Raw genomic sequence first — 60,948 nt, forward strand, 5'->3', positions numbered from 1 at the left:
TCACTGGGAGTCAATACCTTATTTCTGTTTTTGGAGTCCAACAGGCAGACAAGGACATGCCCTCCGGTCCCCGTCCCCTTCAGAGCCCATAGCTCAGACTGGTTTCACGTCTGGTTTACGGGGCTCAAAAGCCTTTGACATTGCCCGGAGCATCTCCTCTCCAAAGGATGCTGCCCTTGGCCTTGGTGTGCATAGAGGAAGGAGGGGAGAGGTTGGAGGAGGCTGTTCTGCAAATGAGCTGGATTTAATGGCCACCCCCCCTACTCCCCCCCAGCCCCCAGGCTGTGCCGAGGGGTATCGATCGTTCCTGTTCGTGCTGATCTGCTGGGGAAGGTCACTCGGGCTGATGCAGCACAGGCAGCATCTGCAGCCAGGGCAGTGGGTACCCTGGCCATCGGTCTGCTGGTTTTAGGGCACAAGATGCCCACAGGCTGGGACAGGGATAAAGCTTTGTGCTGGGTGAGACGGGGACCCTGGAATGTCCGAGCAGCCAGGAGCAACACAGAGAGATGGACACTTTCCTCTGGGCTTTAACATCTCTAGGGAGGAAGATTCAAACAGCCGCTGCCTGCCCGCTGCAGCTCTGGGTGTGCTGCTTGTTTGTTTGATTAGAGAGATAAAGAAATAAAAGGAAGCGATACGAGCATCCCTCTTCACTCCCAGCTCCTGCGCGGTACTGGCTTGATTTTTCAAGAAGACTCAGTGTCCAGAGCTTCGGAGCTGTCTGCATGGTTTAGACAGGCGCATGGGAGATGAGCCCTTTGAAAACCTTGTCCCAAATGGTTAACACGGAGCTGTTCTTCCCCGCAGGCTGCCGGCGTTTCCTCCCACCCTAACAATCTGTAGGGTCTCCCCTTGTGTCTGCAGCATACGACAGAGGGAAATGGTATGTCACGGAAATATAGATCATCATTTCCTGGCGTGCACCTGTCTCTCCAGCACGCACAGTGCTGCAAGGCACAAACGCACACTTGTGTGGATTATGAGCTACTACTGCTGTCATGTTGTCGCAGCTCAACAGGCGTGTACAGCCACAGGAGTTATCACATCCCAGTGCCCGGCTGCTGTCAGCCCCTGGCAGCCACCGCGCTCCTCCTCGCTCCGTGCCGACAGCCTCCCCGCGGCTGCGGGGGCTGCAGGAGCCGTGTGTGTCTCAAAGCTGCGTGGGGGAAAAAGACCCCCCCACACGGCTCGGGGGGACCCAGAACGGAGCCTTTTTGCAGGGAGAGGAGCTGCAGTCGGTGGGACATGCTTTAGACTGGCCTTGCCAGTTGTGCTGGGGTGACAACGGGGCTCACAGAGATGCTCGCCCTGCCCACTGCACACCCTGCCCGCTGCCGAGAGCGCGGGCAGCAGCGGGGCTGTGGTGGTGGTAACACGGGAGGGACATCAGGCCGAGCTGTCCCCTGCCACCAGAGAGACAGGCATGAACCTCACAGCTAATGAGCAACCTGGGGAGACGGAGAGGGAAAGAGGGAAGAGGTCCCTCCACCCAGGCACTGATGGAGAGGGGATTGCGAAGGGCCCAGCTGCAAACTGCAATGGGGGGCTTCCCGTGCTCCAGCCTGGGACACGGGGCTGGTGTGAACCCAGGCTCTGCAGCCCCCGGCAGAGAGCTGGCTCCCACGCAGCAAGCGTTGTGGCCGGGGAGCCTGCCAGAAACCCCGGGGGTGGGAATGCCGGAGCGAAGGCAGGAGCTGGAGGTCTCCGTTTCCGCTGAAATCTGGCACCTTCCCCCTCTCTGGCAGCCCCATTAGAAGCTATAATTATACCCGAGTGTTCACAACACCCTTTCCCGAGTGCCCTGGGGAGAAAAATCAAGAAGGATGCTCTGAAGGGGTCGGCTTGATTGATGGGAGCTGGGCTTGACACGCCACGCTCCGCGCCGGATGGATGGTGGAGCAGCCACGGCTGCGGCGCTCTCAAGCCCCAACGGGAAGGGAGCTCTGGCCCTGGCTGGGAGGGCTGGCAGGGAGGTCTGCAGGCAAGCCCACTGTGCCACCGTGCAAGGCGAGGGCGGTGGGTGCTCCCATTGTGGAGGCAGCAGGTCCCAGCCCTGCCATCCCATACAGCCAGGCACCCAGGTCCTTAACACAGGGGTGGTCCTGCGGGTGCTCTGCACCACTCCAAGTGCTAAAGCTGGAGGTGATCCTGGCTGGGGACCCCCAGGATATGATCCCTGGGGCTGGCTGGCGAGCAGGCAGCATCATGGGCAGGAGCTCCGCTTCTCCTTTGGCAGGGTTCAAAGCCAACCCACCTGGGACCGCCAACAATTAATTTTCCCAATCTGCACAACGATCAGCTTCTGAGGAGAACAATTAGCCGGTCACAAATTGTAATTGTCATCTCACTTCTGATTTTAATTTGGCCTAATGAAGGCTAAGTGATTCCGTCTCGCTCCTCCTCCCGCGGCCCCCCTGGCCCTCTGGCATCCCCAGCTGCCGCGGGGCCACCCGAGCCGGCAGGGCCTGTCCCACAGCCACAGCTTTCCCCGGGATGGAGACCGCTGCGGGAGGTCGAGGAAAACCATTAGTCCCGATTGCAGACTGCTTGTTTTCAGATATCATGGCCAATAAAAGTTTTATTTAAGGGAATTGGCTGCCTGTGTCCGTGCGTTCTGGTTTGTCACAGCCTGTTAGCCTCTGGCGCTTGCCCTTTGAAGCAGGGGCTGTCATTTAATCTTCATCTAAAATATCACACTGATATTTTTCCCCTTTCGGATTGCAACTCGCTGCTGCTTGCACGTCTCTGCCCGCACCCTGCTCCCCCCGCCCCGTCCCCACCTCCCCGCTGCGTTATCATCTGCAGCACCTTTTGGATCTCGCCTCGTTTGCTAACGAATTCGTGGTCTCCCTGAGTTGCCTTTCACTTTAATACGTAATTTAGATTGAAGAAGGTGGTCGCTGGGTCTCAAATACCAAGTGAGCCTCTGGTGTAGCTTTGGCCGGAAGTCGCGCGATGCCCGCTGAGGTCGGGGTGGGCAAATCCATCCGAGTTTGGCAAACTCTGCGTAACCACCCCGCTACTTTCCGAGCCTCGCAGCCTCCCTTCTCCCCCGTCCCCAGCGCGGAGCAGACGTGCGAGTTGTCGCTGCGATACGGCAGCCCGAGGGCTGGAGCTGCTCCCACATCACATCATCCCTCGCCGCCGAGCCCGACCCCGGCCCCCTCCCGCCCTGCAGCTTCTGCGCATCGTTTAACGCGGGGCAAAGCCGCAGCAGAACGCTCCTGAGCTGCACGCCAGCTCTGCATGGCTTTCCCTCCTCCCCAGCCCCATGTGTCTTCTAATTTCAACACAAGCACTAAGGAGAGGGCTCCTCCATCCTGGTAGAGAGACCTAGTCTCTGCTAGGGTGAAGCATTGCAGCTTTTTAATAGCACCAATTAAAACCGCAGAGGGAACGAGGTGTTGGCAGGCAGTAATCACCCAGACTGGAATATGGCTTGAGCATGAGTTTTAATAGCTTCACTTTAAAGGGAAAACGTACTTTCTGTGACCCTTGGATGAACAGAAACCTGGTTTCAGAGCTTATCCAAAACTGGCGAGGCTGAGTACCAGCACAGTCTCGAGCCCCATGCTGGGACACGGCTGCTCTGTGGCATCTGCCGGCCCTGCTGCCGTGTCCTATTAAAAGCAGCAGGCGGCGGGTTGTGAGAAGGAGCAGGGTGAAGGGAGGAGGAGGAATAGGTACATGAGCAAGATGAAAATTAAATGACAGCTACATAGGCTGATCTCTCAGGGAAAAATGCCATCACTGGTTTGGGGCCAGGAGTGGGGTCACGACAAACTGGTGATGACCATGAAATGCATTTCAGGGCCAGTTAAAGTAAGCGAAAAAAGTGAGCTCTCACCTTCACCCCCTGCACAGCTCCGAGGAACCGCAGGAGCAGGATTGGGTCCATGGGCTGCCGGGCATGCAGAGCCATCGACTCCTGGCCACGATGGCCAGTGCAATATCGCTGCCTGCAGTTCCATGTGGCCTCAGGTTTTCAAGAGGGACTTCATATCCTTTGCAAATTTTCCTCTCCAGAAGAGCAATGATACACTGCGATATTATTTTATTTAAGTAATTCAAGCGTATGCACAGTGCCTCGGGGAAAAGGCAAGGAGACACAGCACCACGCTCCCCAAAGGTGATGCCACAGTCGGCTCTGCCTGGTCAGTGCCCCAGTGCTGGAGGCTCTGCCCTAGGAGATGCTCCAGCATGGCAGCGGTGGCACAAGCCTGGGCACAGACCACAGCACTGCAATGTCTGTGTGGAGATCCCCAGTGGACAATGTCGTGCCATCGGCACCAAAGCCACCACAGCCGGGTGTCCCACCAACGTGCGTTTGGATGCTGAGTGGCTCCAGCACCCACCAAAGGAGCTGGCTGCAGTCAGGCAGGGCTGCTCTGCCCAGTACCTCTGGTGCCCGCTGAGGTTAAACACCCGTCCAAGCCTTCCCCAGCTGCCTATTTTTGCAAAACGTGTTGCTGCCTCATTATCTTTGAAATCGGAGAGTTTAAAAGCCATTTGAGGGAAAGGACACGGGCACACGTGCCCCCGGGCGCCGGCTGCATGACCCCTTTCCATTAGCGAGGCGACTGGCAGCCGGGGCGGACGCATCCTGCCCTGCCACGTGGATGAGGGCACTGGGGCCATCTGTCCCTCCGCACCCTGGCTAGGGGTTGGGTCTGGAAGGGAAATCTGGGCTGTAGCTGTGCCTTCGCCAAGCGCCGCTTCTGGAGAGCAGACACAGCTGCTTTCCCTCCAACCATACGCACTGACCCATCTCCGTGTCCCTCCTGACCCACCGGTGCCATGCGCCAAATTGTCCTTCTGCCGAGCTGGGAACCCTGAAATAGATGGGACAGAGGCGGCAAATGTTTTCCATCTCTCTTCCTATTCCTATCCGGGGTATTTATTATTATTATTATTTTATTTTAGATCCTCTTTGAATGACGACTCTATCAAAACAGCTCATTTGGAAACGTCAGGTCCATTCTTGATAAGTCATCAGTCACCGTGATTGGTGCTGACAGACGCCCCGCAACAGCGCTGTGCTATCTCATACACCGCGCCGCCGCCTTTTGCAATATCACATTATTTTATTTATTCAGCATGGCATGAAAAGCCTCCTTTAGGAAGGGGAAGGGGGGGGGACGGGATGAACCCTTCTAGCAACACTTCCCTTTCTGCACAGTGCACAAGGGAAGTAGCAGAAATCGGGCTTTCACGTGGCATTCACCTGGTTTGAAGCTCCTTAATGTCACTGGAGTTGAAGCAACTGCCGGATCCTGAATCGTAGGGTACTTCTGGTAGTACAGCACCCTTCTCCCACCGTCACCCACGGGAAGGGCTGGGACACACGGGTCCGACTGTGGCCGTTTGCACCATCGGGGCGATGACGGGAGCTGCTGCATCCCACCTGGCTGGTGGTCGTACCCACTGCCCGCGAACGGGACAGCCACGTGCTTTATCCCCTCGGCCGGCAGTGAGCATCCCGGGCAGCCCCGCTGCCCGACGGCCCTTCCTCCGTGCTTGAAACACATGGCAGGAGCAGGGGCGGTGATTTAGGGTCCCCCTTCACCCCTTTGCCTTCCCTTGTATTTATGCCATGCTCGGCTGCACGAAAAGCACAGCTCGTGGTGTCCTGCCTGCTCTCGCTCTCGGGGGAGCGGCTGCAGCTCTGCACCGATCCCCTCCCCAGCCCCTGGGATGATGTGGGGAGCTCCAGTCTGTGCAACCCCCTCCCCAGCACCCAGCCAGAGCTGCAGGGTGAGGAGAATTGGGGGGGACTGAGCCTTGTGGAGCTGCTGGAGGTCCGGCTGTGGTCCCCGGGGTGCTGCCGGGGTGGACCCGGGGTGCTGCCGGGGTGTCCCCCAGCAGCAGGATGGCAGAGCCCAGGGGCTGGGCTGGCTGCGACCAGTGGTTCGCATCCTGGGAGCTGCTTCCCTGCATCCCCTAATCTGCATCGCAGAGCCTTTGTTTGCTCTCATTAACGGGTCTGCGAAGTGCCTGATGTGAGAAATATCCTTTTTATTAGCTGGAATTGGCGGGGCCTCCTGGGACTCACGTCTGCTCTGCTTGCAAGGCCGGGACTCTCCAGAGAAGCCCATGTTGGTCTTGCTCAGTTTCTGGTTTGCGGTGGGCAAAGGGCTCGGGCTGAGCTCGCAGGCGTGCTCCTCCACCCGTGGGTGCACCCACCCCCGAGGTCCTGCTGGAAACGGGGCAAGAGCAAAGCAGGTGGAAAGGTCTGCTAGAGCAAGGCTGGTGCCTCCAGAGCTGGGGATCCCCTGGATTTTCCTGCTTTCAGGGATTAATCTGGTTTTCCTAGAGCCCCTTTGAACTATTGGGACTTTCCCGAGCTCAGGGAAACTCAGCAGCTGTGGAAATTCCCTCTAAGATGAAAGCTGCGTGGGAATTTGGGCAGTGATAGCAGCCCAGCACAGTGCCATAGCCCATGGGGGATGTCTCCATCTCCCTCTTTTTCCCACCTGCGTTTTCACCCTCTGTCCCTCCCATAGCCCCAAACCAGCAGCATAAAAAGCCATAGATGGGCAGCAGGCTGCAGCCTCAATGAGGCTGGATTTGTAGCCAGTGAGACAGAATCCTCCCTCCTGGACACGCTCCCTCCCAGGAGGATGCATGCGTTGGCTCATGCCCCCACCACCCACCCTGCTCCCCCTTCTCCCTCCTCTTCCTCCTGGCCCCACTGCCCCACTCCTGCCCCCCTACCAGGCTGGGGGACACGGCTGGACCTTGCCCAGGGCACTGCAGGGCTGGGCACAGGGGAAGGGGATGCTGAAGGGGAAAAACAAGGGGACAGAGGGAAATGCCAGCAGTGCCAGGTGTGATCCCAAGGCTTTCTGGCATGGCCCTGGAGCAGCTCTTTGGAGCTGTCGCTGCTTGTGGGGTCCGGTGTGGTTCCCCCCAATGACCTGTCCTATGGAACGAGGCTTTCGTGGCAGAGGGGATGCTGGAGGGTGGCTGTGCCCTGTGCCACCCGCGGGCTCTGTGCGATGCCCCAGCACCCAGCGCAGTCCCCAGGCTCGGGCCACGCTGATAGGATTTGGCTTTGAAAGCGCCAGCAAGCAGAGTCCATCTCCCCGTGGGGGACTTTGCACCAGGTTTTGTTCTCCGTTGCACTGACGATTTCTGTCTCGTTTGAATCTGCCTGGCTTTGGCACCGCCACTTGTGCTTCGTGGCTCTGCTGCGTGCACCGATGCAGCTCCTGGCCTGCTTTGCACCAGCTTTTGCACCTCCCTGCTGCTGCGAGATGCTCGTGGTGCTGCGTGCGTGGCCCAGGAGCCTGGGGACCCACGAGCCAGCCACGCCGCAGGGGCACAGGGGTGGCCCACGCTTGCTTGGTGTCCGCATGTTGGTGCAGGGACTGGCCCTCCCTGCTCGCCAGCCTTGGACGGCGGGTCCGTAGTGAGCTCATTAGGAAAGACCTGGAGGTGTTTTCCAGGCAGTTCAGGAGCTCGCCTGAATTATTTAACACGCTGCTGCACAGCACGGCGGGGAGGAGGAACTGGGGGAGCTCATTACCGGGCCGGGCTGTTTGTCTCTCGACCGCGGCACGGTGGTGCCAGGGACGGGCTGTGCCTGCGGCACGGCTCCCTGCTGCCGGGCAGGCTGGAGCCTCACCTTGCCAGGAAGGTCCTGGAGCAAGGATGTGGTGCCTGCGAGCTGGGGGGTCACTGCACAGCAGAAGGGAAGGGTGGGGGTTTCGAAGGGGCTCGGGATGCTCCGAGCATCCTGGCATGCTGGGACGTCTCTGCAGGTGCTGGGGTTGGGACACACAGCTCCACATACCAGGGACTGGGAGCTTTATGGCTCACAGGTAGCATTTCCTAAAGCCCCTGGGTGATTAAGGACGCAGAGGCCGTTTGAAACCCTGCATGAGGCTCTTGGAGACTCAGCGATGGCTTTTACAGGCTGAAGGGCTCTAAATTAGCCGTTGCCACTCAGGACGAAGATCCTGGAGATAGCTCTGGAAACAGTGACACAGTGCAAGGACAGTCGGAAGGGGCAAATGGCAGGTGGGGGATTATTAGGGAATCGATAAAGCAGCAGACCAAAGGCAGGAGCAGCGCTGGCAGGATCTCCTGCCTGGACGGGAAGGGTCTGGGCCAGGGACTGGTGATGGCCAGAGCTGTGAAACAGGTCCTGAATGAAGAGCAAAAACGGGCCAGGGCTCTTCAGAGGGTAAAAGAGATGGTCTCAGGGAAAGGAGGCAGGTGCCTACAAAACGGAGCGTGGCAGCCCTCCTGCGTGCACCGAGCCCACCAGCACCGGCCCTGCCTGACCCCCCTCCCTTCCTTCTCTTTCCCTGTTCTGCCCTGGGTTTTCTTGACTTTGACATTTAAAAGGGGACCGAGGGGTGCCGGGGAGGGACATCTGCAGAGTCCAGCCGTGCAGACCAGGGCTCAGCTCCTGCTGCAGCCCGGGGACGGTGCCAGTCGTTAGAGACGCTTCCAAAAGTGCAGCGAGCTGCAGTGCAATGCAGCACGGGCTGTGTTAAACGATGCAAACGTTACAGAGTGAAGGACAATTCAGCTACGAGCTGAGACCGAGACTCCATCTTCTCAGCCTCTGATTTCCTCAGGCAATCTGGAGCAGAGATCAGCCAGCTTCTCCAGTTGGCTTTTGCAAGACATTTCCAAATGCACCAGTTAACCCCACGGCCTGGAGATCAGCCCTGTGATTCTTGGGGATAAAAGGAGGTGGCCCCAAGGCTGCCCAGCCGCACAGTGATGGATTTGAGGCTTCCCATAGACGCGAGCACGCTGCATGCAGGGCGTGGGAGAAAACCTGCTGCCTTCAGAGCTCGTGCCACCAGCTCAGCACCTCCAAAACCGCCTTCCAAACCCAGCAGGGCATCACAGATGGATTTAACTCCTGGCCCCGGTGCTCATGCGCCCAGCCATGGTTCTGGGCGTCGCAGGGAGAAATGGGTGCCATCCCAGCATCTGTCTCCACTGCCGTGTGCAGCCACCCGGCCCCGGCACTACTCCACATCAAGGTCTCACGGTCTCAACTTCTGCAATCAAAGAGGAGGAGGGAGAGGAGGGGCAAGGAAGGGCCCTGGTGATATTTCCAAGAGGAATAAACCTTCAGAAAGCCTGAACACCACTGAGCCATGGTGGTGCTCATGGATCCAGCCATGGATGCTCCCCGGGCATCTCCCTGGCCGCCGAGGCACCCAGTCTCTCCGTGTCCAGGCAGGATGAGACTGTGCTTATCTCCAGGCGATCAGTGTGGGACCAAAAGCAGCTCTGGGATGTGCTCAGCACTGCGTGGGCAGTTTGTGGCTGAGCAGGGCCAAATGCTGCACGCTCCAGACTGCAGGCTATGCCTGAAGCTGGCAGCAGCAGCTCCGGGAAGCCACAGGGACCTGTGGGAACGTTTTGGAGGCAGGCAGAGCCACCACAACCCTTCCAGAGCCTGAAAGCAACAGAAGAAGAACAACAGGCTGATTTCCCAGCCCTCCTCATTAAAAAACATCCAAAGTGGAGAGACAGAAGCAGCCAGATAAGAAGCGGGCACGGCTCCTGCCCACCAGCTCCTGGCAGATCGGCACGATAGCGAGGTGCCGGCAGCCGAGCGTTTTGCTTCGTGTGCTCCCGGCAGCTTTTTATCTCCTGGCTTCCTCCTAGACAAGCAGAAATAATGCTATCGCCCTCCCTGCCAGGAGAGATGCAGGAGAAAGCCCACAAACAACATCCCTGCATCTTGCTGCACAAAACAAGGCTTCACCGAGGAAAGAAGCAACCAGAAAAGCCAGCAGAGCAGCAGCCCAGTGCTGCTGGTTCCAGAGGGGTCTTTTCCCAGTCTCATGTAAACGTTTTTCAGGGGATAAGGACCCAAAATTGCAGCTCAGGTCTGCAGTGTGGCTTTGCTGGCACTGCCCTGTGCGCGGGTGCAGAGAGCACCCACGGTGGGATGCAGGGACCCATACGGGGGTTCCCCGTGCCCCACGCTGCCCCAGTTTGGTTGTTTGCTTTTGCTGGGGGTGAAGCTGCAGAAAGGCTGGGGCGGGACCATCCTCCCATCCCTGGAACCAGACAGTGAAGATGCAGAGCTGCATAATACTCCGGAATTTAATAAAACGCCTCAAACAGACAAAGTTTTTCCTTTTGCCAGCTGCTTAATTAAATTGCCTAATGCTGTTTGCGATCGCAGCATAAACTCCTGTGTTTAAAGACCACGACGTTGCCATGGTGCTCACCCGGCGGATGGTGCGGGGCTGTGATGGAGCATACAGATGAGGGAGGCTGCCGTGGATGCGGGGGGAGCGGTTGCCACGTTACGGGGAGAGAGTCGGTCTCTTTTCTTTATTTATTTATTTGTTTGTTTTCTGACGCGGCGGTAAACTCCCTGCCAAGGTTTGTGTCGGGATCTTTGCTCTGAACAGCACAGCCGCTTCTCCACCCCAGGGCTTCGAAGATGCTCGCTCGGAGATACGAGCTCCCCGGCAGTGCTGCTGCAATGTCGCAGCCCCCTTTTACCAGCGGGAGGGAGGGGATGTGTTTGGCTTCCAAAGACACGGAGCACTTGCTTTGCCGTTGCCTTGCACGCCGGGCAAAGCCAGCCTCAACTGTTTTGCCGCGTTCCCATGGGTCTGAGATGGGGACTGAGCCCAGAAATCCTGCAGCACGGGGGAGTTACCCTGTTCGTGTCTTTGCATCAAGGAGTTTTCCATCAGCAACAGGACACGGGAGAGCCGAGCTCTGCCGAGGCTGTGCTGAGGTTTCCAGCTGCATCGAATCCCCTGGTGCTCCGTTCCCCGCGTGTGAAGTTTTTCCTTCTCATGTTGTGCATCTTGCCAGCGCCAGCTGGTGCAACTGCTGTGATGCTTTGGAGGTCCAGGGAGGAAAGTCAGACCTGGCCAGGGGCGTGGGGCTCGGGGCTCGGGGCTTGGGCTTGGGGCGTGGGTGAGGCGAGGAGACCTGCCAGCCAAGGACAGCTGCCTTGGAGAAGCTGTTGCTTCCCACAGCAAAGTGAAGTTTTGGGTGGATGTTGGGCCGAGGCGTTTGAACAGGTTTCCTCGCTCAAGCATCAGGTATCTCACACAGCAATTTCTGCCATTTTCTATCCCTGTTGGAGCTGCAGCTAACTCATGGTGCCTGCAGAGACATCCCTCCGCTGTCTGGCTAGTTCTCACCTGCTGGTTCCTTCCCTTCATGGTGCAAATGGAGAAAATCCCTAGAAACCCATGAGCAACGTGGGTGGAACTCTGTGGGGACAGGATTACCCCAAGGCACATGGGGATGCTCAGCCCAGGGCTCATCTCACATCCTGGAGCTGCCTCATCGATGCTCCATCCCACATGATGCCCAGGGGCACCAGCTGGTCCCTACACCTGAAAACCCTTTCGAGAGCCCGTGTACCACTTGAAGGATATATTTCCTTTTCCCAATATCCAGAGTTACGTCTCTGCGTCATCCCTGCCACCATTAGCCCCAGATAATTACTTGACCTCCGCAGCTTAACTGAGATTTAATACGTCAGTTATTGTATGTTAAACAGTGGATCATTAAAAACATTTATTCAAGATTAACAGCTATCTAATAGATACCATTAGTACCACAGTTGTATAAGTGTCTAATCCAGAATGCATGCGATTTAATGATCCCTTGGGATGTATTTGCCATACTGTAACTGTACTTTTAGATCGAGACTCAGGCTGGTTGGATCGTGCGCTCCGTGGTGGGGACAGGCAGTGATGGGGACCCAGGGCAGGGTACAAGGTCCATGGGCAGAGCTGCCCCGGTGTGAGCAGTCGGCCTGGGATGATGGATCCACAAAGCATCTGTACTGGCATCATTTGTGCTCACTTCCCAGAAAACATGAGTTACCCAGGGGGAGGAAAGGGCTTGTTTTGCATTTGCACTAAGGCTTTTATGGCTATAAAAATGTCATAGATAAGTCACGTTTCTAGCTGGCATCGTGATGGCAGCATGGGCAGGGCTGGTGTGTCGGGACCCCGGAGCCCACACAGTCCCTCTCCTCTCTCCCCCCAGCCTGGATTTCAATGCACGGACCGCACACAGCTGCCAGGCATGCTGTGGGTGCTCAGCACCACTGAAAATAGAAGGTTGCTGAAAATAGAAGGTCCCAAGGAGTTTTTATCCATCGGGGAGGGTGCTTTGGAGCAGACACGCCGGCTGCTCTGGGACACGGGATGGCAACAGCCCTGCAGACAGCAAGACCCCAGAGCCAACCTCATAAAACTGGCCCTTACAGCAAAGTCTGGCAGGATTTAATACAGCATCTCCGTCCTGATAAAAAAAGTGATAGAGGAGTGTTTCTGATAACGGCAGAGTACCCCATTTCTAAGTTTTACAAGTAATTGATGCAGAAGCCTATTTGATTCTCCTTGGTTTTATCACAGATAGGAGTGAAGCTTTTACACAAAGGTTTAACGGGGGAGATGTGACCTCAGCCCGAGCGGGCAAACTTTGCTGGGTGCCACTGCCGAAAGCCCTGAGCGCAGAGCAGCTGGGGCTGCCAGCGGGGCAAGGTGAGGGGCCAAAAAAATCCCTTTTCTGGGGGTGCAGTGGGGCTGTGCAGCTCTGTCTAGTGTTGACTCAATGGGCAGAGAGCCTGGACCAGGCTGGGCCAGCAGCACGTGCCTGTCTCCAGCTGCAAAACCAACAAAGCTGGAGGGTGCTGTGCCACGGCCATTCCCACCCTCCTGCCCTGAGCAGGATGAGGGCCAGATCCTGCACTCAGCCACACTGCTGGCTCCCCATCCCCACGCCTTCTCCCGAGGGCTGGCTGCAGGCTGGAATCACACCGTCGAAAAGAGCAAAAGGCAGCGGGGATGGGGACGGAGACGGAGCGGGGAGGATTTTCCCACGGCGTTCGGCTGCCACTTCTCATCTGGCTCCGCCGGGAGCTGGCGGGGCTGGTGACAGGGACGCGAAGGCTCAGCGGCAGCGCTGGAAAGCTTCGGGAGCGACGGCCGTGTCGCAGGCTGCCGCGTGCTCTGCTCGCTGCAAGCCGTCACCCAGAAAAGACAGGGGCTTGGCAGGAGCCCGCGGCCCCCCCGGGAGATGCGACACGGGCTGGGGGGGTCTGCCACCCCTTGGGGACGTCGCTGCCGGGGCGCTGCAGCCCGTGGCCCTGCTCCTGTTGCCCACCCAAAGGACCCTGGGGATGTCGGGGTCCCCTCCATCCCCCTCGGGGCGCAGCGGCCGCCCACCACCCCAGCCACGGCAGCTCCTGGGGGAGCGTTGGGCTCTTCTGGCTGCGAGGAGGGAGCGGGAAGGGCAGGGGAGCCCAGGGCTCAGCTGCAGCCATTTATCTCCCGAAGCGGAGCTATTAGACAGATGACAGAGGGAGAGAGGCAGCCGGTGCAAGCACTGAGACCAAGGCTCCTTCCACGGGGTGATTTATCTCCTGGCTTCATCCAGCAAACTTGCTGATGAAAAGACTCTTCCCTTCTCTGTGCCTCATCAATTCTCATTCTCATTGCTTTTTTTTTTATTTTTTTTTCCCCTTTCCCTGGGTTTCTGCCGCCTGCTCACGCAGCCGCGCTCCCCGGCGCTGCACACTCCGTCTCTGCTGCGCTCCCCACCCCATCTCCCTCTCCCAGCCCCATTCTCTGATGGTGTCTTGTCTCTTTCTTTCTCCTTTTCTCCTCTGGTCCTCCTTTATCTCTCTGTGTCGCTTTCATTCCCTCTTAGTCCTTCTCCTCTCATATTTCTCCGCTATATCCCCCTCACTGTCCCTGAGTGAGGGATGAAAACAAACTCCTTGTGCCCCCTGTCAGCAAGTGACACCACAGATGATGTCTGGGGCTTGTGGCAAATTCAGGCTGGTACCATTTGGGCAGTGCCCTGGGCTGGCCCTGGCACTTTGTGTCTCGTTTCCTCGCTTGCGGAGGAGCAGGAACACTTCCCAAGTGGGTGAGGGTATGCCGGCACCATCGTGAAGGTTGCTGGTGCTGCACGTGCCAGGTGGCCTGATCCTGCTCCGGGTGTGGATAATGCAGCTCAGCCTCGTGCCCGGGGGATGCTCAGGCAAAGCTTGCCCAGGTTTGCTGGCTCACTGCACGGACGGGCCCTTACCCACTGCAAAATTCCTGCTCTTCTGCGGACACAGAAGGAGCCGTTCGCAGTTTCCAGCAGTGCCACGTGTTGCCTTTCTGTCCCAGCCACCAGTAACTCAGTGGCTGCTTCAAGCCCCCACCTCGGAGCCTCCAGCCTCTAATCCTCCGGCCACTGGATGTTCTGTGATGGCTCATGGCAGAGGCGGGTGTGGGACGGCAGCCGGGGCTCCGAGCTGTCCCCCCCCGATGCTTCCATGCAGGAAGGAACCTTTGAAGGCAGAAGTCGCAGAAATGTCTTAGGGAGACCGAGGAATTGGGTAAATGCTGGGAAACTATGGAAGAGACAAGTGGCATTCCCGATGTAGGGACCAGGCTTGAGTCTTGCAGGGGGAAAAAAGGGAAACTGGGGGTATTTTCTGTTTCCTATGTGCCAGGGCACTGCAGCAAATGTTTCAGCCTCCTGGCCCTACGTTTTCAGAAAAAAATAAACTCGGAGCAGAAACGTCACCCGACTCCCTGCTGTCATTCTCGCCGCGCCGCAGCCCACGCCGAGGGAGAGCCCGAAATAGCAGCCGGGAGCTGCCGGCACTGGAGGGAAATGTGGGACCCGTGGCGTCGCCAGATCCCAGCCCGATCACAGAGAGGGTCCTGGCCCCCAGCACGTGCTCCAGCAACCCAGGTCCCCGCTCCTCCTTGCTGTCCCCTTTCCTCTTTCTGGTTTACCGAGGATCCCGTTATCTGGGGCAGCGTCTTCCCGTCACCTGCAAAAGCAGCAAATCAGTTTGTCTTGGAGAGGAGATGAAATCTGGGCTCCCTGGGAGACACCACTTAGCCTCCCAACCTCAGCCACCTCCCGAGCCTGGTCTCTCTATTTGTTAGCCTCAAATCCCAGGTTCCTCCACTTTTCTGCCTTGTTCTGAGTCTATTTGGGGGGAAAACAAGGGCTTTTGGGGCATGGTCGGTGCTTTGGTGCTGCTGGGGAGTTGTGGATGGGCGGGAGGGTGGCAGTGTGCACGTGAATCACTGCAAAGTCGCACACGGGGAATCAACCCCCCCATTTCCTGGATGAACCCCTCGAGGTCCAGGGCCCCCAACCCCTTCCCTCACGCTCACCAGCCCTGGGTCCCGCACTGACTCGCCAGGCCGGTGGGATGCAGCTCTGTGGGGAGACACTTTCCAACCCCAATGGACAACCAATAACGGTGACCCCGTGGCCATGGGAGTTGCCAGATCCATCTCTGGATCAGAGCAATAAAAGGCTGAATAAATTTGCCTGTAACCTGCAGGCTCCTTCAGTGCCTAATTGAGAAATAATGAGCTCAACTTCACTGGGTAATGGACAAAAGACAACCAGTGGGCTCCTGCCCTCTCCATCCCCACTGCACCATTCATTTTGGTTGAACTGGAGGAATTCCCAAGCCAGGTTGTCCCTCCTGTCCCCACGGAGCAGGGCTGTCACGGCAGAGGGGAGTCAGCTCCGTCCCTCACACAGACCATCCTCCCCAGGGTTTGCACCCGGCAGCAGGGACCACACCTTGCTGGTGCCCTCCCCGTTCCGTTTGCTCCACGCTGTTTGAAATTGTGAAGTATGAAGTTTAGTACCCAGAGTATCCGAAAAAATGCCATCTTTCTTCAAGCTCTGATCCTATTAGTTATACAAACACCTGGACTGTGACAGCATCGTCTTGCATGCGAGACTTTCCACGGCCATCAGTGCTGCAACCCCGGCCCGTGCTGGGCAAAAGTGACAAAACTCAGTTACAGACCCAAACCGTGGAGATATTACCCCACAGCAGAGCTGGGAGTCTTCCCTGGAGAATGGAGTTTGAAACAAGGTGGTTTTTTCTGGGCTCTTCTTCACAGCCTTAAGGAAATAAAAAAAAAAAACCAAACACATTCCTCCATATTATTTTTTTAAGGAGAAAAGATTCTATAATATTTTAATGGCTGGAGAGATTTATAGTCGCAGAAATGCCCGGGCACTTAAAAAGAAAGATGAGGGTCCATCAGAAGGATGCAGAAATCAATACAGCCTTCCTCTTCTTTAATGCTGTTTCTCCAGGAGATGGTTTAGAAGCCAATGCCCTCGCAGCAGGCAAGAAGGGGAGCGTGCAGGATCAATTCCGGAGCGAGGCTTGGATGAGTCGATGCTGAATAAGCTTGGGTTGGAAGCCCTTTACAGGGAGAACAAGGGGGTGATAAAATAGGAGAGAAACTTTCTTTTCCCACTCCGGCTGCTTTTTAAGGTTTTTCCTGCTGCGTGAGAGTCTTTTAAGATGGGGAGAAGCTCTGGGGCTTGGTTTGATTTGTGTCAGCACGGGTCAGGAGAGCTGTGGCAAATGAAAAAATCAAAGGAGGGGTGGTGGCTGGCTCTGGCTCCTCCGAACCCCATGGCTGGATTGGGAGAGGGGCAGGGAGGTGCTGGGGGGCTCGTGCCCACCCCAGCCCCTTGCTGAACACCCCACCGAGGAACCCCCCACCCTTCTTCCCCAGAAAGGGTGCAAGGTGGGGGGCCGAGGCCAGGGTCGCAAGCAGCATAGAGGGGGTTAATGGGTTTCTGCGTCCCCCCAGGAGCTTCTAACGAACCTAATCAGGGTTTTCTGCTCCCAGGAAATTGCCCCCACCCTGGGCCAGTGCTTTAAAGGGAGCTGGGGTGGTGGGGAGGCTTTGCTGTAGAGGGGTTGGGATTGTTCTGGTGTTGCAGCTTTATGGTGCAGTGGGTTGTGTTTTCTTACATCCTGTTCTTTCCCCAAAGTCTTGGCTTTCTGCTCAGCATCAGTCCTCTGGGACACCAGCCCCCCCCCCCCCCCCCCCCCCCCATTGGCTGTTTTAAACCTTGGGGCTGAGTTTGTGTGGAGGTGGGTGTGCTCACAGCTCTGCTGGTGCAGGAAGAAAAGGGATGAGATGGGTCTGGGATAACCTGTTCCAGTGCAAAGCAAACTGAGCTTGGAGCCTGTGGTCCCTGTGTTGTGCAGGGCTTCTGCAAGAGGCACTGAGAAACAGGTCTGTGCTCGGGGACACGATTCTTCCATAAGCCCAAGTGGGGACAAACATGCCAGGGGTCTGCAAACAGGGCTGGGAGCTCCTGGGTGGGGGCACTGGGTGCTGGGGAGGATAATGAGCAGAGAGCAGCACCTGAGAGCCTGGAGGAAAGTCATTCCCATGGAGACTTTCTCTTCCCAGCATCTGCAGCTCCAGCTCTGCTCACAGGAAAGCCTCTGAGCCAGGCTGGCCCAAGAGCCGCTGGGTGCTGGTGGCCCTGGGCAGAGCATCTGTGGGCTAATTACACTCGAAACCTCTCGGGCTGGGAGGGAACCCTCGATGCTGTGGATATAAACCAGATCAAACCCTGATGCTCTTGTTTGCCTCGTGCACCAGGTCCTCTCTAACCCAACTTGTTGCCTGGCCTCTTTCAGGAATGACCTTGAGGAACCTGAGAGATGCAGCCGAGTGCAAGAATGAATCATTTGGGGAGGAAGAAGAGGCGAAGCTCTGACTGAAGGCACCAGCCCTGGTGGTGGGTGTTATGTGCTGTCGGTGGGGGGGGCCAGGCAGAGCAGCCAGCAGCAGGGGCTGAGCAGTGCCAGGGGCTCGCATGGAGCATCTTCTCCTGTGGATGCTGTCCCCAGCCGGCTGTCGCCCCGTGCCTCGCTCCGGATGCACCCCGTGAGCCTTTCCTGCCTGGGAGGAAGCCGGTCCCGCCAGCCGAAAATGAAACGCTTCCAAACCAGCTCACTTCTGCTCTGCGTGGTGGCCGCCGCCGCCATCCCCATCGTGCCCTGGAAGGTCAAGTGCCCACCGCAGTGCGTCTGCCAGATCAGGCCGTGGTACACCCCCCGCTCCGTGTACCGGGAGGCTGCCACGGTGGACTGCAATGACTTGTTCATCTCCGCTGTGCCAGAAGACCTGCCGAAGGGGACCCAGACCCTGCTCTTACAGAGCAACAATATCGCCAGGCTGGAGCAGAGCGAGCTGGACTATCTCAGAAACCTCTCGGAGCTGGACCTGTCGCAGAACAGCATCTCCGATGTCTGGGACTTTGGCCTGAAGAGCATGCCCCAGCTGCTCAGCCTGCACCTGGAGGAGAACCAGCTGGCCGAGCTGCCCGATGGCAGCTTCCCTGGGCTGGGCAACCTGCAGGAGCTCTACCTGAACCACAACCAGCTCCGCAGGATCGCTCCCCGCGCCTTCTCCGGCCTCGGCAGCCTGCTGCGCCTCCACCTCAACTCCAACCTGCTGAGGACGGTCGACAGCCGCTGGTTCCAGATGCTCCCCAGCCTGGAGATCCTCATGATCGGAGGCAACAGGGTGGATGCCATCCTGGATATGAATTTCAGGCCCCTGTCGAACCTGAGGAGTTTGGTTTTGGCTGGGATGAACTTGAGGGAGATCTCGGACTATGCGCTGGAAGGGCTGCGGAGCCTGGAGAGCCTCTCTTTCTATGACAACAAGCTCATGAACGTCCCCAAGCGGGCGCTGCAGCAAGTTCCTGGCCTCAAGTTCCTGGATCTGAACAAAAACCCGTTGCAGAGGGTCAAGCAAAGCGACTTCACAAACATGCTGCACCTCAAAGAGCTGGGGCTCAACAACATGGAGGAGCTGGTGTCCATAGACCAGTTTGCCTTGATCAACCTCCCTGAGCTGACCAAGCTAGACGTGACCAACAACCCCAAGCTGTCCTTCATCCACCCCAACGCGTTCCACCACCTTCCCCAACTGGAAACCCTCATGCTCAACAACAACGCCCTAAGTGCCTTGCATAAGCAGACGGTTGAGTCACTGCCCAACCTGCAGGAGATCAGCATCCACAGCAACCCCATCCGCTGCGACTGCGTCATCCGTTGGGTCAACAGCACGGAGAACCACATCCGCTTCATCGAACCCCAGTCCACGCTGTGTGCCGAGCCCCCCGACCTCAAGAGGAGGCACATTCGGGATGTCCCCTTCCGGGAGATGACAGACCGCTGCCTGCCTCTCATCTCCACCAAGAGCTTCCCCTCCCACTTAGAGGTGGCAGATGGTGACAATGTCTCCTTGCATTGCCGAGCTCTGGCAGAGCCAGACCCGGAGATCTACTGGGTCACCCCTTCCGGGGTGAAGCTGATTCCCTACACGGAAGATGGGCGGTACAAGGTGCACCCTGAAGGAACGCTGGAGATTCGTGAGATCTCAGCTCGGGAGGCCGGGCTGTACACCTGTGTGGCTCACAACCTCCTTGGGGCAGACACCAAGAGCATCAGCGTGATGGTCAACCACTCCTTCCCGCTCAGCGAGGACAGCCTGGAGCTGGTGGTGGCGGACGTCCAGGCTTACCACATCCTGGTTGCTTGGAAGCCGCATCTCAACACCATCTCCTCCAACCTCACTTGGTCCAGCTTCTTGCTTAGCTCCAACTTGGACATGACCAACATGGCCCGGATCCCCATGGGGACCCACATGTACAACATCACCCGGCTCCACCAGGACACGGAGTACTGGGCTTGCCTGCACGTGGCCTTTGTAGACTTGCAGGCCAAGGTGGCTTGTGTGAACGCCAGGACTAAAGAGGCTGCCCATCACTACCGGCTCCTGGAGGGCAGGCAGGGCCTCCTGGCTGTGCTGGTCCTCTGCCTCCTGCTCCTTGCTGCCATCCTCGTAGCTCGCTACAGTGTTGGGGCAGAGCCCAGGAGGGCCGGGGAGCTGCTCTGGGGTGCCACGGCCGTGCGCGTGGTCTATCCCCCTGTCGCCCAGCCCTGGGCTCGGGGGCAGCGTGGGGGGCAGCTCCTGGCCGTGGAGGTGCAAGCAGCCCCCCTGGACTGCTGAAGGCTGATGCACTGGTGGGGCTGACCGTGGGGTTGGGGTAGTTTGGGGTGGGGTGGGGAGGGAGAAACTATTTTTTACCAAAAAAACCCACCAAACCTAAACTATAAAACTGTTCATAAAAAAAAAAAGAGAAAAAAAGTGGAATTTCGTGGACTTGACTAAGAGCCAAAGTGGCGTGGCAGATGGAGAGGAGCAGAGGTGGCCATGGGGCTTGCAGAGCCTCTTCGTGGTCCTGGCAGGGTCTGGACCCATGCGTAGGGTCTGGATCTGTGCACGGCTCCCAAAAGCACCCGCTGGGCAGCCGGGAGGGCTTGGAGGGGCCCGAGCCCGACAGGAACGATGCCCGGAGCGGTCGAAGAGCCATAAAGATGATCAGCAGATCACTCCTTCCCCACGTCCCCCTGGCACCGTGACACACCCCAGCGGCATCAGCTCCTTCGCTGGACAGTCCCTGTTTTGGAAATATGAAAAAAGGCCTTTCCCTTTGGGATACATGTTCTTCTTTTGGTTTCTTTCTTTGTTTTTGGGGTGGTTTTTTTTGAGCACTCATATAATCAGCCACGAACCCATCCCCAGCGCCTTCCCGCTGCCCTGTCGTTTGCTCGCTGCTGTCGGCCGGAGGAAACAGAGGGAAAGGAGGGACTTGGGCAAAAGAAACAGAAACGATGATGGTGATGTGTCTCTTAATTGGCATCTCTGCAGGGCTGGCCAGCTTCTGCCAGAGCGGAACAGATCCTGTGTTGTGCAAGCGTAATCTCAAGGCTATTTTGTAAACTTTTGTGGATAATGTTAAAAAAAAAAAGAAAAAAAAAAAGAGGAAAAAATGGGAAGAAAAGGGTGGGAGGAAGTTCTTGCTTTTCTGTTTTTGTATTAAAAAAAAAAAAAGAGGAAAAAAAAAAAAGGAAATCCTGTGTACACTGGTGTGCAGCCAGAGGTGGCATGGTAGGAATCTCTTGCTCCAGGTGCTGGGGGGCTCGGGGGGCTCTGCAGGACCGTCCGTGTGTTTCAGCAGCTGCACACACCCCCTGCGCATTGCTGCAAAGGCGGGGGGATGCAAAACCTCTCTTTCTCTGATAAGCCATTACAACTGCAAATGAAAGGGAGTGGTGGGCAGCACCAGTCCTCCTGCCCTGTATGTGCCATGTTGTGCCAAACCAAGGGGTGCGGTGAACCCAACAGAGAGGCTGGATGGAGCTGGAGCCCTTCCCCTCCCGCGTGATGGGCACTGATGGTGCCAGCGACGTCCCCCTCCCCGGTTAATGCGAACAAGCCACCCCCTTGCTTGGGCCCAGTTGTTAGAGGTGAGGGCTTTGGGGTCGGTTTAACTGCAACCCTAAACAAAAGGTGCCTTTACCAACACCGACGTGGCCCCAAGAGACCCCGGTGCAGCCCGTGGTGTGGGCAGGGGTGCATCTGGAACCCACCAGCACATGGCTTGGGGGTCTTCCCATGGGAAAACCCAAGAAAAAACATCCCAGGGGGACTGAGGGGTGCCGTGGGGTGCAGGTGCCCCGGGAGGTCACGTCTCCATGCAGATGCGGTGCACCCTCGAGGGAAGCCGGTTGTGCCAGCGCAGTCGCCGCGTGCGCGGGGCTTCCATGGGACCAGAAAACCCTGACACAGTAAAAAGCTGTTTGAACTCCTCATTCATCTTCCAGCCAAGGCGAGATGGTTCCCTGCTGGATAAGCTCCGCTCAGCCGAGCGCACGAAACGGCTTCTGCGCCTTCGCCGGGTAATTATTTCGGAGGGTAACGGCTCTCCCCGGCCCCCGCTCAGCGCGCCATCGCCGCTCACCGCAGCGCTTCAGCATGTGTTCAGGACCCGGCAGGATCTCCAGGGGCTCGAAACACATGCTGAAAGTTAAGTGGAGGCTTAAATACTTTGCCGAATTAGAGTCATGATCTGCTTAAATATTCGCCTGCGGAGCGCCAGCCCCGCCGGCTCCGCTCAGGTGTGTGCAGACTCGGGCCCTAAAACAGCCTTTCTCCTCGGCTGTTTGTACAGCAGGGAAACTTAAATGCAAAATATATTCCCTGTGGTTCAGCTAAATTGGTGCTGGAACACGTGGAAATAGTCGCTGAGGAATTTCCTCGGTGCAAACACATCCCTGATTTAATCCTGCTCATCCCTGCGATGCGCAGGCTGAGCCCGGGCAGTGCCCGCATCTCCCATCCCCTCCGCCACCCCGATCCCTGCAGAACCACCGCCAGCTACCAAACAAAGCAAGCACCGAGCCCCTTAAAGGCTGTAATTTTGTAGGTGTAGAGAAAAAGCCTCTTTGATCATGGTTATTGTGGCTGCTGTCGCCACGCTGGGACGGGAGGTGAAGGATCAGCCGCCGCCGGAATTGTCTGTTCTCATCCAAAGCGATGCCCGCAAAGCAGAGATTAAAATGCAGGATCTGTGCAATTAATTTGATTTCCTTTGAAACCGGGGTGACTCGAGGAGCTCTATGCATCACCTTCAGAGAGAGGCACCCACCGCCGCAGAGCTCATTTCCCTGTGGGTCCCCCCGCATCGAGTGGTCCCGGGTGGGTGCTCCAGCATGGGAGGGGGGTGGCAAAATCCCTCCCCCAGCCCCAAAACAGGAGCTGTGCTGTGAACCGCTCCTATCCCCTCCCTTCCTCCGAGGACATCAGCCAAGAGCACCGCAGGTGCCTCATACACTATTTATTTTTTTTATTTATTATTTAATCACCAACAGCTTTTTCTGGGCACTGTGCTGGAGGAAAGGCTCCATAAACCATTCCCTGTCCCCGGTGCCCATGCCAGGATGGGGCACATGGAGCTGGAGCAAATGTTTCTCCTCCAGCCTGTCCCAGCAGGTTGCACCCCTGGGCACTGGTTTCTCTCCCCTAAACCACTCTCCCTTAGGTGTTAGTCAGCTTTAATTTCTCCTTGTTTTTTTTTTTAACCTTCACTTTGAAGATAGCAGTAAAAGTTCTCATTTCCACTACTTCTGCCCTCTACCCGTCCTCCTCCTCCTCCTCAGTGCAAACAGCATCGTGGATCTCGTATGCAACTGAGCTTCCCTCGACAAAGCCAACCGAGAACATTGCGTGCCAGGCTCTATTTTAAGCACCTAATAAAACCGATTTTTGGAGTGGCTCCATCACTGTGTCCTTCTTTTGCAGCACCCCTGCACCTGCCCAGGGCCCTGTGGTGGAGATGCCCCGTTCTCGGCACCCATAGCTGGGCAGCAGGGCTACCTGGCTGGCTACCTGGGAGGCTTTCAGGCACTGGGAGGAGTGTGACAGGCACATATTTACCAGTTTGTTAGAGAATCAAAGCAGGCCTCGCCTCTCTCCAGCACTTCCTCGAAAATGACTTAAATTAAAACACCCGACCTCCCTGGGAAATGTCAGCGGCGTTATCCATATGCATGATGCCATGATGATGAAGCAGGTGCAGCTTTCAAAACCTTTAGCAAAATCTACCTGTCAATCTCCACAGCGAGCAGCTCTCCTTCCAAATGCTTCATCACTTCTCCCCCTGCCTCCTTTTCCACTGATCTACAGGTGGGGAAACTGAGGCACAGAGCCACTTAGTGACTTACAGTCTTTAGTCCCTTTCCCCTTCCAAGCACATGCTGGGCTCAGGAGACAAGAGCTTCTTTGGCCTTTACCTCCAGAAGTCACCGAAGACAGAAGAGGCGAAGGCAGGAGTGCCAGAGGAGAAGGGATGGCAGTTCATTTGTTTCCCATCACCTTTTCCAGCCTCTCAGGGCCGGCCCCACACAGTGGATTCAGCTGCGTTAAAATGGGGAATTGAGGCTAAAATCGGGGTGATGGAAAGCAGCGGGGCAGGGGAGGTGGCAGTGGGGCAGTTGGAGCTGTCTGAGGCTAGAAAAGGGCTGACCTCCCCAAGGTCTGGTTTGCAATCAGCTGCTCTAATTACCCTGCTGCCACAGCCCTGGCCGGCTGCTCGCAGCTCCCGCCTTCCGTGGTGTTTTTCGGGAAGCCCAGCTCCCTTCCCAGCACTGCCTCCTCTCCCGATGGCCCAGCTGTCCACAAGGAATGCAGTCGTGGACAAGGCTGCAGCTTGAACTCGTCCCATAGTGCAGGAGGTCTCTGGAGGATGAGGATGTGGGGATGCAGAGCATCACAGGAGGCATTGGTGGTGCCAACAGACCACGGATGCCGCAGGTCCTGGTGAGAGATGGGTTCTTGCTGCCGGCTGCTGGCTCTGCTCATGCCAGATAGGCTTAAATAATTAATTAAGAAGGTAGTGTGCACCTGGGTGGCACTCTGGGGTGTTTGGGGTCTGACCCTGCAATGAGCGAGGGTGCAGGAGGCTGTGGCCACCCCAGGGCAAGTAGCAGCATGGGGCAGAGCACCCCGCTCCCACCCTGGGGTCTGCACCCAGCGGGATGCGTGGGGCACCCCGGTACCCTCGCTGCTACCCACCCATCCTGGAACCATGTTAAATCTTAATTAGGTGGGAGAAGAATTGGTTTTGGATTTGCATGTGGCTAAACGGGAAGAGAGCTGGGAGGCAGCAGGGCTGGCGCTGATGGGGAATGAATATTAATAAGGAATAACAAGGCAGAGCCCAGCTCGGTGGGGCAGGAACCGGAGGTGAGCAGGGACCTTCTCAAAGCCGAGAGCTCTGCCCCGGGCTGGATGAGGCCCTGAGGAATATCAGGCTTTGAGAGGGGCTGAGCTGTGTCAGCGAGATGTGAGAAGACACGGAGGGAGGCGAAATCTCCCCCTTGTCTCCAAAGTGTGGCTTTGCAACGAGAGCCAGCAAAACCAGCTAAAAGCATCAGCAAAAATAACCAAATACTAAGTGGGGGGGGGTGGGGGGGTGGGTCTGCACCGTCATCTGTGCATTGGGGTCCTGCAGAAAAACCTCCGGGAGCTGGTGAGTTCTGGTGTGGATAGCAAACGGCTTTGATCTTTGCCAATCCTTTCTAAATCTTGAGCAGTGTCTTGTAAATCTTTGATTACAAGAAAATTGCAACCTTAACAGTGAACACACAAACTGCGCTGATAAATATTTAAAATTGCCACAGCGATAGATCTGAGGGGATTAAGGAAAGATATATGGGAGTGACAGTTATTAAACACTAGATCCCAGTAAATGTTACTGAGCAGATAAATAATGCAGGTCCCCGACAGGCGCTCGGCTGCTGACAACGGGGGGTGAAACGGCTGCTTTGGGGTGGGTGGGGTGGCTGGCGGTGCCCAAAAAGCCCAGGGTGGGGGGACGGGGGGGAAGTGGGGGGTTAAAAGTGTTTTCTCTCCTCCTTGGAAATAAAACGCAGCAGAGGAAGAGCCGGGAGGTGTTGGTGTCTCTGGACCCCTCAGTTCAAAAGCTGCCCTGGAAATCCGGCCGTTGCCTCGCTCCCCGCAGGACAGCGGCGTGACCGCGGTGGTGCTGAGCGCGGTGCGTGCGTGGGGCTGCAGCTCCACCAGCTCCTTCCTGGCATCGCCGCATCCCTCCGGCATCGCCACATCCCTCCGGCATCGCCACAGTCACCTGCGTCGGGCTCCGTGGGTTTGCTGGGCCGCTTCGTTCCCACCGCTTGGCCCCACCTGCCCCCTCGCCAACCTTCTCTGTAAGTTTTGAGGTCACCGACTAAATTTCCATTATTAAATTTCCAGCGAGCGTTAAAAGATTTATTAGTTCGCTAAAGGTAACGAGCAAAAAGTTCATTATTCCTAATAGCCCTTCGCACGGAGGGAAGATGCTTGAAGCGTGAATTACCCCAGCAACCTTCCCAATAAAATATTGATCTAAAAAGTTGGTTAATTATAAATATTACAGCAGAGCAATGAGAAAGTCCCCCGTTTCTGCCTGTTTTGCAGCAAGCTGCCCTGTGCTAACGTGGCCCAAGGATGGGCACCAGGGCCACTTGGCAGACCACCGTCCTCCCCTCTCTCAAACAGTCCTGAGCTGCCCAGTGCAGCCCAGCATCTCCATGGCCCTGCCACGGGGCTGTCCCCAGCACCCCCTCACCCCATCCAGCATCCTGGGGGAAGCCAGAGCCTGGAGACCCATCCAGAGACACGTGTCCGCCTGTCCTGCTCTGGGCACCTCGCTGCTTTTGGGCTCAGCCTTGCAGGGACGAAGCCGGGCGCTGCGGGGTGAGCGCGTGCCACTGTGGTTTAATCTAATCCACGGCGTGCTCTGCCGAAGTGTGATAACGAAGCACTTAAAAATCTAACGAGGGGGGCTGGTTTGTTGGCTTTGCAGAAGCACCGATGCCCACCTAGTAAATCTTTAATTGAAAGTGGAAGGGAACTGGGAGGCTCACCAGTACAGAGAAAGCAGTAAATATTTAATTTGGGCACAGTGATTACACAAACAAGGTTAAGGGAAAAAGGGGGAGAAGACAGATAAAAGTGGCACCTATAGAACATTAAATCCAGATAAAGTCACTGAGGAGATAAATAAAATATCCCCTTCCAGCAAAGGCAGGAATAAACTGCTTCCTTCCTCCAGGCAGCTGAGCAGTTTGCAGGGAGCGCTGGGAGAGCAGCCAGGGCAGGCACCAGCTCTGCCCTGGCATCCATGGACCACCTCGGGCTGCACTGGGAGTCCTGCAAGGGGAGAGGTGAGCAAACTGGGAAACGCCTAAATGAGAGTTTGCAGCCAGGGGTTCAATCCAGCACCGGGAGTGGGGGGAAGCCCTTCGCAGAGCCTGGTGAAGCTCAGCAGGGCTGGGGGCAGCAGTTGGGTGAGCAAGGCTGTGCCCATCCCTCCTGCAAGGGCAGTGGGCACCCACTGGGAGCTGCCTCCGCTTCCGAGCTTGCCACATAAAACCCAAAGCACCCACCCAAGCATTTGGGGGGCAAGCGGGACTTGAAAGCACATGCAGAATCGGGGCCAGGGGGGATATCTGAGCGTTTCCACCATGAAGTCCGTTTCGGGTCGCCAACCGTCAGCAGCCCCGGCTCCTTCCACAGAGCGCAGCGGCACGGGATTAACAGCGAGGGACCAAGAGCCTGCGCTGCCCACGGGATGAACGGCTCGCTGCCCTCTTCCATAGCACGGCCAATTGATGGCAAAACCTTCGTGAGCTTGTGTTTTCATAGAATCACAGAATGGTCTGGGTTGGAAGGGACCTCAAAGATCATCTAGTTCCAACCCCCTGCCGTGGGCAGGGACACCCCGCACTACACCAGGTTGCCCAAAGCCTCATCCAACCTGGCCTTGAACACTTCCAGGGATGGGGCAGCCACAACTTCTCTGGGTAACCAAATTCTCTGTGCATTCAGTTGTTTTGGGGTTGGTGTGCTTTTTTTTATAGTTTAAAGGCCTGACTGCAACGTGTTTTATTTCTAGGTTTGAGCAGAAAACAGTTGTGCAAGCGAGGGTCAGAGGAGAGGGTGCTCTCTCATGAGGAAGTAAGCGATGCTTTACACCAAACGAGAACAATACCCCGAGCCCAAAGGGCTGTGTCAGTGCGGGTTACAATCCTCTCTGCTAATGGCAATAGTAACAGCGTTGTAGCAAGTCACCCAGCTTGCCCAGGCGTCGTTCTTTGCGGTATTGATTTTAAGGAGAACATGGTTTCCAACGCCAAATAACAATAGCTGGCACTTGAAAAGCTCTTGCCATGCTCAAAGCAATATGCAAACATTTACATGCCGTTTAAAGCATCTCCCTAAATCACTCCAGTAAATAACCCTTCCTGATTTTCCACCAGCTGAACTGGAGGATGCTGCGGCGCAGGGATGTCGCCAGTGCCGTGCGGGGAAAGTGCGAGTCCTCGGTGGGCACCAGGGCTCTGCTCCTCCCGCGGCAGTGCCGCTGCCTCATCAGCTGGAGCCACAAAGGCAAAGCACGGAGGGGCCGGTCTGGCTTTCCGGAAACAAAAGGTCCGAGCGGATCTAAGAGCCCCCATCCTTTGTGCAGGAGATGGCTCAGCCCCCCCAGCGCTTCCCTCCGCTTCCCCAGAGCCCCTCAACTCAGGGTCTCACTCATTCCTCTTAATCCCCGTTCAGACCCACCACTGGGACTGTGATCCCGGTTTCCAACTGTGTGCCCATCTCAATCTTCAAATTAATGAGGCTTTAGCTGCTAAAAGAAAAAACTGCTGCTTTTTTTTTTTTTTTTCCTCCTCTTAAAACCACCCTGGTTTCTGTGCATGGGCAGCTCACCCCTGCGGTGCTGAGCCCACTTTGCTGGGGAGGTGCCACCCTCCGCCTCCCTGCCCCAACCTGGTTTTTGGAAAGCTCCAGCCAGAGACCCAGGGCGGTGGGGGCAGAGCCAGAAACTTGCCGCAGGGTTAAGATGGGCAGAGGTTACCAGCCAGTCTAATTGCTGCTCTTAGCGCTGCTGCAGGACAGAATGGACAAACAGAATGCCACCAAGCCATCCTGGGCACCAGCCCTACCTACAGCAGCTCGTAGAAACACAGGCAGGGAACAAGCAGGGGCAGGACCATAAATACAACCAGCTCTGCCCTCTGCCACCAGGTATCCCTGTATCAGCGGCGGGGGAACCGGCTCTGGTTCTCCTGTTCCCACACCACAGGCAGAGTTTTATTGTTTACCTACAAAGCAATCAAGATGCTCCTCATTACGAAGCAGCATCTCCTCCTTGGCAAGCAGCTAGTGATAAATCACTGCTGGGTGCGGGGGGGACTAGTTTACAACACACAAGAGCAGAGTGGGCTCATCCGTCTTCCTCCCGATTACCTGCAGCTTCCCGGTCTCCGAACAGCACCGCAAACCAAGAGGCAAAAGAGGAACGCCAAACCCCAACCATGGGACCCGTGCCCCCCCCGTGCGACCTGTTTATGCCAGCCTCCGAGGTTCAGTATGTGCAGTCTGGAGGCGAGGAGATGATGAGAGCTGTGAGGAACCTGCCAGCATCCTGCTCTGTGCCGGCGCGGCCGCCGGGTGCCCTCTAGTGAGCCGCCTGCCCGGGGAGCCCCGCACGCCGGGGCGAGAGGGGTGCCCGCTGCCTTCGCCAGGGCCCTTCCATCCCACACACAAAACAAACAGCGTTAAAAACAGCTGGAGAAGGGTTACTACAACAAGCAAATGACGTGGTGGTTGCCCTTCCTGGGAACCTGGAGCGGCTCCGGCTGTGGGTGGCAATGGCACTGGAGAAGCAGCTTCAGAACAACGTGGCAAGTACTTTTTCAAGCTGGCTCAGGAGATGAAGCTTAAGCCGTTTCCCAGCTGCCATTCCTGCTGGCTTTTGCAAACACAGGGGTTTGTGCTGCAGCCTCCCCTCCCAACTGCACGGCAGAGGCACCCTGGGAGGGATGGGGGGGTCTCTCCCTCTCTGGAAGGATGGACGCACAGGAAGATCAGAGGCTGTTGAACTGGTAACAGGCCTTTAATTAAAGGTTTTCCCCGAAACGCGGTACAAATGAAAAAATAAACCTACGTTACCATAGAATGCGCTCAATTTAATTAAATTCATTACGCGCAGGACACAAACAGGTCCCCGGGTTTGCGGTACGGGCCTTTTCAAAATAGTGCAAAGACACAGATGTTGTTCAGCGAGTGCTCCTGCTTGTTACTGCAGTGACTGTGTGGGTGTACACTGGGACACGGAGTTGTTCTAAACAAGAAAAACATATCTGGGAACAACAGGCTGCAGGGAAGGGTGCTGGGGAGATCCAGCAAGAAATCACTCTTTCCAGAACAGCAAGTCTTTATCTTTGCCAGAGGTACATCATGTTCCTGCCTTCATGTATCTTCTCAGACTGATCCTCAGAGGTGATTTTGCCTTCTAGGAGTTGGAGACCCTGAAGATAATTGCCGAGTTCAGTGGCTGTGTTGTCCTGAAGCATCCGCTCAGCGTGGGGTGCCCACACAGAGGTGGGCAGCAAGTGCACACTGCCAGGGTGTAAGAGGACACAAAAACAGGACTGCCATCACACCAGCTGCCTGTGTGAATCGCAATAAGGTGCAGAGAGCAAGCCGATGGGATGTGTAACCCAGCTCGTGGCAGCTGACCATTCTGCTGGCCATGTAGTCACAAGCAGAGTCCCACTTGTTTTCAAAGGAGCAAGGAAAATTCCAGCCATTGCGGACGGATAACCGACGACTGATTTCCAGAGCAGAAAAGCTGCTGTCTGAAGGTCATCTGTGCTTTGGAGCTGCTCCAAACACACAGTTTATCATCCCCATATCATCTGTGGGTCTCATGCTTGCTCTTGATAGAACAGCCTCGCAGTATCTCCTTTTCAAGGACCCTGATGCTGCTTGCCGATGTCCGGGTGGCCAAAGAGCGTGTGCAGGACTCAGAGTTCCTTGCTCAGCTTATGGAGAAAGACAGAACGGAGACCAGTGCCCTGGCTCACCCTTCAATCACTTAATCACAGCATCTTCCAAAATGGTCAGCCTTCATTGAAGGCCTCTAGTGAGAGCATTTTGTTTTTCCTTCCAGGACTGGAAGATGAAGTTTGGAACAGGCAGAATGTGAGCAGGCAAAAGCAAGCTACTCTGACGGGTTTTCACACACTCGCTTTCCACCCCATTTCCACCTGCATTTGTCCAACAGCCACTTTTGCTCTGCAAGGACAGCTTCTCGGCAACAGATACAATCCATGCTGGATGCAGAGGATGGAGCAGACCCTGGCAAGCTACATTGTGGTTTCCATCACAGTCATGCACCGCAATAAATATGTAACACAGGCAGAAAGTCCATAGCTGTCTCTGTGGAAACACCCACCGTTCAGAAGAAAGCAGCACTCTGAGGGGCTGCTCCAAAGGATCATGCAGCGGCTTTGTTAGGCTGAATTGGCTCAATAACACATCTCAGCAGAGGAGGGACACTGAGATCTTTGAAGAAAAGGCTGATGTGCTGCGCGTGTCAGTAAACAAGAGTAACTGAAAAGAGGCACTTAAACTGGAAAGACTTTCAGGAGTAAATGCAATGTGTGTACCTCTGGGCTGCAAATCCGGTGTTGACATGGACGTATGGTTTCCCACTGCAGAGCACCCTAACGTGCAGAATGGCACTACACAGTTGCGAGCCTCATGGTTCCCATACTGTATTTAAATACCTACCCAAGTAAGAAATCTGCTGGTTCTGGGGATGACTGGTGCCAAAACTTCTGGCTGAAAAGCTGAGGGATCTTGTAAATGAAACCTGACCTACAGGTACACTTGTGCTAGTGAGATTTCAGCAGGTTCCTGAGAAACAGGAACCGCCATTACCAAAGGAAGAAAAAAAAAAAAAGCAGTGAAACAGATAAATCTTTCTAGTCTGGGCATCGAAAGACAGCTACGCTCAACACTTCTAGCAGATGGGACTGCTAAAGATTACCAAGGACCTCTTCTCTCATATTGCACTTCACAGTAAAACTAAGAGAGAAGAACCGTCACCCGCTACGAGACACCAATGATGTATTCGGAGAACGTGAGTTCACACTCATCTCAGGGAAATGCTCAGCTCCTCCAAAAAAAAAAGGGTTTCTGAATTAGCATTCCACATTAACTCCTGCGTCCGTAGAAAAGGAAAGTAATGGCACCGCCTGGCCAATCCCTCATCTGCACTGCAACGTAAATATTGCGCCCGACTGCTTTGAGCTAGTTCTTCAACCCATATCTCAAGCCTGCACTTCCTAAAGAGTGTCAGAAGAGCAGTTCTTGATAAATTGCTGCTTTATTTAGACTTAAGTTAAAGCAATAAAACATTCTTCTCCCCTCCTCCTGCACCAAACCTCCCACCCCCCCTTCCTCCACACCCCAGCCACAACCTGGGCAGTTACAGCTGCACACAAGGTGCTTGCACTGCAATAGCTTATTCTGCTATAGGAAGGAAAATCAACTGTAACATGGCAATATCTCGTGTCCACTAACTTTCAGTTAAAAATAATGCGGAACTTGACAAATCCATGTTGTGAACACCGTGGTTATCCTCAACAAGAAGTCACAGACACAAAGACCGTTGCACTGAAAGTTATCCTGCAGATCTGCTTTTATCACAAACTGCCACACTGAAAACGATTTTCATTTAATAATGGAAGCTGCATACAGATCCCAGTAGGATGCTGGTAGGGGTATTCAGCCCCATTACTGGAACTTAAACTCTGACTTGTTTTTTTTTTTCTCAACACAAAATACATGCTTTTCAGTGTGGCCAGATCTGAACAAATCAGTAAAACTGCTTTTAGCAAAACATTCAGTTCTTAGAAGCGATCGGGTCGAGGGGGAATTCACAGTATTCACAAGTGCCACAAAGTGCCACAACGCACCCTGCTGAGCCCGAGACCCTTAAAAGGAAAGAATCTACCTGAAAAGGGAAGAAACTACCTAACAGGAACTCCCTTCTGTGATTCCAGGCGGTAACGCTGCTGATCTTAGCATGATTAAAGTGCATCACCAGCAATCTAACAGCCCTTTAGCTAAGGGAGCAATAAGTCAGCTTTTCCATGTGGATTGATCCCCATGGACTTCTAGATAGTGCACCGAAACACCAGACAGTTCTCCTCCCCTTTTTAAAACACAACTGTAAATAACAGCCAACAATAATAGTCTAAATTATCGCCAACACAGAAACAATCACAATACTACGCAAAAAAGTAAAGTGGACCTGACTTTTGGCAGTGACTGCATATAGCACCTACTCTGATATCTTTGCAGAGAAACAACTTTGACATCGCAGTTTGCTGGGACCTTCTGCCGGGCAGGTTCTGGGCTTTCCACTGCACGTGTGACCTGCTAGGGCTGGACAAGCACCAGGAGTGTGGAAAACAAGGGGGAACCAGCCTAGAGAAGCACTGAGGTATGAGCACTGTCTTCTCTATTTTTTTTTTCTGTCTTCAGGTGTACTTCCTAGATCAGAGAGGGAATTAAGAGAGAACATGACAAAACTGCTAAATTCAAATGCCTCTATACCTGAAAGGTGAAGGCACTATTGCTACTGCTGCAGGACGCCAGCCCTCCAAAGCCCTGGAGAATGGGAAGGCCCAGGAAGATCTGAGCAGGCTCTAGGATATGATCTCAGAAAAGGGTTAGACTTTTTAAACTGCAAGTTCTAGCTGCGTGTTAACAGCCAGCAGAGCAACGATGCAGAGCTCTGAAGGTGAATGCTGCAAACAGATTTGAAGCGTAAAATCACAGGGAAAGAAAATCAGCAGAGAAAATAAAAACAACCTAACACCAAGCACAGCCCCTAGACTAACCAGCTGCAACTGGTGCTTTACAGGAACTATTTTTTTTCCCCTCAAAGGCCCACATCCTGTCTTTAAAGCCACATCTCACTCTAAAGTGAGCATCTTCTATCTAGACTGGCCTGAAGAGGCAGGTAGAAGTTGCAATGGTGCTGTAAGCGCAGAGCTATAAGAACATCCGAAAACGTGCACAGAGCTGTTACAATTTAACCCAGACCAGATTCTGAGCTAAAGTTGGGCAGGCTTCATCAAAGCTATGCAAGATGACATAGAACTGTATTTAAATGAAAAAAAGAGTCAAGAGAAATTAAAAGATCCAATAACAAAGCAAAGTATAACATTCTATTCTTCTCATCTGAAACATGACCTGAGAGAAGTTAGAAGTTTGGGAGGACTTGTTTCAAGTGTGGGAGCAAGAGGACTTTCACCTTATCTAACAAACCTACATTCAACAAACCAAAATAAAATTCAGAAACCAGGTTATTTACTTCTCACTGCTCTCAGGAGAACTGATCCTTGGAGAAATGGCTTATCTAAATTGCAAAAACCTTGGCCTACCCTTCCCTCCCACCCTCTTTCCCACCCTCTTTCCCACCCCTGCACACACACACGTATATATATATATATATTTTTCTATATCTCTATCTCAGCTGCAGACTCCCCTTTAGAAGGCATTGCACAGGGTTTGACTTACTGGAGAACAACATTCCAACAGCCAAAGTTATAATTCTTTCCAAAACTTGCTTTCTGCAAGGACCAGTTGTCAGAACAGAGAATCCTTGTGACACCACTGAGCTGAAATTAGAAAATTTAGACAATTTCAAAGCTAGGGCATTGATACCAACGTGCTGGTCACTGCCTGCTCCCAGGGGCTTTAATTTAAAAAGACATCAGAGTGGATTTTGCTTCATTTAATGCAGAGGATTCCTCAGTGTTCTTGGTCAGATTCGGATCTTAATTCTCTTTGGTATTCACTGGCCGAGTTCTGAAGTTAGGGTTTGTGTGAGTGCAAGAAAACCTGTGTGCTATCTTTTGGTGGAGAAGGCCTGAAACTGGCACAACTACCCCATAAAGATCCTGATCACCATCTCAATCTCCTTCCTGCAAACTGGGCAAGGTGATCTCTTTTTTTTCAGCATCTTTGCACACTTGAAACAGGCCACAAGGTGAGCAGTCCTTCCGTGGACAATATTCCCATCCCGTGGTCTGTGATGACATAAGAAGCAAGGGTTCAGTAATTTTTTTATACTTTCTAAAGACTGTATTTCTTCCTCCTTTTTATGTTCAGTGAAATGCAACAGAGACTTCTGGCTTTCACATTCTTGTGCCAAATCCAAAGACTCAATAGAGCTGCAGGGATCTACACGTGATTTGTTTTCTACCATGTACAGGTCTTTGGCTTGGCCAACTGGAGCAGAAATAGTCCTTCGGCAGTCCGGGACATCGATCCCTTCATCATTTTTGTTTTGCATAGCATCAATGTTGGACAGAGAAAGAGAATGAGCCAGTTTGGGACAATCTGAGTACCAGTCCTTCCGTAAGGCCCAGCAGCGGTAACAGTACCGTTTGCCTGGAGAGTTAAATTTCTTGCATTTGGTGCATTGCCAGCAGTCCTGAGGAATGATCGAGGCAGACAAAACCAGCAGCAAGTTAGTGTATTCTTGCATGTGACTCGTTTCCTTTACATAGCAAAAGCAGTAAAGAAGCTTCATCAAAAAAGGACATTTATTACCATGTATGAGCTTGTGAATGCACAATTGCTAGTTTGATTATCAGCACCTCAGAAAGCCTAAGGAGAATTTGACTACCCCTGTGCATTCTACACACACAGATCTTTTCTTAAGCAGGAAATATCCGTCCTTCCTTCCTTCCTTCCTGCCTGCCTTCTAGCCTTCACTGTTCTGGAAGAATGCAATTTTCTTATGCTGTGCAGTTTATCGGATTTTCAGTATCTCACTCTTAATTCTAGGGTAGAGCTCCTGGAATCAGTCAGGAATATATTTCCCAGACTCACTAATCACTTAGCATCTGTTGAATCTGCACAACTAATAGCAGCTTATTTGATTACCCCACACAGCAAGGGCAAGAGCTGCCCAAGTTCAGAGCTACGATACAGCTGCCCCATGTCGGGGACATCCTCATCTGTCAAGTCAGCAGTCTAGAAAATGACACTAAAAAATTTTGGTGCCACCAGCTGCAAAGAGTATTATGATACACTTTTGCTGACTTACAACAAAACCTCAAAAGGCAGCCTGCAGGACTGGGAGAAAAAAAGGACAGATGAAGGAACAGAAATTCGATGTCCCTCAGTATCTATCATGAGGGACTTCAGAAGAGGAATGGGGTAGTGGGGAGGGGTGACAACCCAGTAATTACTGCTTATTCTCTCTTTCCACCTTGTTTTTTCATTTAAACAGGGCAAAGAGTTGTGGTCTGTCCTTAGAGAGGCACGGCAAGGGCAAAGACACCACAACAGGAGGCATGCAGGCTCTCCTCCTGACAAAGGCCATACAAGTATCCCAGAAAAATGGTGTGAGACGGGAAGTGGATTCTTTTTTCACCCCAGAGACTACCACAAAACAACTGACAGCTTCAGAGCTGGCCTGGACACCCAGGACTCAGTGGAACCCTGATCCTGACACAGAAATTTCCACTAACAAGGTTTTTTTGAGTATGAGCACTTCAGCGATTACAAAATGCCTGCTTTGGATTTCCGAATCTCTGCCAAGGACTATACTCCATGTTTCCTTTCAGAGGACAATACAGTATTAACCTTATTGAAACATGCATGGGTATTGTTCATGCTAACTTCACACAGCCTGACCGTTCTGGAAACTGAGGGCCTAACCTTCATTCATCTCCTGAGCGTGGGAAGGGACAAGTTAAATCACGAGCAAAAAGCCAGCGGCTGTCCATGCTGACACTACACTACCCTGCACAAAAGGGACAAACAATGTAGAAACAAGGACCCTAATCTCCTAGCCAAAATCCCCTTCTACTAGGGCATGGATAAATTCTCTCACATTGCCACAAAAAGTGGCCGAAATCACCAAAGTCCCAGGACTGCTCTGTGGCCAGGAGGGACACTTCGGACTGGGTGGGTCAGAGCATTCATGGGCTGCCAGTGCTCAATGTCCATCCAGCTTAGAATTTACAAAGCTCTACCCAAAACAAACCAGGTCAAGCCAACTTCTCTATGTTCCTCCACACACATTACAAAAAACTTTTTTGGCTTGATTTTTTTGGCCTTTGAAACCCATACAAGAATCGGCTTCTCCTGCCACACGCCACAGTAGCCATAGTTTTTCCAGCTACAGCTAGGATGCAGCAGACTCCAAGCAAGCACCGCTGACCTACAGGATGCCTACCTCAGAAGCAGCTTCTGTATCCGTGTCATCACTTAAGCACTGAGAATCCTCAAAGTCATGCAAACACGCATCCTCAGTCACCTGGAAAGAGGGGAAATGTTGTTAGAGAGGTGCAATAATCTGTATTTATGATGTGCCTGGCACTGTACCCCAAAACTAAAATGACTAAACATAATTGCCATGATAATTAAGCCCTTTCTATAAATGAACAAAAAGCCATTTTATGTGCAGTATCTCCTCCACACTGTTGTCAGTAACTATTGCTGGACGATATTCTTTTGATCAACTCATACTTCTCTCTGATGCACACAAGAATCTTGCAAATAACAACACATATGCACCTGAATTAGTAGCAGTCCTACTAATTTCCATGGAAGAAATTGTTAACTCGATTCTTTTAACACACTTTTGATTAATTACTCTTGTGACCAACCTCATTACCACCTCAGCTAGCAGGCTCAGGCCAGCCTATCTTACACTGAACACTAACACAAAGTAAACTGAGATTTTCCTCTTCAAGTCTTTTCATTTATTAGTCTTGCAGATATTGGCTAGAAATACAGTAAAGCTGCTCCCAGAGTTTGAATTAATTTTAAATGAATTTTGTGCCTCGAAAATACACCCATTTAAAGCAAAACCCAGGCAGACTGACTGCACAGGAAAGCTATCACCCCACGTACAGAATGGTGACAGCCTTTTCTAAACACAGTTCAAACTCTGCATGGTTATAGATCTGGCTCCTCCCAAATCAGCACAGCACCAAAAGGCAGATGAAAAGCAAAGGATTTTGCACTTCCATGAGATCAATTAAACAAGGCCAACCTGTGGAACACACGCACTGTGGCTGTTTGAAGAGGTACCTTTTTGTCACCTTCTTTCACTTCCTCGCAGTCAACTGTTTCCACCTTGACCACAGCACTGCTCTGATCTGACGGGCATTCGTTGAGGAACCACAAATCATCAGTAGTATCCGAAACAACGGCAGTGTCTATGTCCTATTGGAGAAGAACCAGAAGAGACCACTCAGAGCTCAGGTTAGCAGCAGGCAGCACCAGCACTGCAGCCATCACCACAGCGAATGCCTTTCCCCTTTTCCTGACTAAAAGCCTCCTGAGCCCTGGGCAGCTTCTCCAGCCACCCCTGGGAGAGAAAGGGGCAGCTCATTACTCTGACAAAGACACCCCTTTCTGCAAGCAGCACTATGCTTCTTCCCCTGGCTAGCTGGCCATGAAGCAGCTGGCCACCAAGCTACAGACATGTGCACCGCGTAACAACTTTTATCCCAGAAGAGGGGCAACTCCTGGAATACAACCAATGCTCTGGAGTGCAGAAGGACCTCCGATGGCTGAACACAGCCTTCAGAGAGTGCCTAGTTTATTTAAGAACACTAAAGGTAACCAACCACCTGATGTGAAAGGCAGGGACAGGAACACACAAGGGAGAGGCTGAAAATCCTGGAGTGGGAAGGGGAAAGAAAGAAGAATATTTTATTTACTTGGAACCCAAAAGAGGAGAGGAAAAGAATACAGTGCACCTATTTAAAATGTCTACACACCTGGTTAGTCTGAATATCTGTTGATCCATTACTTCTGGACTTGTAATTGCTTCTGAGGTTGCCTAAAAACCACCATGGAAGACCAGCTACATCCCATTCCTCAAACACTAGGTCCAGTTTAGGCTTCTTGCTTTTAGAGAGGTTTTCTATTAAGTCTTTGTCTGTAAGAGCCAAGTAGAATCTAAGTCATGCCACACCTACATTATTGAAGAGACTAGCAGAGAAAAAATTGGCCCCATCCGATTTTAGAAATCTTTCTTGCTCCTCACAGCCAGTTACTGCTAAGAGCTTTGGGGTTCGTGTGAGTGCGCTGGGATGTCAGATCTGCTGCACATCTGTACTCGAGTATCTAGCCACGTGAACCTGGCAACATGGTCACTGCACAGCCATCAGAGGTCAGAGAAGCATCCCAGCGTTCCCAGTCTCTACAACCATACAGGTTCTCTTCAGCTTTACCTCACTTAAGACTCAATACAGAAACATGAACAATTCTTGCAGAGCTCTACCCAAGACAACACTGAGTAGGTTTCTTGAGTGACTCAAGACGCAGAAAAGAACTGGTTTGAGTTTGGTTCAAATTTCCAGTGATGGGAGCTCCTGAGTTCCAAAACCAGGCTCAAAATAGGCAAGAACCCATCCTCCACAACCCCATGCTTCAGCCTCCTTTTTAGCCTGTGTGTTTAGTTTACGAGCTTAAACTCAGCAGCCTGAATTTCCAGATAACCTTGAATCTCTCTCTCTCCAGTGCCAAGAGTTTCAAAGGCACAGACAAGGACTGTTTCTACCTCCTTTGTACATGCAGCCAGAAAAATATCTTCTGCTCTCATTTGCTCTGGAAATACCCATCCTTGCAAAGAAGATTTGGTTTTACAAATTAGGTTCCTTGATACGAGAACGACGTGAGAACAGAAAGTAGAAGAACAGGAAAATCACTTCCATAACATCAGAAATCCAAATGACTGAACCAGCAAGAAATCCCCAGATGTTAAAACAAAGGAAATGTCTAAATATGACGGAGCTGTATTACACTTAAGCTGGATAGGAAAAAAAATCCATTGTTATTCAGTTCCCTGATTGGTTTGCAGGTAATGACTGCAGACGGCTCAGGCTGTGTTCTATGTAATCGGTGGAGAGAGTCCCTTGGGAAGATAAACAGACACAAGTATAATTTCAGCATTTAAAATACCCTTCAGCAAGGTCTGTAAGATTTTTCACGGCATTGTTTAGTGATAGATGTGCTTTTGGGGCTTAACCTGCCATTTTATTCAAAATGTTTGTTTATTTATGAGACCAAATATTCACACTAGAAAACACCTCTATCATAAAATACCTTTGACAAACATTTGCAGTTCTCTCAATCTTTACCATAAAATGATGCTTTTAAAGATTATATTCCACAACAGGTTTTTACTAGTCTCCCAACACCCTCCTCCAGCATTTTGCTGATGTAGAGCTCAACGTGTCACACTGGGAAGGAGCAGAAGAGCTTGTACATATTGTGGTACTGCGGAAAAGCTGGGACTCACCTTCATAATTGTCACATTTTTGCTCTGAGGTAGACAAAGCAGAAGCATTGCTTTCACCCTCCACGATGCCAGTGTCAGAACCTTCTTGATGGCTAAACTGCATGAAGGAAGGAAAAAACAGATGTTAGTTCATCAGAGCTTATAGGGACAAGGGGATGTAGCACTTCCATTCCGAGTCACCAGCTGCAGCAAAAGGCCAAGAAGTTATGAAGAGAAGTAAAAGCTTCTGAACAAAAACTACACACTATTAACCCTTTAAGAAGGCTAATGCATCTTTAATCAGCACAAACAATATACTTGCAACCTAGGAAAAACCTTAAGATTGGTAAAAGTCCAAAAGGCACCATCTTTAATGCAGTAATACTGTGATTTTTGTGACCCTCTGGCCCTGGATGTGAACAGACACTTCCCAGATCAGACGACCTTAATCCCAAAATATACCTGGAAACAAGTGTAAATATGCAAAGATTTTTCCTAGGTTTCAGATTCTGCCTGAAAGCTTCTGAAAACAATCCTACTAAACACAAAACTTGTTCACACATTTTAGAAAGCTTAATTATGTGGCAATTCCTACTCGGAGAGGGGATGGGAGAGAAGGGAGAAAGACAAGAAAATACAGAGCACGCTGGAGGAACTGAGGACTAGAAGTGCTACACCCCAGAGAAACGCGCTCAGAGACTGGTACTCTGTTGTGAAGAGAACAGAGAAGGGTCACTCTGTCCCTGCTCTGTGGACTCCAAGAACTTTTCAGGAAGGTGAGGACCTGGCAGCCAAGCAGCACAAAGTTCTGGTAGTCCACCATGCACAGGTACAGAGAAGGGGCACTCTGTACAACAAAAGAAACCACCAGGCAGTGGGTTTACCTTCAGCTGGTCTTGGCTTGGCTTATCGACGCTCTGTTCCTTTGCGAGATTCTGTGCAGCATCTAGATGGCAGGTAAAACAAAAGAAAAAACCTTCCCTGGTAATAACCATTCTCACAACACAGAGGGTCTTCAGCAAGCAACCAACGAGCCAGGCTTGGCAGACCTCTAAGTAACCCTTTAAGAGAAACAGAGCCCTTTTCTTCCTTATAAAGCTGGCCATTTCCTAGAGGCATCACTGCAGTATTCCCTAAGCTTCGCGAGGTACGTATGGAGGCGTTAGCCTATGGAATACAGAGTCTCTGCCTCCTCAAAGAGGAGGGCTGATGAAACCTCACAGCACGTAAGAACCTTCTTCCCAACGTGAAAAACTATTCTTTTTCCTACAGGCTATACTGCTATTGCAAGTTTTAGGTCTTTTACACAAGAAGTCTGCATGGAGGCAGAAACCCAAGAGCAATGGCAGAGGGTGAGGATTCTCACTTCAAGGCTGGATCAGATCCATGCTGAAGAAAGTGAACAGAGAAGAGTAAGATTTTTAAAAATACCTGAAGGCACCATCTCTTTCAGCTTAGGCTGAGACAGGAAAAACACCTTTCTTAAAGGGTGTGGGCATGAAGAATAATGACCAGACTAAAGAAGGGAAAATTCCATGCACAGCAAGCACTTTCCTGGCTAGCTGTGTATACATCCAGAACACCATTTAATCCAGATGATAATGCTGGCCCCAAGAGTTAATTAAAAGGCCAACCTAAAGAGCAAGAACAATCACATTAACAGAAATCTTTCTAGATAATAGGCGAGCAGCACTTAGGAAGTCTACCCTTTGAACAGAATGACTTGCTAGAGAACAAAAGATGCAAGGATGGCTCCTGCTTGCTCCCCTTTCAATTTAGCAGAGAAATTCCCTGCTGAATGCCAGGCAGACACGAACAGTCTGATTCACATCATGAATCACAGCACTGATATGAAGACACTGAAAACTGCTGCTATAGGCAGAAAAGTGGACCACAAAGTGGTCCATAAAATGGGCCAAAACACAGGACCACAAAATGACATGGCTCTACCCCATATTCTTTGCCCTCCATGCATTAGTTCAGCTTTCCTTTCTTCCTTTCCATCACCCTACAGCTCCTGCAGTTGCTGACTATTTAATACCTGAAGGAAAACAGAAGCCAATTGGCTCATCCGTACTTGCTTTGGCTCTGCAGGAGCATTAGAAAAGGTGAAGACTTAGCCTTCAAACATTTATAAATAATACAAACTAGCCTTAAACACTGTGTGAAACGACACTCCACTTACTGGAAGGCTTCCTTTTTTGAAGCCAACATATACTATACCAAACGTCCTTAAAGTGAGGTATTCCTAAATACACCTCATGTCAGTCACGCTTGGAGCGAAAGCCAGCCAAGTAAGGCCACCATCTGATGGAGAGTCTTATGCAAGAGCTTAGTCTTTATTATCAGGATGTACTGCAGTCACTTTTCTCTCTGCAAGTGTACTTAAAAGAAGTGGCTGAGATAATCTGCAAAGCAGTATGCTGATAAGCACTGATTTGGGTAATGAATACGTGCAGCTATTAGGAAACATGAAGACCTCTTTAAGCCCTACGGCACGTCCAGTTATTCCTACGTTGTGACAAAGGGAAAACAAGACCTAGAGTCATTCTGCCTATTTATTTGTCAAAGGTCTGGTCTGCCAAGCTTGTTTCGCTTTATAGTCACACACATACACATGCAGACACGGTGGTATAACTCAGCGATCATCTCCCTAAAGGAACAGTGCTTCCTTTGGCAGGTTTAAAAATAGTTACACCATGACTGGACCATACAGGCACACCCAGGCACACACACACAGCCACATGCACGCACCAAGCAGAAGGGGACAGGGCAGCAGAGGAAAGAGTGTTTCGCTGGGATCCTTTGCTCTCAACATACACTGCCTATAAGGAAGAAGCCAGGGCATCACCAGCGAGGGAAGCAGCACTCACACGGTTATTCTGGAGGTAACGTGTTTAGACAAGAGTCTGCTTAGGAAGATTCTTCTATATAAACAGAGAAAGGAAGGGGACCTCAGAGGCAACGATATATGGCCCAAAGCAGAGGACCAAGCAGTTTAAGGCCATGTTTTCTCAAACAGTTTCTAAATTTGCACAAGCTTTTATGAACGTGTGCAAAAATAGACTAAGCCCTTATGAAGAACTAAGTCCATATTATCTGCTTAGAGACCCCAGGAAGTATGGCACAAGACTGCACAACCCTCCCGGTGCAGCTCCCTCATGATGTGCACGCTTGCAGTTTTATCAGAAATTCTTTTTCAAATGAAGACTACCAGCCATACGACAGAAACTGTCTGCAAGGAAGCCATCAGCTGAGATTAATTTAAGAATAAATTTTAATTTGTGACTGAAGAACTTTTCATGTAGATAGATTTGATTTCTCTTATGAGCTGGGAAAGTAGTAATGACCTTTAAAGGTTCAAGTGTTTGATTAAAGTCCAGACCTCTTTGGCTTGCAGAACTAGGCTGGGTTTCCAGTAATCTTACAGTCAGTTTCAAGTATAAAATAAGGTGAGAGCGAGAAGTCGCAGCATGCCATGAAACTGAGAAAAGACTGAGAAATTATTATTTGGATGGGATACTTCAGTCATTTTCATTAGTACATCCACAGCATTTAGCTCTGTCCGTGTGCTTCCAGATAGTGTGTCTGCTGCTCCGAGGTTTGGACACTGGTTATAGGCAGCCACGTGACTCAAACAGCTAACTGATTTCATATCACAGCTACTGGTGGTAGACACACACAAAAGACACATACTCAAAGATTGTCTTGTCAAAACCTTCGTTAGGAATTCCAGCTTCAGAAACATTTCTCTTTTCTGAATATCATTACTTACCCAGGTTACATCAACACTATATTGAATATACTTGCCCATACTGTGACAAACCTACCTGCCATTGCAGCAGAAGTCAGGTTCCGTTTCAACATGTCATAGACTGGGCTGTGGGAAAGAAGGCAACAGTTGAGTACACTCAAAAAAACAAAAAAGCATTACCCTTTTAAACCAGGGACAAAAATTCTCTTTTATTATCCAGAGACACGCTGAAAAATGCAGTGGTGGTTTTTTTTGCCACATCTAAATGCTTGCTACAGAGAAGTCTAGCTCAGAACTTCGCTGAAGGATACAGATTTTCGCTTAAGTGTGAGATCAAGTGCCTGAGAAGATGCAGAAATAAAAGGGGGAAAAGATGTCACCTCGAGCAGCTCACTGCTTGGACCATACAGAATTGGCTCAACTCAACTTGTCACATTCATTACCAATGAGCCACCGAGCAGGACACTTGGTATTCACGGAGCTTTATGCAACAGTGAACAGTAACAGTGACACCAAGAGTCTCCTGTCTCTGCAACCTCTACAATACAACTTACATTAAAGGTCACTTTTTCCTACCTTGGATCTTTTACAGAGAAGCTCTCCAGCCCCAGCAGTTCTCCTAGCTGATCTCCTCCACAATAGACCATGTGCTGCTGTCTTTTGTCATATAGCTGCCTCACCATTATATACTGTCCTAGGTAATGCATGACCTGTGGATACATAACATACCATTAGCCACATCTGCAGTTGAAATCAAACCACCAAACCTCCCTCAGGTTTGCAAGATGGAAAAATAAGTGTGTTAGCACCACAAAGCAGGATGGAGAGGAAACATCTTCCGAGAGCCAGCAGACACTGCCAGCTATAGTGAGGAATCCAGAGTACAAGAAGAGAAAGCAAAGTGCATTAAGCACAATATAGGCAGGTTCCACCCCCCATTACCCACCTAAGTGACCCTCCTGAATGATAGTGTCACCAAAAAGTTGCTAACAGCAACTCACTGCAGAAAAAACTGACTTAACTGTGGTAAAATGTTAATCTATACAAGTAACCTGCATTTAATACTCAGCTCCCCCCATTTAAACCATTCAATTTGTTTTTGCAAAAATTTTTAGAAGCTAAATAAGTTATTTAAATGCATAAGTGTTTAAAATAAGTCACAGGGCTCTGCAGGAATATTTGACACATTCATAATGAAAAACCACTGCATTTAATTCTTTGCAGACAGGATACTCTTGTAAATCACAGTCAGTGTCATTTTTTTAATCTCGTACACATATTGCATTTTAATCTTAAAATAAATGAATGCACAGGGTCTCTTAGGTTTAGCTGACAAGCCATTTCAAAGGAAAGTTAAAGAAAAATATCAACTAGAATTCAATTTTTAAGGCTTTCATGCCCTGAGCAGAGAGCAAGACAGCTGAACAGAATCTCCTACATGCTCTCAGGAACATGGCTATCTCATGTCTCCTTTCTCTAAAGAGGTTTCGGATTTTCCAGGATAAATAATTCTATGTAATACTTCACACGGCTATTCCAATTCCTCCTGGGGATCTCAATACAATTTCTGACCAACCAAATCACAACAGCCCTATGGGTAAGGTATCCCTGATTTGCAGACAGGGCTTTGAAGTACCAATTAATCACCAGTCCCATCTCTTCCCCACAAAGAGCCATCTCCCCACCAACCAGGGACTGGCACGGTTTCAGCGCCTAGAAACTGAGCCCACCTCCTTCAGCGTGAAGGTTTCACCTTGGGCACCTGCAGCCTGCAGAATCTTCAGAAGCGGCAGTTTGGGTCGCACCTAAAACACAAAGCAGAGGGTTTTGTTTGAACAACACAAAGCAGTGCCCTACCGAGACAAGGCACGTCGCCCTGGCACGCGTGCCTGCGTGTCACAGCTAACAAACCCGAGTTGCCCAAGTCAACCTGTGCCAGACCGGGGCACCAAGCACAGAGCTGACCACCGTGGTATGAGCTGGAGGTTGTGAGGAAACACTGCCTGCCTCAGGTATTCTTTTTTACTAGTAATCTGCATGGACAACCGCTGAAAAAGAAGTTAGAAGGACTGAAAATCAGCACGATCATTCTGACTCGAGTGCAAGACTGAAAAAAAAGCAAAGGAATTTTCTAAAGGCTTTAATCACCCACAACGTCCCATTAACTTTGATGTCATTCATCCTGGGAGAGAAGACTGGAAACTCAGCCCCTCGGGATGGAGTCCCAGGCAGTGACTAAGCAAATGTACTGAGTCATGTACTCAGGAGCAATGATGGTGCATCCAGCACGCCTGAATTTTCCCAATTAGTGCAGGGAACAAACGGGGTCTGCTCCGTGCAGACCTCAGGGAGGATGTATTTATTAGGATCCATGCACAGGCACGTAATCATAAGACTCCATTAAACACAAGGCATGGTTAATTAACACCAAGTCACAGAACCTGTATTTTCTGTGGATCTCACTCATCAACCAAAATCTTTGTTATATAAAATATAAAGCACTCTGGGAAAGATGCAACTGCTCCACAACCCCTTTAGGTTTCACCCACACGCCCAAGCAGCTTTCAGCAGCAGATGAGACAGGTGATGCTATATAAAACAGCAGCAAGTTTTAAATAGCTACTTCCCCTACGTTCCTACTTCATCTACTCCACAAGAATTTTAACAATTCCTAGGAGAGTGCCACCGCATGATCTGATGCCTTGTGTTCCCCAAAAACGTCAGAAAGCCCCCACCGTTCTCAGAATGCTATACAATTTTGTACAATACTGTCTCCTAATGCACGTTTCCCAGATGGAATCTCTTCCTCTGCTCCCCTTGTCTATCAGATGCTACTACAGCACGACATTTCGATCTGTCACAGGACCGAAAGTCCAATTCTCAGCACACAATGTTCACTGCCATTTCCCCTACACCTTGACAAGGCACGTAATCTGTGCCAACTAGTAAAGGCCTTCACCTATCAACGTCAGGTGGGTTCACTCTGTCTCACACCCACCCTTCCTTTCTGCCTACATAAATGCAATTGCAATCTCCACTTCCTTTTCCAAGGAGCAGAGCCCCGCAACATCTCCTCCAGAGACAGTCTGAGCTGCAGCACCATTTTCCTGCACAAGGTAAGGAAAGCAGCAGGTTTCAGTTGCTTGTCTCAAATGTAATTTGTCACTCAGCTATCAGTATCTTGGCAAGGTGTTTGTTCCACTGTTTTCTAATATTGTAAAAGATTCATCTCCTCTGTGAATGTGTCTGCTCTGCCCGTTTTTTCATTATGATGTTTGTTAAATGCACTTTCAAGCTCAAACAGAACAGCTCGTGTCCAGCCACAAGGCTCTTCCTCAAGAACAGCTTCTTCCCTAGGAAAAAGCTCAGCACAACTGAAATAAGTGCTTGTATCAGCACATGTTTTTTAATACGATGAAATTATGTGTTTGCATTCATTCATTTCTCTAATGACCACTCTCAAATGCATTTTGAAGTAATTTCTTATGCATCTCTTTCTGATTAAAGAAGTAACCTAGTTAGCTTGATCATTTTAAAATGGGCTGTTGGCTGCTGCAGTACAGCCAAAATGAAAGTGTTTGTTCCACACTGCATAGGACACTGAGTGTTGACAATCAATATTTTGCTACTAATATCAGAGGCTATTTACTTTTTTTTTTCCATGCAGAGTGAGTTGAATAAATAAGCATATACATCAACTCTGCACAGGACTTGGCTACACTTCAAAGCTTCTACATTAAGCCTCGAACAGGAGGCTCTCTCAACTTCCCATCAGCTTATTTCTACTCCTGCCACATCCCCTCATATTGTGGAGATGCTTTTTACGATTAATTGACTCTGGAAGGTTGGATGCCTGTCTTGGAGAAACCTGTCTGATTTTTAGACCAGATTTCTACTGTTACTGTTAGCAACTTTCTCTTCTCTGTCAACATGGTACTGAGCCATACTCAAACTATGCAACTACCATGTTGGCCTTGGCTCACAGCTACAACCACCTCTTGTTCCAGGGACACTTCAGGAATAGTTGATAACAGGAGTACTACATGTTCAGTACTTACCTAGGTAGACTCCATTCAAGTACAAGTCCAGCACAAAAATATGTATTATATAATTTATTGTATGGCCTATTTCAACTGCTTTTCCCCTTTCTTCTCCTCTAAAATATTCGTAAAACATTGATCTGATAGTGCAAGCTAAACAGCTCCTGAGGATAAAAGCCCTACTCCATCAGGCTAAAATCTTCTTACTTAGATGTACTCAAGGGAGCTTTGATTTGATGGAAGAAATCACTGCTTTAGGGAGGAGAACATAAGTGGGAGATGATTACCTGGTTAACTTGTCCCAGTGCGATTCTGCAGGCATTCTCAGCTGCTGGATGCTGGGCAGAGCTTGAAGATGTCATTGTGGCAGTAATTAGCTGTTTACAGCACAAACCTATAAATGAGAAGTGTTAAGTACCAGTTAAGTTGAGAAACCTGGTCTTGAGTTTAACCACTTCCACTTCTTAGAAGTTTCAGGAAACCAGTGTTTAAAATTAGCCCTGCATGGACATCCTAAACGGCTGCTGTGTAACGCTAATGTGACCGTGCCCCTTCGCCCGCCCTGTCCAAACTGATCTGCTTTGTCCTACCCGAGCTGCAGCCAGCTGCCCAGTGCCTGGCAAACAGCCCTGTGAGAACAACTGGGACAGATCTGCTGGGGCACTGAGGATGCTTTGACTCTGGCCATCTCTAGGAGTGGCACAGCATGGGGAGGAACTTGGGGACCTGCTAGCTCAAGGGAACTGCCAGTCTCCATCGCGCTGCTGGCAAACTCCTAACATGGTGATATCCTTGAGTCAGAGACAGGGGGAAAGAGAAGCTGAGTCACAATCAACCACAATGGAAACCTTCACAAGACAGCACACCCACCCCCCCAGCTCCCCAAAAGAAGTAGTCAGTGCTGATGGCAATGATTAGCACATTCCCCACCAACTCTTCCAAGAGCTGAAAACCCGCTAAAGCTGCGGCAGCCTTCATCCCAAATGAGTAGATGCAGGCTATAAATTAACAGCTTTAACAGTAGTACTGAGTGAGCAGGTGAACTGATCCTTTCCTGGAAAGGAACAAAAGGGGAAGTCCTGCAGCTATTTGAATTTGTCAAGCCCTATCAGTTTCCGAATCCACCCAAAGAGCACAGCTTCATATGCAGAATGATCCCTAATGACTCATGTGCACAGTACCAGCCAGTTTCACCTACCCCACACAACAGGTTTGAAAACTTCTTTATATTTAAAGAGAAAGGAAAGTGTAAATTAGCTAGCCCCTGAGAGAGTAACTTGAACCTGCTGGAGAAAGAACTTAAGTCTTGACCTCTTGGTCTCAGCACTAAAGTTTAAACCAATTTACCTGTAAAACTGCTGTGTGTCCCTGGAGCTAATTACAACAAAATCCCTACTTCAGTGTGAGTCTGGTTCTGCTTGTGCAGGCAGTACTGAAACAAACTGCCACTTTGGCACACTTTGGGCTAGAGCAGGAGATGAACTAAAAAGTGAAGACTGGCTCCTGGATTTGCCTATGTAGATGCAACTTTGGGAAAGCTTCTTCTGTGCGGGACGTGCAACAAGTGCCACCTTTCAACTCAGGCAGTAGTTTAAATTAGATTTGAAAATATGAAGCAAAAAAATTTCAAAGCAGTACCTAAATTGTCTGCCACAGAATTTTCTGGATATACCGAAAGAATTTTATTACTACATCAGTTAAAAAGAATGTGAGCCACTATGTTTAGCTATGTTAAAAAGTAAATACTAGCAAAATAACCAGATTTATGCCTGAGGAATGTAACTAAACATTTTGGAGATGTAGATAAAACAGGCTGAACATTTATCTAGCAGGCAGCACAGAAACCTCAGTAATGACAAAAAAAAAAAAATCACAGAATCATAGAATGGTTTGAGTTGGAAGGGACCTTAATCCAAGTTGTTCAAATCTAAGTTTTAACACCAACTCAAGCCACTGACCACTGGTAACCATTCAATCCCTATCCTGCCCCCCCGCCCCATCTATTAGAAAGGACTAACAATTACTTTCTTAGAGGCTTCTGATAGTTCTTATAGCATTAAATTTCTCAAGTAAGGCAAAATCAGAAAAAAATCATACCCGAAGATCAAGCATATCTCTAAATATTTAGGCAAGCCTGATTAAACCATATCAAATATTCAAGTTTGGTAAATAACATTGATAGTGACCAGATCTCGGCAGTAACTCAAAATAAGCGAATTAAACCAGCTAAACCCACCTCTACATTACCAGAGTCTTAAATTTTAACTAAGATTTCTACTTGACAATGCCAAGCACGTTGCAACACCAACTGCCCACAGGATCCTTTCCAAGCTGAGCTGTACCTTGTATTAGCTGCAGAGCAACTTACCAACCTTGACCTTCCCTGCTACAAGGAGTATCACTAGGATGGGCCAGCTGCTGCCTCAGTTTCCCAGGTGGCCCTTTTGCTCCTGCCAGGAAGAGCCTGCGGGTCCTCGAGCAGGAGAGCAGCTGGGGAGGGTGCTCAGCAGCTGGGGAGGGCGCTCAGTGGAGCATCCCCAGGGGCTCCGTCCTGCCTGGCTGCACTCCCGGTCCTGCTGATGCTCTGGGCTCTGAGTCGCTCTTTCAAAAACCGCTCCTGCCTCCAGCTCAGGAAAGGGAGTCACTAAATACATCAGCTTCCGATAAGAGCTTGAGTTGGTGCGAAAAGCAGACAAAGCGGTGGGTTTCCTCCCCGCCCTGCATTCCTGGGAAACGGCTCTGCCACCCCTGGGCTAAGAGAGCCAACTAAAAATCACTGTAACTGTTTCATCACTGGCTTTATTAGAAAAGGGCAGGCAAGTCAGTGCCTTGCCTCCAGTCTTTACAGATCAATTGTATTTTTAGCAAGTTGGCTACTTAGTAACAATAACTTCCTTTAGAAATTAACCTTGATGCTATTGAACGCTGCCTTCCCAAGCACGCAAGCTCTAAAACACGTCTAGGCTGCAGATACTCACAAGATTTACAGAGGCAGCCACCAGTCCCAGTCCTGCCAAGACAGAAAATCCCACTTATGCTACCACCCTGTGCACACAGGCTGGGCAGAAACGCAAATGGTGGAAATTCCTAGAGAACTGAGGAGCTTTGTTTAAACCCCCGTTTAATTTCCCCCTGCAACTCTTATTTTCCCACCTATTTTATGCCAAATATTTCGCCCCACAACCCTGAAAGGGTCTAATTTGCAGCCAACTGAGTGAAGCATCAGTGATCTTACTGCTGTTCCCCTCTGTACCTTTGGAGCTAAGAAAATGACACTGAACCAGAGTAATGATTCGGAGGAAACCATGAATCACAAAGGAGTCATGAAGTAACAACTTTTTCCACTTGAACACTTTATATGGTCATGTACACATGTCCATTTTGTGAGTAAAAGTTCCTTCTCTTAAGAGATCAAAATCCCCACTACACCACAGCTGTCGATGCTTGCAGAAGGCAAGGCTTGAGAGAAAAGATCTTAAGAGACCCAGAAGAGAGTGCCAGGGTAGCGTGTACAGACTTTTCTTGACAGCAGAGTCTGAAAAGTTGAAGCTAAACTTCTAATTCGAGTTCAGTTTTTGTTTTCAAGTCTCCTTTTAAGAAAATAATACAGTTTCTACCTTCTGTGCAAAGTGAAAACACAGCAGGGGCTGTAAACCAGACACTATTGTTGGGTGTATTTGTACGCTCTAACAGCTCACTTCAGCAGTAGGTTCAGGTCTGACATTTAAGTCTTGTCCTCAGTTAGCATCATCCCTTTTCTTGCTTTCAAATAAAGCCCAATTTCTATTGAAAACAAACCTGCAAGTCTCCTGTACAGCATCAAGTAGAGCGCAGCCCTGGAGGGGAGGCTCTAAACAAGCACTAATCTGATGATTGAGTCAGAGTTAATTAGGTTTGTCCTTATCAGCGTGAGCCTCGTGAGTTTTCAAGTCCTTCTGCCCACCTATCTCAGCTGGCTTGTGACAGAAACACCATCACTCCTCCCTGCAAACCATGCCTTAACATCCTACAGCTCAGTGCTGTACACTGCCTCCCCCTTCCTCTGGGCCAAACGTTCCACCACTGTGTTCCCAACAAGTTCACACATGTCCCTGGAGAGCTGCGGGATGCCAGCCAAGGAATCACCAAAGTTGTCCTTCTGCTGCCCCCTCTCAACAAGTGCTGCCTTGTCCATGGTTTACTCCATGAGACTGTGCAAGTGTTGGCTGGTTATCTGGGACTTCTCACTGGGAAGCAGCAGCAGGGAGGGAGCAAACTGGGCTGTGGATTACATGATTTAACAAATTTCACGGTTTATAGACAACTACTTCAATTTTTGCTGTCCTGTGCTTAGTTAAGTGCTTCAATTTGTTGTTTTGATGTTGACTTGGCATTCAATCAGCAAAAATATCCTCTTCTAGGAAAAGCATCCAGAGGAAAGCCTAATTTTACTACGGAGAAGTCCCTTAAGGCATCACTAGTGGCAACAAAACACAGGGCTATTTTCAATATTTATCTCAAACACCGATTTTAAAGACTTTTATTAGGCATCTGCTCTGGAGTAAAATCCAGATCTTCTCATACAAAAAAATTCTAATTCTGAATTTCACCTGATGTGAGTTTTGTTGCTGACATGGTCTGCCATGACTTGTGTGCTGCCCCCCAAAGATCTGCCAATAAAGCACCAAAATCAGCCAACCTTTGATAAATGTTAGCAGTTAGCAAGTACAAATGTTACACAATGCTCTTCTTATTGCAAAATATGCTAAGTAGGAGGAAAACCAAAACTTATTTCCATTTACAAAGGCACACTGGCAAATTGCTCTGCAAACCTCCCTAAATCAGCAGCTGCTGATGGTATTTGCTGGTGACTGGACCCACAGCAGCTCCACTCTTGTGTCCATTTACTTCTAACAGATGAAATTAGGCTTTTCTGGGGGCTGCTACTAAGCAAACACTTCCTTAAGGGAATGTCAAATCACTATCACCATTCCAACGCATTCAACCATGGAGTAAGAGGCAGTTAGATCCTGAAAGCAAGCTGCTTCAGGGCACTGCACAGCCCTCACCTGGGGAAGTGGCCATGCTGACTGTCCTGGCACGCAGCTCAGCTATAATGTCTTCATCTTCAGTGTTGAGCCAAGTACTTTAGAACTTACGAGTCAAACTGAAACCAATAACCACCTATTTTCTTCCAGCAGTGAGAAATGAGAAAAGCCCTTATTTTAACCACCTCTTCAGCAGTGGTTTCACTTACGAGTCTCTGTACTGCTGAATGTCCAGGGGCTTTTGTTCTGTGCCTGACAGAGTTGCTAAATACACAGGTGTTGACTCTGAAGTCCTGTTACACATCTCTGTGCCACACAAAGTCCACAGCACACTTCTGAAGAAGCAGGTGCCTGGGATATGAATTTTAACCCTTTTTGAGCAGCACATCTCCAGCGCGGTGTCCTAGCAATGGGTGTAATGCAGGGTGGTGCTTGGCACCTGCCCTACCTGGCACGAGCAGGGCCACCCACGCTGGCAGTGAAGTAACTTGGAGCTGCTGGAGAGCATTAAATGAGCAAATCCCAGAGCAGAAATAAGTCCAAGTTCTTGTAACAGCACTGTGCTCATATTTCAGTGCCCTTTCAATCTCACTTGCTTTCTCTAAAAGTTCATAATTGGTATCTATTAAACTCTGCTTCTGTCAAATTTAAGTCTTGAATAGTTTTAGGTTTATTTCAGTTCTTTTAACCCAATGAGTATCACTGTGCTAAATTCTGCACTATCCCAGACAGGATGTGCCAGAAGCGACCAGCCTAGAAAATAGAGATCATCTTTGGAAGTCCATCAGCTTAATGTGTGAAATATTACACAGCTGATCTTTGAGTTATTAATCTCTCCCTGAAAATACTTCCCTGTTCTTAATATTGCACTCAGCAGAGCAGTGACTTCCAACAGCTAAACTGCACAGCCCCTGGCAGCGTTTTGCCCTGGAAAAGCATGGCAGGGTTTATGGTTAAAACCTGGTTGCACATGGCAACAACCAGCCCCAGTCAGCTCCCTGCTGCAGTCAGATCATGTCACACTTCTCTGAAACTTTTACTCTAAACGCTGCCAAAGTTTTCAGTGCTGCAGATGACCACAGAATCATAAAACAGAATCATAGAATGGTTTGGGTTGGAAGGGACCTCAAAGACCATCCAGTTCCAACCCCCGTGCCATGGGCAGGGACACCCTCCACTACACCAGGTTGCTCAAAGCCTCATCCAACCTGGCCTTGAACACTTCCAGGGATGGGGCAGCCACAGCTTCTCTGGGCAACCTGTGCCAGTGCCTCATCATCCTCAGAGGGAAGAATTTCTTCCTTATATCTAATCTAAATCTCCCCTCTTTCAGTTTAAAGCCATTGGCCCTTGTCCTGTCACTACACGCCCTTGTAAAAAGCCCTTCTCCAGCTTTCCTAAAGGGGGCCTACAGGGCAAAACGCTGCCAGGGGCTGCGCTGTTGGAAGTTGCTGCTCTGCTAAGTACGATATTAACAACATGTGTGCAAAAGCTCAGAGAGCAAAAAACGTGCTCTGGAACAGATGCGACAATGCAGAAACGCTGGCGGTGTCTCCTTTTAGCACTGGGACAGATGGTGTAAGCATCAGCTAAGAGCAAACCATGAGCTGCCAGACAACAGTAAGATGTTCTTAACAGTGTTCAGCAGGAAATACCCTTCCAAACTTCAAGCGTTATTCTGTTTCCGAACGGCAGCGGCACAGCTCTCGCCGCACATCCCGGAGACAGAGCCCTGGCGGCATCTCCAGCACACCCAGTGAACGGGGCGCTACTAAACACCATTTCTCCAGTCACACCGCAACGCTCCGAACTCGGGTTTGACGCTTTTTTTCCTGCCCACGAAGCCAATTTTCGGGCAGAAATGCTTTCCAGGTCAGACAGAGCAATGTTCCCCCGGCTGCACAGCACACGCACAGCCCCCCCCGGTGTCGGGAGCGCGCTGCGAGGCTCCCGCTCCCCCGGGACCCCCCCGGGATCGCCCACCGACGCCGCTCTTGGCCCCCCCGCCGCCCTCCCGCTCCCCCCGGCCGGGCCTGCGGGCGCTGCGCCCCGCGCTCCCGCGGCGGGCTCACCTTATAGCTGCTCCATGGGCCACAGGTCGCCCCGCAGCCCGGGGCCGGGGGGAGGGGTGCGGGGGGGACCCCTACACCCCCCGAGGGCTCCTCTCCACCATCTTAGCGGGACTCCGGGCCGCCACTTCCCCTCGCAGGCAACATGGCTGCACTGGCGCTTCCGGGGGGCGCCCGGCGCGGCGGGGCCACACCATAGAGTGCCCCGGAAGTTGTTCCTAGAGAGGACGGGATCTCCACGCGGGGTGCGAGCCCGCCCCCCCGCGGTGGAGGACCGAGCTGTGGGACGGAGCACGTGTCCCCGCGGTGCCCCCTTCCCGGTGCGAACCCCCCCGTGCCCAGTGCGGTGCCAGCCCGCCACGCCGGAGCCGCTCCATAGGGTACCGAGCCGCACGCCCTCCTGCGCCTCCCTCCACCCATCCGGTATCGGGTTGCGCCTCCTCCCTGGCCCTGTACAAGCCCCCCCGGTGCCTCCCCCGGCCCGGTGCGAGCCCCCCCTCCATAGCCCGCCGCACGGCGCTCCCTCCGTGCCGGGGCACGCTGATAACAGCGGTCTGGTAACTCTTTTCCCAGAGCCCGGATAGCTCAGTCGGTAGAGCATCAGACTTTTAATCTGAGGGTCCAGGGTTCAAGTCCCTGTTCGGGCGGAAGTTCTTTTTCTCCTTCCATCCCGTTTTTTTTTTCTTTATTTCCCTGCCAGGGATGTCGGGGAACACAGCAGAACCCGCTGGCGTGAAAGGCCGCTCCTGCCGGGGGTGTAAAAGGGTTTTGAGGGGAAAAAAATCAAGTAGAAGGTGAAAAAAAAAGCAGAAAACTGTATCGCCCGAACAGGGACTTGAACCCTGGACCCTCAGATTAAAAGTCTGATGCTCTACCGACTGAGCTATCCGGGCTCCGATTTTAGCTTTTGCTCTGCCTCTACATCTGCCTACCCACGGGCTGCACGGTCGCCCGCCCCCCACTGCCGCCCGCATCCCCACGGACACCCGGCAGCCGGCTGGGCACTGCCACGGTTACCGCACAGCTCGGGGTGCGGATAAACCAACGCGGGCTGATCCCGCACCTTGTTCTTCCCGTAGGTGCAGCGCGGGCTGTCAGGCAAGGGGTGCCCTGCGAAAGAGGGTCCCCCACCATGGGCCCTGGGGTCCCACTCGCCTCTTTTCCCCACAGCAAAGCTCAATATGTGGGATGCAGCTGGGAAGGCAGCGCTGGAGAAACCTGAGGTGTTTCAAAGGGGGTTAGGGAAAGTGCAAAGAGAAGGACAAGGAATAATCTGTCCCAGGACAGGGGACACTGGGGTGTGTGTATTTAGTGGGATTTCTCCAGCTGACCTGCAGCCCCCCCTTGTAGCTCGTCCCCATGTCGTGGGTGATGTTTACTGTCCGAGGGCAGGTGCAGCCTGTGGGCTTCTGCAGGCAGATGCAGCACTGGCTGGGGCCGTTTTTCCATCAGGGCCTGGTGGGAGATGGGGCCCTGAGATGGGGGGTGCCTCGAGGGGACCCTGGAGCCCTGGATTTCCCCCACACGGCCATGGTGAATCCTGCAACAACATCCTCCCATCTCCTGGGGATCTTCAGGGAAGCAGGGAGGCTGGGATAACACTCTGTCACCACCAAACGCAAACCACAGGCTGTGACCTGCAGCCCTCCCAGCACGGCTCGTGGCTCTCCAGCACGGCGCTGGGGTTTCGGAGGTGAATATCACCCCGGTCTGCCAGGGCCTGGCAGGGCCAGCTGCCTGCAAAAACAAGTCACAGCTACCGCTGCGATGGCTCCAGCACATCTGTTGCCCACAACGTCCTTGTGCAGCCGGGGATGGAGGTTATGCCTATCAGGGGCTGGCTGCTGCAGGTGGGAGCGTGTCCCCACCAACCGGGGGGGGCTCTGGGGACCAGCACGAGCACCCCAGCCCCAGTGGGTACAGAGGAGCACCCGCACCCTGGAGGTACTAGCCCAGTGGGAAGCAGTGGGAGATGGGTGCTGACGGAGACCCCGGGGATGCCCCAGGGGATGGGGCTGCAGCATTTTGAGGTGGCGGAGGGGGCCGGTGCTGCGGGCAAAGGAGCAGGAGCGACTCATCGCCCATCGACCATCCCGCCGGCAGCAGGGCGGGGGCGATGCGGGATGGGGGGATGCGGGGGGCTCCGTGGCGGGGGCTGGAAGCGTCCCGGGGACATGTAGGGAGAAGCCGGGGGGGGGGGGGGGGGCACCGGGGCCAGCCTGGCCCCCCCCCCCGCCCCAGGCGCCGTGCAATGCGGCGGGCCGCCGGGAGATGGCTCCGCGCCGCGCTGCGCCCCTCCATTGTCCGCCGCCGCGCTCCCTCCCTCCCTCTCTCGTCCTCCTCCTCCTTCTCCTCCTCCTCCTCCTCCTCCCGCCGCCGCGGCGCGGCCCCGCCGCCGCCCGGCCCCAGCCCGGCCCGGCCGCCGCCGCCGCAGCCCGCTCGGAGCAGGTAGGGCTGCGCCCCGGGGGGAGCGGGGGGACCACAGCGGGGGCTGGGGGGGGGCTGGTGGTGGGAGCAGGCCGGTTCATCCGATGAGCGGCTCGTTCCGGGTTTTTCTCCTTAAAAAAAAAAGAAAGTAATTTATAGATATATAAATGATTTCACCTCCTGGGAGGCGATGTGGGAGCTCCATCGCGTCGCGCTCGGGGATGCGGAGAGTCGTTCCCCCTGCGCTGCCCGAAAGCTTCAGCCCAGCCTTGGGTTTTTTCAGGGCTGAAAACCCCAAAAGCCCCCGGGCGACGCGGGGGGGTACCCGGCCGCTGTACCCCCAGGGCACGGTGCGGGGTTCGGTCTCTTGAAAGGCACCGTCGGGCGTGGAGTGGGGCGGTGAGCGGAAAGTTGGGTTATTTTTATGAGCAGAACAATGAAATGGACCCCGTGAAATTGTAAAGTTGCCCGTCAGCAAAGTAGAGAGGCAGGGCTGGGGCTTCTGCGCTTTCCCATCATGTCAGAGTGGCCCCACCGGGACAGGGATGGGGACAGGGATGGGGACAGCGACAGGGACAAACCAGCGCTCGTGTGCGGCCGGGAAGGGTCGGTTCATCCCGCCAAAGCCCCGGTGGGGCTCTGAGTACCGTGCGTGGGGGCTGAAAGCACTTGCGAGGATGCTGGGCGTGCTGGAGCGAGCTGCGATGCTCCCTCCTCTCCTGCGGTGCAGCGCTGTGGATCCCGAACTGATCTGAACTTCCAGAAATGCTCATGCTGGTATTTAACAGTAAATTCCGGAGATACGCGAGCTGTTACCCCTAAGCAAAGGAGATATATTGACTTAACCACAGCTATTCGTGTGTATAAGGCCAAGCACGAATGTAATTGTTTATAGGATCTGGGCCGGGGTGAGCTAGCACCAGTGCGATCAAGAAAAATCAATCTTTTCCTCCCAAAGAGGGATGGACAGGGTAGCAGGGAGCTGTGGGATGAGGGAAACCTGCCTGGCAAACAGGGCACCCGACTCTCCCGGGCTAACCACCCCAGCAAGGCGCCTGCCCCACCTTGCCTCCGGAGCACCCTTCTAAATACCAAGGGAAGCGAGGTCAGGGAGAGGATCTGCGCCGCTGCCGGGAGCCAAAAGGAGCTGCCTTTCCAGCCCAGCAACCATGCAGTTGGGCACCAGCCCTCCTTCCATGCTGCAGTGTAAGTAGGTGATCCGTATGCATGTGCAAGCGTTGCCTGGATGCACGCTAAGGATGTGTGTGCAGCCGGTGCACGCCGGCACCCCGGGCTGCGGGGCAGGGGAGGTGTGTGCCAGGCCGGGGTGCTGGCGAGCTCGAGGCTCCCACGGTCCTGAGCCGTGGGGAGGGACCGCTGGGGTCATAGCAGCAGCAGCAGCATCCGTGACCCTGTCCCGAGTGAGGCGTTTCCCTGCATGTCAGCTGCTGTGGAGCAGCTACGCGTGTCCGGCCTGTGTCTGTGGTGTGTCCTTGGGCTGCGGCTCTCTCCCACAGCACGTAAATCCTGTGGGCAAAGTGGGGCTGAGCAGCCTAAGGAGTGGGCTCCTGTTGCAGATTGGGCTGGGTCTGGCGTGCAGCGTGGGGTGCACCGCAGCAGCTGCCTGTCCTCCGTGCACCCCACCGGTTCAGCTGCGGGAACATCCGAGTATGGGAAAGCCCCGCGGCAGCAGGGAACAGCCCTGCGGAGCGTGTGGCACGGATACAGCTGCAATCGCAGCAGCAGGATCCGTCCCCTGGGGCTCACCCAGCCCGCTGAGCTGCCGGGCAAAGGGCAGTGTGGGCAGGGAGGGCAGCACGCTGCCACTTGCCAGCCCATCCCAGCTCTGCCGTGCAGGCAGGACTCTTCCCCTGGGCGCTGGTGCAGCGGGATGCACCAAGGCTGAGGAGGTGTCGTGCTTTACATTGCTGGGCTGTCCTGAGTGTATATGGGCCTCCAGCCCCTCCTCGCCCACCTGAGCCCCCGTGCAGGCTGTGCACGCAGGATCACTGCCAGCAGGCCGGTGTGCAGCTGGGTGCACGTACACCCGTGCCATCGTGCAGCCAGCCACACCACGTCGCGCCGGGCGCTCACCGCGGAGGAAGCCGAGATTTGCATAGGAACCGAGCGGCAGAGCTGCTGCACCGAGGAGAGCCTGACCGCCAGCATCCCTGGGGACACCGGGCACCGAGCAAACCTGGCGCCGGGGGTGGGTGCTGGGTGCTGGAGCAGTGAGGGTTGAGTAATTCGGAAAGTCTGACCATGGGTGTGCCTGGGGAGCGGAGGAGGCACAGGGTGTCTTGGCCCTGTTGTCGGAGCTGCTGTGGGGTCCGGAGCTGCTGCGTGGGAACACTGGGCAGGATGCAGCAGTGGGTGGCTTTGTGGAAAGGTCTCACCCTCGCTCCTCCCTGTGCCCCCGTTGTTTCGCAGGTGCTGGGTGTGCTGGGTGAGGTTCAGCATCTCCTGTGCAGCTGAGCATGTGGCTGTCACACCTCACTGCAAAGGGGGGCTCTGGCAGCCCCCCACCCACTCTGCCTCCTGCCCCACACCTGGCTGGAAACACCCCGTTGTCCCCATGGCAGACTCAGCTCCCACCATGCAGAGCTCTGGGTGGTTCCTCTGCAGAGCTCCCTCCTTCAGCTGCCTTGGGTCGGGGGCTTTCCCATCCCAAACCCAACCCGTCTTCCTGGGGCAGGATTTCCTCCTGAGGGTGGAAATACGTAGAAAAAGTGATGGAAGAGCCTTTGGCATTGGCCAGCTTCACATCCTGCCTCCTCGGGAGAGCTTGGACCGGTCTGGACTTTGCTATTAATAGGAGACGTGCCGACTTGAAGAGGAAGAAACTCCTCCTGCCGTAAGGCAACAGGTTGGAAGCGCGTGGCACCGGCTGTTTTCAAGGTGTTGGCTCAGCTCGGTGTGTGCGGGACGGCAGCTGCCCGGTTTTGTTTTGCTGCACTTAGCGAACTGGCTGGATCCTGCAGGTTTCCGTGTTGCAGCGGCGAGTGCTGCAGGTCTGCCCTGGCGATGGGAGGCTTTGGGGTGCATGGAAGGAGCCGTGTCCTTCGTGCCCAGCCCGCAGCAAGGGTGGCTCCTGGGCAGTGAAGCCTGGCGCAGGGATGCCAGCTGCGGCACTGGATCCTGGGGAACAGGGATGAGCTCCGGGCCCTTCCTACTGCCCGGCTGAGAAATGCTGGTGACAGTTCCTGGTGGGGGGAGCCAGCTCCAAACCCCCTCTAGAAACTCCTGGGAGCGCAGCCCCTTGGCTTTTGGACTTTGGCTTTTTGTCTGCAAACCAGGGAAATCAAATAGAATTGCCTGAAAATGTCTGCTGGGATCAGTTTTGGGGGGAATCATGCTGGTTTCGCTGCGAGAACTTCTGGACTGTTGGCTTTGCTGGGTTTTGGTTGACGGGTGGTGTTTTGGCAGCGCTGAGTGTGGCTCCAGGAATTAAACACTCTGGGTTTCATTTTCGTTTTTCAATTACCTTAAAGCCCAGGTCCCTTTTCAGGAGCTCCAGTTCCAAACTTGGACGAAAATCCTGTGTTTTGCCTGGGTCAAAACACCACCTGGAGACCCACCAAAGAGCTTTCCTTGGTTGTGATATTGCCTGGGAGGACTCAAAATGCCCCATTTCCCTCCTGTTTTGGAGGGAAACAGGAGAATTGAGACCAGAGCAGGGGGAGCTGGATCCTGCCTGCTCTGGGGGTGCTGGAGCTGGTGGGGGGTGCTGGAGCTGGTGGGGGGCCCTGGGCAGCTGCATGGGACGAGGAGCTGGCAGACCCAGGAGCATCCTCACTGCCAGAGGGCATCGCAGGATCCAGTGCATCTGGGGAGCTTTGTAACCCCACGATGTGCTGTGACTCGCAGCAGGAGTGATGGCACACGGCCGGGACATGCTGCGCAGCCGGGGACGCAGCCAGGAGCCGGGTCCATGTGCCCGAAGCGGGGAAGCCCTCATCATCCTCCTGGGCGGGCAGGCGCCGCTCCGGCGGCTGGGAACGCAGCAGCTCGCCCTGTTCGGTGGGAGCGGCAGGGTGGATGGATGGACCCACAGCCCCAGAGGTGAAGGCTGATGCTTTATCCTTCTCATGGCTGCTCCTCCCTCTGCCGGATTATAAATGGGTGTGAATTGTGTCCCCTGATAGGCATAACCTCCATCCCCAGCTCCCACACCCCGGGGAGGTGGCCCTCAGATGTTTGATGGCTTCCCAGATGCTTCGGACGTTTCTATCTGCGCCCAACGCAGCTGCCTGCGAGGGGGAAGGGAGGGA

General features: G+C 52.5%; 2 protein-coding genes, 1 long non-coding RNA gene and 2 other non-coding genes across 5 annotated transcripts; 2 read left to right on the plus strand and 3 right to left on the minus strand.

Annotated features, from left to right (window-relative positions):
• Positions 1 to 17,699: 17,699 nt before the first annotated feature.
• Positions 17,700 to 19,844, plus strand: LRRN2 (leucine rich repeat neuronal 2). Its single transcript, XM_009988832.2, has one exon. The coding sequence runs from the start codon at positions 17,700 to 17,702 to the stop codon at positions 19,842 to 19,844; it is 2,145 nt and encodes a 714-aa protein (XP_009987134.2).
• A 9,457-nt stretch (positions 19,845 to 29,301) lies between these two features.
• Positions 29,302 to 30,524, minus strand: LOC147526812 (uncharacterized). Its single transcript, XR_015222891.1, has 2 exons — positions 29,621 to 30,524; positions 29,302 to 29,583 (listed from the first exon to the last, which is right to left on the minus strand). It is a non-coding gene; the product is annotated as an uncharacterized LOC147526812 (long non-coding RNA).
• Positions 30,525 to 33,529: 3,005 nt separating this feature from the next.
• Positions 33,530 to 54,377, minus strand: MDM4 (MDM4 regulator of p53). The gene is made up of 11 exons (XM_086627224.1): positions 54,254 to 54,377; positions 47,442 to 47,548; positions 44,845 to 44,919; positions 43,691 to 43,824; positions 43,191 to 43,240; positions 40,245 to 40,306; positions 39,382 to 39,478; positions 37,856 to 38,016; positions 37,161 to 37,295; positions 36,301 to 36,381; positions 33,530 to 34,545 (listed from the first exon to the last, which is right to left on the minus strand). The coding sequence occupies exons 2-11, from the start codon at positions 47,514 to 47,516 to the stop codon at positions 33,994 to 33,996; spliced, it is 1,422 nt and encodes a 473-aa protein (XP_086483350.1). The 5' UTR covers positions 47,517 to 47,548; positions 54,254 to 54,377; the 3' UTR covers positions 33,530 to 33,993.
• A 447-nt stretch (positions 54,378 to 54,824) lies between these two features.
• TRNAK-UUU (transfer RNA lysine (anticodon UUU)) lies at positions 54,825 to 54,897 on the plus strand. The gene has a single exon. It is a non-coding gene; the product is annotated as a tRNA-Lys (tRNA).
• Positions 54,898 to 55,070: 173 nt separating this feature from the next.
• TRNAK-UUU (transfer RNA lysine (anticodon UUU)) lies at positions 55,071 to 55,143 on the minus strand. The gene has a single exon. It is a non-coding gene; the product is annotated as a tRNA-Lys (tRNA).
• Between the last annotated feature and the right edge of the window lie 5,805 nt (positions 55,144 to 60,948).

Source organism: Tauraco erythrolophus, chromosome 27 (assembly GCF_009769465.1).
Source record: "Tauraco erythrolophus isolate bTauEry1 chromosome 27, bTauEry1.pri, whole genome shotgun sequence".
In the NCBI taxonomy this organism is placed as follows: Eukaryota; Metazoa; Chordata; class Aves; order Musophagiformes; family Musophagidae; genus Tauraco; species Tauraco erythrolophus.

Excerpts from the sequence above, each read along its gene's own strand:
- LRRN2 (XM_009988832.2), top strand. The coding sequence starts at position 17,700 with ATGCACCCCGTGAGCCTTTCCTGCCTGGGAGGAAGCCGGTCCCGCCAG.
- MDM4 (XM_086627224.1), bottom strand. The coding sequence starts at position 47,516 with ATGACATCTTCAAGCTCTGCCCAGCATCCAGCAGCTGAGAATGCCTGC. Across the intron at positions 44,920-47,441 it reads CACTGGGACAAGTTAACCAG|GTGCGACCCAAACTGCCGCT; the intron begins GTAATCATCTCC and ends TTTGTGTTTTAG. Across the intron at positions 39,479-40,244 it reads CAAGCCAAGACCAGCTGAAG|TTTAGCCATCAAGAAGGTTC; the intron begins GTAAACCCACTG and ends TCCTTCATGCAG.